Source organism: Motacilla alba, chromosome 27 (assembly GCF_015832195.1).
Source record: "Motacilla alba alba isolate MOTALB_02 chromosome 27, Motacilla_alba_V1.0_pri, whole genome shotgun sequence".
NCBI lineage: Eukaryota > Metazoa > Chordata > Aves > Passeriformes > Motacillidae > Motacilla > Motacilla alba.
In genome coordinates this window covers 3,298,959-3,367,288 of record NC_052042.1, presented here as the reverse complement: position 1 = coordinate 3,367,288, position 68,330 = coordinate 3,298,959, and the positions used below count along the sequence as shown (strand labels likewise).

Below are 68,330 nucleotides of genomic sequence, written 5' to 3'. Positions count from 1 at the left end.
CTGGCAACACAGCTGGGATGAGTCTTGTACAGATCTGGTGCCTTTCCAGGTCTGCTGCAACCCTCCAGAGCCTGCTGGAAGCCGTGGGGGCCCAGCTCTGCTCTGCTCCCCCTCTGCACGCAGTCGGGCTGACGTTTGAGCAGGAGCTTTGTCCCCACCTGTGTCCCCCTGGCGAGGCAGAACCAGGAGCTGCAAAAGTGTGAAACTCTTTAGAGAGGCTCATGCAACACAGCCGAGGAGCTGAGCCTGGGTTAGTCATCCATAAAGGGCTTTGTTTTTTTCCTCTCCCACTCCCCGCCCTGGCACGGGGGTTGAAGCTCTTTCTCGCCGTGTGGCGTGGCCAAAACTTAGAAGAAACATGTTATCTCCCAGGGAATCAGTCAACTCTGCCCTGAAAGCAGCAGTTTCTCTCTGTGCAGCCCCAACAGCTGGGTTTTGCCCCGGTGGGGTTGGATTCTGCTGAAACCAGGCTGCTGGGGCCCGGGTGTGTGCTCACTGAGCTTCACGCGCTCGTGGGACGTTCCCCAATGAGCAGACAAAGCCGTGGGTAAAACCTGCAGGATCCAGGAACTGCAGCTGCTGAGAGAAGTTCTGATTTTGGTACAGAGCAGCATCCACAGACTCTAAATCCTGGAAGGCCTTTTTGTCTATGTCACTGGAAATTACTTGGCCTTTTCTCCTCTTGCAGGAGGATTCTGGGCATTAGTGTTGTCCTTCAGTCACAGAAATTTCCCAATAAAGCCCCTGATCACTTGACAATAATTTTTTTTCTGCCAGCACTCAGCAGCACAGAAAGAAAAGTAGCTTGTTGGTTTTATTTTTTTTTTTTAAGACAATTGAATTAAAAACAAAGCAGCAGGAAGGGAAGTTTCAGTTCCTGCACATGAGGAGCTTCGGGGGCTCAGCAGTGACAAATGCCTGGGCTGGCTCTGCAGCTGCCCTGCACGTGGAGCCAGAAGGCTCCTTATCTGTTCAGACCTGAATGAGGTTTGTACAACAAGCTGGGGCAGTGACAGGTGGTGATTGAACATCAACACTCGAGTGTCTGCTGGTTTAATATCAATACTCACCTCTGCAGAGCTGGGGTCCCAGTGAAAGTGAAAAAATAACTTTCATTTTGGGCAGGTCAGTGGCTGCCACAGCTGGGCTTGAGAGCTGCTAAATCTGATTTCTGCTAAATCGATTTCTGCTAAATCTGAACGTGTGAAATTGTGCTCATTTCAGCCAGAGGCTCTGAGGGCTCCCACATGTGGGATGAGCACAGAGCCAGGGATATTCTGCCCGGTTTCAGGGCTTGGGGAAGGAGCAGGACGGGCTGGGCTCTGTGAGGAGGAGGGCTGGGGCCCCCACGAGCAGTGGATTGTGCTGCTGTCATTGACCACACCACAATCTGCTGCTCCTCTGGTTATTTTTCCTCATATCTCTACTGCATGTTCTTGTCCCCTTCTTGGTGCCAACAGCTGGCTCTGAGCTGGTCCTGCCACCTTCTAATCTGGTCAGACTTTTTGATTCTCTTGCTTTGAGGTCATGAAGCTGCTTCTGATGACACCAGCAAAGGGCAGGTGACGTCTCAGCTGTCTCAGTTTCCCCAGATCTCTCTTGCAGTGGGCCAGGGATGGATAAAACCCCACTGTGCCCCTGGGGGAGGTGGCCCCAGGCCAGGCAGCTCTGCCAACAGTTGGCCCTACAAGAAGTTCTCCCCTGAGATGTGACACCTCCACCCCCAGAACAGGAGTTTGGGGTTTTTTTCCCTACAAAAGAAGGTCTGAGGAGGAACCCATGGCCTGCTCTCAGCTATTCTGGCTGGTGCAATGTGCCCCCACCCTTCCCCATCACCCGCGGGCATTATTTTTAGGGTTTGTTTACCTCACTGGGTTCCAGCTCATTCTTTTTTCGGGTGACAAGGACTTCCCTCACGCAGCTGCCCAGGTGGCACATGAGAAACCACAGCCCTGCCTGGAGAACTTTCCCCTTCTCTAATGAGGGCCAGGGTTTTTTATTGGCTTTTTAAAGAGGGTTTGGAGCTGTGGAAGGAAATGGGCAGCTCTTGCTGGTGAAAGGTACTAAAATAGGTTCAATCCATCCAAGCAATACACTCCTCTTTTTGGCAACAACTTCTGTGTGACTTGGCTGCAGTATTTGTGGCCCAAGTTGTGATTTTGTGTGTTGCTTGGTGGGTAAGTTTTACTGGTTGAAGTTGGGGCTTTAAGGTAGAGTCTGCTTTCCTAATCAAGAATGTTCCTGAACATTAAGAATTTGGCTCACAGTCACCTCAGAGCAGCAGGGGGAATGGTTAAAAGCACTGTGGCTCTCTGCAGATCCCCAGTTGTTGCTCTAAAACTGCTCAACCTTGTGCACAAACGAGCTCTTGGGGCAGCTGAGGACCTCGCTGTGGTGAGACCCAGTGTTTATTTAAGGATCCCTGGGTTTGAGGTTCTGCATCTTAAGCTGGGTTGTGCTGCTGTTGTGATGCTTCTTGAGCAGAAGAATCTCGGCCAGATGCTGAAACTCACCTTGTCCTTTCTCTTCTGGGAGAAAACGTGAGACTTTCATCACTCAGTGAAAGCAGAAATGAGCCTCAGCTCTGGCACTCGGTGTCAGGCTTCTGTCTCCTCGTGTTCTTTGAGTTTCTTCCTCTTTGATTCCGTGGTTACAATTACAAGGCACTTTTTGTGAAGGATATGGGTCCCCCCTCACTCCCCCCTGTGTGCTTTGAGGCACAAATTAACTGGGGAGGCCAGGCAGGAGCCTTGTGCTCATAGTTTTACTTGCAGTTCCTACTCTCACCCTGGATGTGGCTGGGGGTTATAGTGCCCAGAGCTGCTGCCTCTCCCCGTGAGCAATTCCCACAGTAACGTGGTGGTTTATTACTGAATTTTAATTAAATGTGAACAATAAAATGCTACAGCTCAAAGAATTTTCACTTAAAGGTTGGTGAGTGGCCATTAGGTACATGCAGCTGTGGAACAGCATCAAGGCAGGTGGGTTAATAGTTAAAATAAAATCTCCTTAACGTGTTGCTGACTTGTTTCTTTTATAATCCATCAGCAGATGAAATAAATCAACATTTTTCTATTTAGTTTATTTTCCACAGTGCAGCGCAGCACTGGTATGAAGCTGAGCTGAGCAAACAGCTCCTGAGAGGACAGAAGGATTGACAAGGACTGGACAAGGATGGAGAAAATGCAATGGAAAACCAGAAGTACTTCGTTTAAATCGTTATAATTTATTTTTCTCGAGTAGCAAAATACAGTCAGTTTTTAGACACCAGTGGGGAATCTCAGGTTGGGCTCTTCGGCCAACAGTTAACATGACTCATCTAAATTAGATGCAAATTTGATCTGCCCGTTAAATTTAACCAGGGAAAGCCAGGCCCTCTGACATCACCCCTGCTGCAGCTGTCCCAGAGGGTGCCTCTGCACCTCCTTTCTGATGTGTGTGATCCTATTTGGAATTCATCTGGTCTGAAAGGACCTGGAGACTTCTTCATCTGCAGGGGGGGAATGGCTTTGGTCTACAGGACACAAGTACAGCTCCATGTGCTGGTGGAGCAGTTTCCTGGCTGGAATAAGGTGGATGGTTCTGCATGGAAAGGTTCCATGGAAGCAGAGGGTTCTTGGGGTACATTCACAAACAGGTTGAACTTTGTCTCTAAAGCAGCTTGACATATTGAATATGCATTAACAATATATTGTTACTGATGAGGAAAACTGCACACACCCTGTGCTGGGGTGTCCCTGGCTCTGGCCAAGATCATGATAGCTGTGTCTTGCCCAAATAAGGATGAGAGAGAAACCAAGGGCAAATAGGTGTTCAGTGTCAGTTGTCAGCCCCTGTTTCTTGTGACAGAGAAGCAGCACTTTGTACAGTTACCTGGGCACTCTAAATGAAAATGAGTCCAACAATTGGGCACAGATAGGTAACACAAAGCAGAATGTCCTCTCTTCCCAAATCCCAGCCCTTGACAAAAATCCCATACACCAGAGCTAAGTGGTTTATGGAGAATTTATTTAGATTTGGTGGCAGCCAGGTAAATAACTGGCAGAGCTGTCTCAGACCCAGCCAGTGAATTCTGTCTTGGAAGTTTAATCCTCAATTCTCTAAAGCAATGCTCTCCAACCCATAAACCAGAGAGTTCTCTTTGTCCCTCTGATGGATCCACGTGTTGAAAAGAAGGATAAATGTCTGTTTAGTGAGTGTTTTGCTGCTCATGGCTCTGTGTGTTCAGGGGAACATGGACATGTCCCCCCTGGCAGCCCCGGGAGCAGCTCCAGGCTGGGACCTCTCTCCCCTGGCGATGGCTCTGGGAGAGCTGGGTGCTGTGGGATCAGAGCACAGGACAAGGACAGGGACAGGAGCACAGGACAAGGACAGGGACAGCTGCACAGGCTGTGCAGCAGCTCCTCCCAGCTGACGTTCAGCTGTCCCACGACAGCGGTTCCCAGAGCGTTCATCTGTCACCAGGAATCTTTGCTCTTCCTGTGAAAGCACCCACTGGAATTACAGCCTGGGCTCCTCCGAGGTCTGATTTTCCATGGCAATAATCTGCTGTTCAGCTGCTGTGGTCCTGGCAGTGGTGGGACTGTGCTCAGATCAAACCTCAGCGAGCCGTGTCTTTGTTGGCGCCGACAGCACCGATGCAAAACACGCCCCAGTAGCTTATGAGTGAAATACAGATCTGACTTCAAAGGCAGCTGAAGTCCTGCTAGAAGGACTGGGAAGGGAGGAGAAAACCCACATTCGTATTTATCTCAAGGTCAGCAGGTGATAGCCCAGAAACAGGATACAGGCAGAAGTAAAGTAGAATTTGTACTTTTCCTGACAGAGCTACGAGTGGCTACAATGTTATAAAAAATAATTGATATTATGGCCAGAGCTTGTATGGATTTTGCATTAGCTGTGGTCATGTCTCACATTTCGTGGGGGAAGGCAGAGCAGTCGTGTGCTCTGATACTCCACAGCTGGGGTTGTGTGCTGGATCCAGCCCGAGGCTGCGGGTGGGGGTTGGCCTCAGCCTGACTCAGTGCAAGGGCATTTCTGTGGGGTTGCAGAGCTGTTGTCTTGTTCAAAAAACCATCCAAAGCAAGGGTGATGCTCCCGGACAGTTCTGCTGCACCAACGTCTGTTTTCTCTTGGCACTTGTCGCTTTTAGGGTAAATGTTCTATTTTGAGCGTTTCTCATTCTGACAGGGAAAGACTAAGCTGAAGGTGAAATGACAGGAGGAATTGCAGCCTCACCACCTCTCCCTTGCTTTGCTGTTAGTGACAGCTCTGTTGTAAAGTCTCTCCACCCATGGGATATTGGCCAGCAGCCCTTGCTGCTTGAAACAGGAGGAAGCTTCTGGATTTCCCCCTCGACTTCTCTGCAGTGTGGCAGGTCTTGCTCTGCCAGGAGTTCAGACTAGAGAAAATGTCCAAAACCATTTCAGCTCGACCAAGGCGTGCCTGGGGCTCGGCTTACGGGGAGAAGGTGGTGGTTGTCTCTGTCTCCATGGCGAAGGAGCTCCTCTTGTTGTCGCGGCAGGAGGTGAGCTGCCAGAGGCGCTCCTGGCTCAGGCAGCCCAGCTCCTTCAGCAGCTTGAAGAGGTCGGTGCGGAATTTGACGCCGATGAAGGCGTAGAGGAACGGGTTGAGGCAGCATCGGAAGCAGGCCAGGGTGTAGGTCACGTCGTCTGCCACGTCCAGCTTCTTGCTCTCCTCGCACGAGCTGGTCTGGTTGAAGGCTGAGATGGTCTTGGCCAGCATGACGCCGTTGTAGGGCAGCTGGAAGACGACGAAGACGATGACCACGGCGATGATGACCTTGATGGCTTTGTTCTTCTCAAAGTTGCGGGCCTGGAGTAACGTTTTGATGATGATGAGGTAGCAGAAAGACATGACCAGGAGGGGAAATAAGAAGCCGAACACCATTTGGGACACTTTGATGCCAGTGTTGAAGGTCTGCAAGTCATTAGCAATGATGGAGCAATGGGAGGTGCTGCCTGAGTTGTTCACACCGCTGTGAACCAGCTCAGGGATGGAGAGGATGAAGGCCAGGAGCCAGATGAGGACGCAGGTCACCTTGCTGATGAATATCATCCGGGGACGCAGGCGATGGGCTGAGGCTGCCTGGACGATGGCGAAGTACCTGTCGATGCTGATGGACAGGAGGAGCAGCATCCCGCTGAAGAAACTCATTTTGCAGATGCAGTAGACAGCTTTGCAGGCAAAGCTCCCAAAAATCCAGTGTGTGGCCGCACTCGTGGCCCAGAAGGGAAGGGTCAGCAGGAAGAGGATGTCTGCCAGAGCCAGGTTCAGCAAGTAGATGTCTGTCATGGTCTTCAGCCTCTTGAAGTAGATGTAGGTGAGCATGACCAGCCCGTTCCCCAGCAGCCCCATGAAGCAGATGAGGCTGTACATGGCGGGGAGGAAGGCAGCACGGAAGTTTCGGACCTCCTCCTTCTCACACAGGGACTCGAACATGCTGTAGTCGATGGTGCTGTTGGAGTCGTAGTAATCAGTGACATTGTCCCCGGCACAGAACTAGAAAAAGAAAGAGAAGAAGAGTGTGTTGGGACAAGGACTGTGTTGCCTGCGTGGCTGTGCAAGGAAAGGAGCCTGGAGAGAAGTCCCAGGGAGTTCCCAAGTGCTGTCTCATGCCACCATCACAAGCAGAGCTGACACAACCTCGTGGCTGAAAGTGTTTCCTATAAATATGTGAGGTTTGGGGCTTTTTGGGGGGATCCAAGTGGGAATTCCACCAGAAACGTTTCGTGCTCAGCCAAAGTAACATCTGCAAGCCCTCAGATGTGTGGCAGCTTTCCAGAGTGTCCCAGGACCCACCTCCAGCTGTGTGTGCACAGCCGGCTGTCAGATAAAATGTGGGAAATAAAACATCCTTGAGCTAAATTAAAAATCAACGGAGGTGCTGGTGAGACCGTGAGGAAGCACAGTGAGTGCAGCAGGAAGCTGCTTCCATGTCAGGCCAGCATCTCATTCAGGCCCCCGATTTCAGTTCTGATTATTCTTGTTTCATCTTCCTACACTGCCATAACCTGCGGGGCAGACAGAGCCTGCGGCATCCGTGCCCTGCTTTTTGTGACTTATTAGTCTCCAGAACCTTCTCCCCATCTCGCAGACATGAAAGGTTTCCCCTGGATACCCCCACCCTTTATCGGAGAGCATCTCGGTGCTCTCCATCTCGGCAGGTTTGGCTTTCACCACATCCTGCCAGGCCGCCAGCAGTGAAAGGGAAAAGCAGGGTCTGCTCAGCTCTGCCCCAGGGAGCCCCACGGGCTGGGAGTGGCCACTGCGGCCCAGGGACCTCGGGCACCAGGACCAGCCCCTGGGTTTGGGAGCAGGTCGTGGCACAGCTCTGTGCTCGGGGTCCTCCTGGCTGGGCCAGGGCACTCTGAGCACCAGGCAGGGGAAGATGCTGAACTCTTCCTCCTCGGGCATGTCCCTCTCCAGCTCTGGGCTTGGTCAGAGCCCGACATCTGGACCAGGGATTTGCAGGGAGCAGGAACTGGCTGCTCCCTGCAATCAATGTGGTGCGCTCCTGTCTGTCCTGGAAATGCTCATTTTGGGGCTAATGTGGGCTCGCGCAGCCCAGGCCATCTGAAAATCACTGCATTTTCCACCGTTTTTCTCTGCTTGGTTTTGTTCCTCTTGTTTGTTTTTCTGTAGCTGGGCTCTGCTCTCACCTCCCACCTCCCACATCTGGATCCTGGGGTGAGCAGCTGTGTCCCCACACATTTCTGGACTGTGGGTGGCTGCTCTGAGTTTTTGAGATCTCCCTTTACCCACAACACAAACCAGCTGGATTTTAACAATGTTGTTCAAAACATCTTACCTGAAAAATGAGCAGCAGGCTGAAAACAAGGGTGACCTTTAGCAGCTTGCCTAGGGAAGAAGGAGATGCTGCATTAGTGGCTGAGTGGGGGTTTCCACGTGGTTCTTACTTTGATAAAGTAGTGGGTAATGCTGTCCATGGCTCCGTGAACCCTGCAGAGCCCTCACCACCGAGGAAACCAGAACCTGGGGAAGATGCCAGCAAGATAACCCAGGGCCGTGTGTGTTACTGTCAGAGCACTGGTGGAGTCTCAGGAGTCTGGCCACTCTGGCTTCACAGATTCATGGAACAGTTTGGGTTGGAAGGGGCCTCTAAAGGTCATTCAGCCCAACCCCCTGCAGTGAGCAGGGATGTCTTCTCCTAGACCAGGCTGCCTGGGACTGCGTGCAGTGAAGGCTGAGAGCTGGGGACTCTAAACTCGGGCACAGTGCACCCATTTTGATTTTATCCATTATTTTTTTCCCAGCAGGCAGCCAGCAGCCTGTTCCCTTGTGTCTGAGCAGTGAGGGTGCTTAATCCATGTGAAAACACCCAGCTGTGAGGGCCATAAATCCAGCCCAGCTGTGCCTGTGTGGTGCCTGGGCTGTGGAGAGGAGAGCTCAGCTCCCCGTGGGACAGATGGAACTGGAACTGCCTGAAATTTATTGCTTGTCTCTAAATGTCAAGAGTTGGCTTCTGCTGCCTTGGGATGTGAAAATATAGGATGCTGACAGCTGGGAGGAAAAGCTGAATTTAGAGCCAGGTATGATGGTGGTGAGAGTGATCTCAGCCAAGCAGCTCTTCCTGCTGTGGTTAGCAGGGCAGGGGCCAGGGAAAGCTTTCTCCTCACTGGTTTTACAGCTCCTACCAGCACCTACCTCAGGCAGCTGCCACTGAAAGTTGCTCAGCTGGAAGGTGGCAGTGAGACAGCCCCGAGCTCCACTCTGGTGTGAGGAGGAGACGTGTCCCTCCCTGAGGGGTGCCTTGGCCCAGGATGTCCCTCCAGGCCCTGGCTGGTCCCTGCAGCCCCTCACACCCTGTGAGTTTTCTGCTCTGGGGGTGCTCGGCAAGGAGATACCTTTGGCTTTCAGCTGCCTGTTCCTCCTAGAACTCTGCCTCGCTCCTCATGGCCTGGTTGTTCATGACTGTGGCTGATTCTGTGCTTAGTGCCTGCTGGACCCAGCTCTGCTTGCTTTCAGCTTTGTGCCAGGCTCCTGCTCATGTTGCTCTGCACCAGGATGATGAACTTCCACGACAGGCAACTGCACCAATTAAGTCACATGTTACATCTTCACCAGTATGAGACAGAGTTACCTGTGAGTGGGGATGTTTTTAATACCTGAAGGTGATGTGTGGGTCAGAGAAATCCTCAGCCATGTGGGAAAACTTGTAGTGCTCATCCCCAGGCCTGTGTGAGCGCCTCCCCCGAGGCATCCCAGAAGCTCTGTCTCACCTTCCCCCCCTTATTTTCATCTTTGGTGCTCATGCAGCTGTGTGCTCAGCCATGTTCATCCTCCCCTCACCTTCTCCAGACCCTCCTGGGGGTATCTGAGGGGTTCCCATGGGAACTCAGCAGGAACCTGAGGGGACTCAGGAGTGGAGAGTGCAAGGCAGGGACTGAGGGTGAGCTGAAGCTCCTGGCTGCTCTGTCCAGCCAGGGGCTTTCCCTCTGATCAGTCCCAGACTGCAGGAAGAGGTTTGGTGTCTGCTGTGGTGTCACCCCTTCAAGCTGCTGCCCTGGCTTTTGCATATGATACAGGAAATACACCAAAACCCCGAGGACTGAGACCCCAGGTGGGTTTGAGCAAGATGTAACTGCCCTTCCTGCCTGGAATACAGAGTCCCTGACTCTGCAAACACCACAGCAGCCTTTGGCCTTCTGCTGCACCTTCTGAACAGCCTGGCTGCCCTGGGGCTCCTGGAGCTCCTGGCTGCCTGTGGATGGGTGATGAGTACCTGTGCTGGTAGCTCAGCCCACCAGGAAATTACACCTGTGGCTGCTGGATAAGAGGCAGAGAAGAACCACCCTCATTTCATGGAGGAAAAGCACCCACGTAAACCAGACTCCACCAGCTCTCCGTGGCTTGGTTTGCAAACTCCAGGTCCAGCCCTGACTTCACCTGACCAGTCCCCTCCCCTGTGAGGGCTCCTTTTGCTCTGCTCTGTTTTCTTATCACCCTGTGAAGGTCTAGAAAAACAGGACTGAGAACGTGACTCAACCAACTCCTGAAACAGTTCAGCTGATACCATTCCTTTGAAGATCATCATAGGTTTCTTTTTTCTCCCCTTTCTCAGTTGCTGTTTCAACTGTCTTAAATGTCAAACGACTTTTCAATATGAAGAAAGCCCGTGCTGTTTCTGCCCCTCTTCTGTGCCCCCACCTCAGATTACACGTTTGCAAAAGCACAACCAGAGAGGCCCTGCTGCCTCCTGCTCCCTCTGTGCCAGTTTGAGCACGTTTGTGTCACTGGTTTCAGTCAGACTGGACAGGACTTGCATCTCCTCAACTTGTCTTGTGGTCTGGGGCAGTGGGCAGAAGCAATTATCCTGACACGAGCCTTGCTCTGCAGTTTATCAGGCAGTTTACATACATTTCTTTACTTTTTCTTTCCTTTTTACACCTCCTGGCAGTTGGCTGCTGTGGGTATTTCCTTAAAGTTTTTAAAAGTTTTGTTCCTCAAAATACTGAGGAAAAGAAAAACCCTCTCAAAAGTCCCTGCAGCCAGTTGAACTAGAAACCTCATTTATAAAAATATACCAAAACCCCACCACAGTAGATGAGTCAACCTGGCCCCACAGCCCCGTGGCAGCCCCTGTGTGTCTCAGCTGGGAGGTGATGCTTTGAGGCCATTCCTGTCCTGGAGGACCTGGAAACAGGTGGAAAGGGGAATTGCTCCATGGGAGTGAAGGAAGGAAGGAGTCTGTTCATGACAGGGGATGGGAACATCTCAGTTTTAAATCTTCCTCCACAGACTAAGCCCCCGGGGGGGGATCCATCCCTTGGCAGCTGCTGAGCTGCTCAGGCTCCCTCACTAGCAAAGGGAAAGAAACAGATGTTTTAAAGCCTCACTTCAGGTGCACCTGGGCTGGGCACCTGGGGCACAGCTCAGGCTGTGCTGTGGCAAAGGAGGGGTGAATTTGGGCAGGCAGATCCCTCCCAGCTTATCTGGATCTCCCTCAGCACCAGCTACTACTTGTAGGCAAGGCAAGAGCAGCTGCAGGAGCAGTGAATCCCATCAGGTGCACCCAGAGAGGCCTCTGCCAGTGGGAGTATTTGGTGTCAGGACATCTAGAGGAGAGAGACCCAGCCCTGAGGGTGGTTAATCAGATCACACAAATGAGCAGGGCAGCTCCTGAGGGTCTGGCTGCTGCTACAGCTGAGGGATGCACGAGAGCAAAGAAGGAGCTAGAAATGCTTTAGGGAGCATTGGCAAAGCTGAGCAAAGCTGCTCTGGCCAAACCCTCGTGGTGAAGGAAGGTTTTTTGGCCACCTGGAATTGCAAAGCACAAGTTCTGGCCTCAGCACACGTGTAGGCAGTGATTAACCTGCTCTCTGTACGTTATACATGTCCCAGCTCCTGGTGCCCCTTCTCCAGCAGTACAGGAGGCTTCTGGGGGAAGAACCAGATGTTTCTGAGAAAAGTTAATCATACTTAAGTGATCTAATGACTACTGGCAGTTACCAGCCTGTTCTCCCCCCTTCCCCTCCTCACAACTGGCAGAGGAAAGACACTGTCATCTCAGGAGTGAGTGGAGCCAGTGAAACCCAGTCATGCTCTTATTTCATGTGTTCACTGATCTATCACTGAAGAAAGTTAATTATTATCAACCTCCACTCCTTTCAGGAAACTGTGAATCAAAAGACAAGATAAGCAGAGAGAAGCAAGTGAAAAATTTCCTGCAGAAGCGAGCCAGGTGTGTTTTAAAGAAAGCACCACGGTGGTGCATCTTCCAGGAAAAGGAAACATTCCTCTGAAATACAATAGTAGAACAAAAAACCCAAAGCAGGAACATTATCATAATCTGGTCAGGTTCTCACTCACTCTTTCTTTTGCCTGTCCTGATTAACCTTTCCCAGGAGCTAAGTTCAGACACCGAACCTCTTGGAACAAGTAGCCCACAAACACCCACAGGATGATGCAGAGGCCAGAAGTTTAAACGAGAAGAATGATGTGTGGTGAGTGGGTCCAGTTTGGTGTTTGTTTGGATGCAGGGATTCCAAAATCCAGGAGTTTCCTAAGCCATTGATTACCAGAGGCTCTGAAGAGACATCCAGGAGAAAGAAAACTCCCTCGACTCATTCCTGCTCCTGCCTGGAGGGTCCTGTGGGACCTGCTCTCTCTTTTCCCTGCATCCCCCAGGGCTTCCTGCATCCCTGGAACATCCCCAGAGCTTCCTTTATTCCCTGCAACTTCTTGCATCCATCCCCCTGACCATCTCCAGAACCTCCTGCATCTCCAATGCATCCTGCTTCCCCCAGTGCTCCTGCAGATATTTTAAAATAGAAATAAGTTGCAAAAGACTGGATGGACTTAACAAACTCAGCTCTTCTTCTCCCAATTCCTCGATTGGTTCACGGAATTAAAATGTTGCCAGGGAGAGTGTTCTCTCTCTCTCTCTCTCTCTTTTTTTTTTTTTTTTTAATTAAGAACACAGAAGAAAAGGTGTGAGCTATGCAAGATTCCATTTGCTTCGGAACAAAAAGGCTCCTTAAAATTGCCTCCCAACCTCATTTTTGTGTTTGTTTCTGAAGTGATTTGAGTTTTTTGAGCTTCTAAAACAGAACCGTGCTTTTTTTTTTTTTTAATAGTAAAAATGAGGAAGATGAAAGTCTTTTGTACTGTTTAAATACTCTAATAGAAATACTCCACTCCTGTGTCACAGAACAGGGACTGGGCATCATTAATAAAGCTGAAGACACAGCCCAAGGCTGCAGCCCAGGTACTCACCCCCATCCATGGTGTGCTTCCAGCAGGATCCAGTCACAGAGGTAACGAGAGCATCACCCATTCCAGTGCTGCCTCCCCAGCTCCCGCCAGGGACCCTCCTCGGGGAACTCTGCTTTTATACTTCCTGCACCCCTGTGAGGAGCTCACAGGCACCCTGATGTCACGAGCATTCTGTAGACCCTCCTCCTCCTCCTCCTCCTTCTCCTGTGTTCAGAGCTGTGCTGAGCTCTGGGGGTGCTCAGGTGCTGCCTTGGTGTGCTCTGCACACCCAGAGCTGTCACTGACACTTGGGGAAGTGAAGAGGGCTCTGCTCTTGGACTGACACATGAGGAATGGTCTGTGGTGAAGGAAACAGGGGAAGGAGGCTCTTTCTTACCTCCCCACTCTAGCAAATCCTGCTTCATCTGTGGTGCCCTCAGTGCTGGAGGAAGCAGGGGATCCCATCCCATCCCATCCCATCCCATCCCATCCCATCCCATCCCATCCCATCCCATCCCATCCCATCCCATCCCATCCCATCCCATCCCATCCACCAGACCTGTTTTGGGAAGGGAGTTCAGGATGAAAATCTCAGTGCACAGGATGCCCATGGCCAATAGCCCGTTGTGCTTCTCCCTCCCTACACTGGCAGCAGCTCAGTGACTTCCCCCCTTTCTTGTTCTGGGTATTTTTGTCTTCCCCAAAAGGCTCTGCACTTTGTCAGTGTCATGCCTTCCCCCAAGGCAAAGCAGTGGCTTTTGTTTGGTGGGTATCAGCGTTCTGCTCTTGGAACAGACCCCTCAGAGAGAGGGGTTGTTTCTCAGACAGAAATGTCTCCAGCTCCTCACAAACTCTTTTTTTTCCTGAGCCAGGCTCCTCTAGAAGTGATGCCTTTGGCACCTTGTCCTCTCTGTCTTATGCTGTCAGTGCTGTTACTGCAGCCAGGTGGAAAAACAGGGCACCACAGGATGAAATCCCAGCCCAAATTAAATGTACTGAAGCTGGGGGTAGTTTTGGGGCTCTTGTGGGTTGTCTTAGGTCCTTTTTGAGGACTCAGATCTGTTTCGGACCCTCCCTCGCTATGGTCCCAGCCCGACTCCAAATCCTTCCCAGGGCTGGTGTGGTTCTGAGCCCATTCTGGGATGCTCAGGGAACAGGCTGCTGGGGTACTCAGGGTCAGGATTTTGGGGTTTTGGGGGGCAGGGTGCTGGGGCAGCTGTGACAGTTTTCCTCTGCTCACACAGAGTGTGACCCTCCCTCGCCTCGGCGCTCTCTGAGTGCGCGGCACCGACTCCTCCGCACCTCACCCGGCACTTATCTCAGCCAGCGGGTGCTGTTCACATCTCTGCAGCTATTTATTGCTCTGCTTGCCTTTGCTCATCAGGGATCCAGGCAGGTACGCTGCCTCGAGAGCTTTATCTCATAACCACTTCCTCCAAGGAGGACCTGAGATGAAAGACTTACCTTGGGTACTGACAGAATACCCGGAATCGAGGGGTGTAACAGAGGCTTCACGCAAGGTCACAGCTCTTCCTGGGATGTGCAGGGGGAGCATGGGCCCCTCGGGGTGCTCTGTGCTCACCCTGCTCCAGGGAGAGGCACCAGGCAGTGTTCTGGTGGATTCATCCCCATGTCCGTGCTGGCTGAAGCAAAGGTGAGAGAGGCGAGGCAGGCAGGTGGTTTGCAGCTTGTTTTCTGCACATGGTCCCAAGATTCAGCTTCAAAGTTTTGGTACATGCCAAGTTCTGTGGTGTTTGAGCCCATTCAAGGAAACTGTTTTTCTTAAAAAGAACGGGAATATTTCAAATGGGAATATTTAAAATAAACAATTTGTCTGTGTATGACACCAAACTTCTTGTACAGTCACGTTTTATACCCAGGGAGTTCTCAGAACATTTATTAAACCTTTGCTTAATTTGATTGTGTATATTTGCAGCCTATTGCCTGAGTGATTCCATCTCTTTGACATATTGCCTGAACTTGGGAGCCCCATGAGCTGCTTTTCACAAAACTGATCCTGTGTGAGCAGAGAGACCAACCTCAGACAGTGCCAGGCCTGAGCTGTGCCCATGAAAGCCATTGCACTGTGCTACTAGAAACTGTAATCCAAAGTTAATTAACTGTATAAAAAGAATCAAATTACCAGGTATTCCAGTCTCTGGGTGCCTCTGCTCCCCTCCAGCACCCAGGAGAGTGGAAGTCAGTGATTTAAACCTGCTGCCCAGGCTGCAGCAGGAGCTGGGTGGCAGCTTTCATCCATAAACTTCTCGAAGAAAATGCAGCTCCTGATAAATTCCACAGGAAGTTGCTCAGAGAGATTTTGGTTCAGTTCTCATTGGTTCCACTTGAACTGAAATATTGAGTTGAACTGAACTGAACTGTGTAATCCTGAATTGTCCTGATGTGAAGTTGCAACTGACTCAGCAATGGAACATCACAAGGAAGTTAGCTCTGAGATTCCCATCCCTGGCCTGTGTGTAAATCTGGAATTCCTGTGGAATTCAACACAGTCTCACAGACATCCTGAGGTGGAAAAGATCCCAGAGCTCCAGGAGAGGGTTCCCAGGCACCATGTACACGCTGGGGGGTCTTGGAAATCAGAGCTCAGGGCTTTGCCTAAGGAGATGGAATTCCGTCTGAGAGAAGCACAACACGGGATGTTCTTACATCCTGGATTCAAAACTTTTTCATAATTTCCACCAGTTTTGCTTTTGCTGATTTAAGATGGAAACACCGAGTCTGTCCCCCTGTTCCACCCTTTGGCTGACATCAGCCATGGGAAGGTTTGTCCCCGTGGCTGGAGGAAGCCAGGGGTGCCCAGACAGAAGCGTTGGTGAGTTCAGGGTGGCCCTTTCCCAGCTGCACTTCCCAGTCACATCCTTGCAGTGACATCAGGGAGGGACCCTGACGTCTGTCCTGCTGCTCCCTCTGCCTGGCGATGCCAACCCGAGGTGCCTGGGGTCTCCCAGCTCTGGCCTTGCCCCTGCCCAGACCCCTCCTCTGACGTTCTGGGGACATCCAGGGGGGTTTGTGGTGGAAGTCAGCAGGGTCGTTCCAGGGGGCTGCTGACGTCGTTGTTCCTCAGGCAAATATAAAATAGCAGAAGTGAAATCATGAGTAAATTCCTGACCTTAAGAGTGGCACCAAGCTGGGATTCCTCACCCAGCAGAGTTCTTAGAGCAGGTGTAGGGGGTGCCCTGAGAAACGTCTCATGATTGTGATCTCACCACCAGGTTATTAACAGATCCTTATCTCCCAGAGGGAGGAAGCAATCTGTGCAGCACCAGGCTCTGATTGGGATGCACAGCTGCCCCTGGTGTCAGCCGCAGCAAAGAAAGGCACACCCAGTGTCACTAGGGATTCACCTGCTTCGTGCCCACAGCATGTCCTAGGTGACGGCCTGGCTTTCCAGTTCTTTTTTTGAGGAAAAATAAAAGATTTACCAAACTGGCATCTGCCCTGCACTAAACAGTTGGACATCAGCGAGAATTTCTTCATGGGCAGGGTGGTCAGGCTTGGAAGGGGCTGCCCAGGGAGGTGCTGGACTTCCCATCCCTGGAAATGTTCAGGGAACAACTGGATGTGGCATTCAGTGCTCTGGGCTGGTTGGTAAGGTGGGGATGGGTCATAGGTTGGACTTGGTGGCCTTGGAGGTCTTTTCCAACCTAAATGACTCTATGATTCTATTCCATTAAAGCAGCTCCCCCCTCCTGGGAGCCCAGGAATTGAGATGTGAGGGGGGAAACAGACCCGGAGATGGCAGTGGGGAGGGCTCAGGCTGTCAGGGACAGTGACACTCCCCTTTCCAACCCCAGGGAGGGGTGATCAGCCCTGGTGAATCTGGGTGATCAGCCCCTGACCACGTGCACTGCTGGTCCCTGTGTCCTTCAGGGCAGGGCTGGGCAGCTTCCCATGGCATCTGCTCCCTCTTGTCTGCCCACAGTGCCCGGGCTGTATGCAGAGGGACCGTGGTGAGCAAACAGATCCTTTCTGGCCTGGCCATGAAGGAGACAGTGGTCACCTCAAACTGATGGGTGGGGAAGGAGAGGTGATTGAAAATGGGAAGAAAAGCTCCTTGAATATTACAGAAACTGTATTGGGGGGGCACATGAGCACCAGCTGTGTCTAGAGATGGTTTGTGCAAACTGCTGGGCAATTCCCACAGGATATCAAACACTAGTGAGCACTGAATCATTTAGAGACATGGTTTAGGGAGATAAAGGGATATTGATTAAAGAGATAAAGCATTATGAACCTTACAAATAATTGAGTTGAAGTGTCCCTGACCATCCAGCAAATGTCACTCCTATGAGCTGTTTTCCCTTGTTCAAAAGGTGGAAGGTTTAACACCAATCTGCTGCTGCCTTTGGATGAAAACTGGATCTAGAAACTGGAAATAATCCCATCAGTGTTTGCTCCAAGAAGAGCTCATCCAGCCTTCTCTGTTACAGATCTGGCATTTCTTATCCCTGGGGTTAAAAAGATTGTAATAAACCCATGATAATGTGATTTTTTTCACTTGGTTTCTGTTGTTGTTACTGTTACTCTTTCTGGTTTGGCTTTCCTCACCCTGAAACTGGTGCCAGAACTAAAATGGCTTTTTCTTGGCTTTTTAACAGAGTCGGGTGATAAAAGCAAATTTAAACTGGTTATTGACAGAAATTACTGACTTCTGGAGTCACAAGTGAAGCTTTACGTGATAATTTACAACAAAATAAGACATCGGCCTGATACGCGCGAAACCACTTCAAAAAACCCCTCGAAGACTGTGGAAAAAAACGTCAAAGTGAAAGAAGGGAACTGAGAGCACAAACAGCAAGACAGACCTGAAGCAGGGCCTGGGCTTTCAGATTCAAGTGCCTGATCCCACTTGGTCATCAGGTCCTGCTGGGAGAGGTTTGCCAGTCGCTGTCAGTAACACTCTGCATGCACGGGGGATTTCAAACCCAGGGATCCAAGCCCTGGGTTCAAAGTTTGAGCAGGTGTTGCAACTCCTTGGAGGCACAAACAGTCTTGGCTGTAACAGTCCAGGATGAAACTGGAACTTGCTGGGTGCCTGCCTAGGAGAACATGTGGAATTCCAGCCTCTCTGAGGACCTGGCATGATCCACCCCCACTTCTGCAGTGCAGCACCTGCAGTTCATAGCCAGGAGCCTCAAAGCTGCAGGTGAGTGACCTGTGAGCATCTCACCCTGATTGGGTAAATTGGTACAAACGCCTCACACTGTGAGTTGGTACAACTGCATCTCAATCTGAGCTGGTACAACCAGCAGCTCTCGGGGTGAGGGGAGTTAAACTCTCTCATTTTGCTGTAAATCATCACTTGTGACTCCAGAAGTAGTAATTTCTGTCAAGCCCCGAGCATGAGCTGCCACTGCTGCTGCTGCTGCTGGCTAGCACTGTCAGGAGTAACCACCCTGTAGAAGAAAAGCACTGCTCACCTTCTCACCCGAGGCTGGGGCTGTGTGTCCTTCGGGCAGGTTGATGGGGACTCCTGGTGGCAGTGCCTGCTGCAGCTCACACACCTCTGCCAGCACATAACCTGCCCCCATTCCATCTCCAGCCGGCCATGAGGGGCGTTTTTCCCCAGTATTCCAGCACTTGGGACTGCTGGGAACACTTGTCGGTGAAGGGGATGAAGGGAGGCCACACAGGAGCAAGGACACCACAGCACTGTTTTGATGATGGTGGGGTTTGGATTGGTGGCTGACCAAATGTGTTTTTGATAAATCGAGGAAAAAAATCCAAAAGAGCTTTTTAAAAAAACTGAACAGCAAAGCCTGCCTGGCTGGAGGTTCAGGGCAAAACCTGGGGCAAGACAAGGAGAAATAAACCATCACTGGCTCCTTGGGACAGGGCAGGCACAGGGGCTGCACTTGGGGCTGGTGGGAAATGGAAAAGCACATCCTGGGACAGAGAAGGGACCTCAGCAAAGGCCTGAGCAGAGCAAGGGCCTGACCCTGCTCCGTGTGTGCTGCCCACCCACACCTCCCCTTCTCAGGACCCTCCTCAGCCCCAGTTTATCACCACACAGGTGGGGAGGGGGCTCCCCCAGCAGGGGCTCTGGACCTGCTCCCCCAGCTCCCGAGGTCAGGGGTCAGGGTCTCTGCTCCTGCCCTGAGCTGCTGCTGCAGCACAAGGCTCTGCTTCCCTGACACACACGAGCTGCCCCAGCCACCCCTTTGTGCCAGGGCTTGGATTTGCTTTGATATTTTATTCCTGTAAAGCTCCTTTAATCTGTTTTATTTCTTTCTGTCACCAGCATAATCCTCTTGTGAGCAGCGTCTGCAGCTCGTTTGGCTCCAGGCAGAGCAACTTGGCAAGACTTGTCCAGGTTATACACAGGTGATTTCTTACCATTTTTTTTTTTTTAAAAACCCCAACCTTGTTTGTTTCTCTGTCAGTCTTTTTTTCTTCTCTGAAAGTTCAGCTACTGCACAAACATGAGGCTTCTTTCTTTCTGGGAAGCCAAGCTCAGGCCTGTGTGTAGGTGAGGGGTTTGGAAGGGATTTGGGTGCATGAAGATCTCAGAGGCCTGGGCTCTGGGTTCATTTTACCTGGTGAATCATTTCTGAACAACCTCACAAGGTGCCTGGTTCATATTTTAACATCTAAATCCCTTTCAAAAGTTACCCTTTGGGCCTGCTTTTTGCTATGTACCCATTACTGCGTACCAGCTTTGTAGGTTAGAAGATTTTTGGGGTGATAAAATCTAATAATTATATAAATGGAAAAAAAAAAACCCAACAAACCCCCAAACCAAGAAAAAACTTTGAGATCAGTTCTTTTTTTAACCCAGGCTTCTTAATAACTTTTACTGAGTGTGTTTTTGTGGTGAGATAAAAGCATATTTTTGACAACAACCCAACAGAGATGAGAACCTTTGCCTGCAGAGCAAACCAGAAACAGCACCATGGTGATGTCAGAGGTCACAATGCCTGAGTCAGACTTGAAAACCCCTGGTTTTTCTTGAAGAGAAAAACAAATCAAAGAAAACAACTCCCTCGCATGATGCAAGGCTTGGATTTGCCTTTTTGCTTCGGTCCCCTGGGGGTGTGAGGGACTCACCAGCTCTCAGCACGCCGTGGGGGATGGCTGCACCTCACACCCCTATCCTGCATCCACCACCTGCCAGACAGGGCACCCAGGAAACACAGCAGCTCCAGCAGGAGCAGCAAAGCAGGAGAGCTCTTCCTCATGGGAGGAAGGGTTCCTGGCCCTGCTGAGGACCTGCTGGTGGCCACAGGGTGCACCAAGAACATCCCACTGAGGACCTGTAGAACACAGGGCTCACCAGAAGCTCCAGGTTGCTCTAAGGAAGGGCTGCTGCAGGAGCCAGGTTTCTCCCGAGGCCTGTCCCTCTCCTTTGCTGGGTCCCTGATGCTCCAGAACCTTGTAGGCACCTCTGCTAGGCACCATGGGGCTGGTCAGTGCTCCAACGCTGCCCATGGGCATTCCTTGACGTTCTCATGTGCTTGGACAAGTTATTTCACTCGTGAAGACAACACCCACTCCTTCACGGACACACCCTGAGCTGCACACACCCGTCTTTGCCAATAATTAGTTATTTACATACACCTTGAGAATTTGGAGCAGATGAAAAGCATCCCCGGCCTACAGAAGCCAGGGCTGCTGCAGATAAAAGCTGTTGCACAACAAGGGTTTGCAGCACCTCAGGTGTGGAACCCCACCTGGGCCCCACAGGGTTGGAGGAAGGAGGGGGGCTCCAGTCCAGCCAGCAGCTGGTACTTTGAAAGAAATAAAAAGCCCGTGTGATTATTTTCCTCTGGCTTGAGATGGAGAACAGCTGATGAAAGATCTGAACCAAACACTGGCACTACCTTAAAAGACAAGAACAGACCACTGTGAGTTTTAAAAAAAAACCAAACATGTTGGATTTTATTATTTTTTAGACCATTAAAAAAAAAAGGATTTAAAAAACACCATCTGATAGACCCACTGCTCTGCAAATACACATCAGTTCATTGAAACATTACGTGTTCCCTCAGTTGTTAAGTCAAGAAGTGGCCCATGGCTGTTGCCACAATTCAGTGTATCTATTTGTGGGGTTTTGCTTATATAGGGCAAATTATGGCCTTTTCAGTACATTTGTAGAGTCTCCAGAGGTTCTGAAAGCTCATGACAAGCAAATCTACTATTTTTTACCATTTGTGCCATATCAGTGACTGTCTGCTCAGAGAACATGTGCGTGTCTAAACGCTCTCCTGCTCTGCTCTGTGCCAGGTCTCTGGCTGAGGCCACACCAGGGTCTCTTGGTAGCAAATAAAGGAGTTAATTGGGAAAGAAAAAGCAAAAGCTTGTTGAAAAGAATCCTGCACCACAGAAAAAAAAATCCCTCACGATGTGTCATTTCCTGCAAGACTACACTGAGCCCTTTGGAACTGGATCTCCTGACATGCCACACACAGACCATGAGCAAGTTTCCACCACAGCAGAGCAGCTACTCTAGAAAAACAAGTTACACCAAAAACCCCCAAAACCCCAGACTTTCAGCCTCACTCTGGAGCTGCTCCTGAGGACTGAGAGCTTTCTTTAAAGCATGGACTGGGGAGGCTGCAGCAGAAATTACTCTTGCTGACATGCAGCACAGTAGCTGTGGGACTTCTGGGGTTGTTAGGTAAGGAGAGGCTTCAGGGACACCCTGGGCAGGGATCAGGTCTTTGCTCCATAGTAAGAACAGGTCTGAATGCTTCAGCCACATTCCAGCCTCTCCAGAAAGCCAGTGCCCCTGCCAGGAGCTGGTCCCTTGTGCAGTCAGGCCAGGACTGCAGCACAGGTGAGACACCTGTGCCACAAAGGGGCAGGAAGGGCCTTTGGGGAAAAGTGCCACTGTGTCCATGGCATCAGAAGAAAGGGAGAAGGCCTGATTTCTCATATAGAAACCAAAACCCGTGGTGTCTTTCTAGGGAAGAAATACAAGTGATATAAGCACCTCTCCACACTGTGTTTAGACACATGAGGTTCCTTTTCTGCCTGCTGCAGGACACCCTGTACCTCTACAGGCCCCTTCACCTTGCTACGCTGATAACCTGGCGTGCCGTTAAGCCCTGGCATCCTTTGGAGACAAGCGACAGAGGCAGGGAAGGTCCAACAGCCGCAGAGCACGTTCTGAAATCAAACAGTACTTCATTACAGAGACACAGGAGCCCAGCCAGTGATTATTCTTTCTTCTCGCCCTCCTCGGCGATGGGGTCTGCGGGCGGCTCCTCCACGGTCGCGCTGTTGCTCTCCGAGCCGGTGTTGCTGTCGCTGGTTCCCTCCTCAGCCGTGCTGTCCACCCCTTCCTGCCCACTCTCCTTGTCCTCTGGGGTGGAGGTTCCTTCTTCACCATTCTGCTGGTTGTCTGTGCTCTCTTCTGGGTGAGGCTCTTCTGGAAAAATGTATTTCTAAGTGTCAATTACATGCCAATATTTATTTAGATTGTGCAATTAGGATTTAGGAAGAAACAAGCTATAATAAATCCCAGTATTCACAGCAGTCACTTCTGTCACTTACAACATGCAGGGACAGGCACAGCTCAGGGATCTCTCAGTGCTGAGGACATATATGGTCCTGCCACAGCATCCTGCTATCAGCCACAGCTGCCTTACCTCAGAACTCCAGCCGTAAGAAAGCCATGCTCCTTGTTGAAGCAGAAGCACTGGAATTCAGACTCCTTAGCCCCTCTTTCCTTATGCTCCTGCTGTTGCAGCAGTGGCTCACTGATGTACTAGTCACTGGGACTCCTGAACCAGCAGCATTTCTTACTGCCACTGTCCAGAGCACAAAGCAGCTGGAAAATTTGCCTGAGTGCTGCACAGGAAGCATTGCTGTTCCATCATCCTGGCTGGACACTGACACTGGGACAAGGAAACACTCCCAGTTAACCAAAGTTTAACTTCAGGTTTACTATTTTTTCCTCTGGGTACATCGCACACAAAGCTCTGGGGCTCTGTGGGATCTTATCCTCTCCTCTTTTAAAAATGAGTAATTTAATGAGAAGCAAGCAAATGCCTGTGTTCCCCAAGATGCAGTGAACTGTTCTCCTCAGACAGTTAATGCTGAACCTTGGAGGACTCTGCAGCAGATGTTCAGGTGCAGTTACCTGTCTCCATTGGAGTGCTCTCCTCTTCCTTCTTCTCCTCCCCCTTGCTGGCTGCCTGCTCCTCCTCAGCTGCCAGGCTGTTCTGACTGCGCTCAGCTTGCTCGGCTGCTTCCTTTTCCCTTTCCTCCTGTCTCTTGCGAGCCTGTTCCTCAGCTTGAGCAATTTCAGCTGCAATTTTTTCCATATCCACTTCCACCTTCAAACTGCATAACTAGCAATTAAAAACAAAACAAAACAAAGGAAAACTCTTTAGCTCTTTTACTACCGCAGTTACCCTGAGAAATAAATCATCAGTAAACCCCAATGATGAGTTCATTCCTTCTACACCCAGCACAGTCCTTTTGATTTTACAAAGTTTATACTGAAAGTAACTAGGGAGGGAGATACAGGCATATTAAGAAAAAAAAAAGGGGAGAGGGAATAAATAAACAACCTAAAACTTGTTATTTGAGCACAGCCAAGGACAGCAGTGTGCCCTCCACAGTGGCTTCAGGCCACCTTCCTCCAGCTGCTCTGAGTGAATTCACCCAGCCCAGCCTGGAGGCACTTCTGAACTTTACTGGCCCAATGTCCCCCTAAAGGTCACTGAAGGAGCAGGAAATCATCCTGTGCTCTTTACCACCCACACCAGGGCACTGCCCCAGCAGCTGGGCAATTGTTCAAAAAGGAACAGAGAACTGAAGCACTTGTACCACTGTGGAAGCAGCAGCTTCCTCAGAGTAAGTGAGAAAAATTAGCTGTACCCTTTTAAGCTCGTTGTTGAAAGATTCTGTGCTTTCCAAAAACTTCCTCTTCTTTTCCTGGTGGCGCTCCTCAATCTGCAGCAGCTCAGCTTCGAGCTTACGCTGGAAGTGAAACAAACAGCAAGAACCTCACTGTGCAGTCACCTAAAAACTGGGCAAAGGTACAGCTAAGCATACAAATTTCCATATGGGTTTATTTTTAAATACTGGTCTAATACGTAAACATCCTTCTGCCTGCCTCTGATACCCACTAGCTCAGAAGTTCATACTGAAAAGTAGGAACAGTATGTGGGTCTGTGCAGCAGGTCAAGCATATTGTAAATGAACCACTGTGTGTGTGCCTGAGGTGAAGCTTCCAGCATCAAATCTGCACATTTTCTGTCCTATTCTGCACCCCCAGGTCTGTGCATACACATCCCACAGGTCTGTATATACACAGGTCACAGGTACAGACACACTCTCCACACCAATTACAGTCTCTAACACAGGAAGAACCACAATTCACAGGAAAGAAGGACAACCACCCCCTCCACCCTCCGAATCTTCTGTAATTGAAAAAAAAGCCCCAACAAATCTCTAGCTAATTCTGGTCTCGTTTCACCCACACACACTGGCCATGCTGAAAGGGCTCTGTTGGTAACATAAGTGTTTGGAAAACACAGGCATGTGCCCAAAGCCGGGTGAAACATGAAGGTGTGACTTCACCATATATTTTGCATAAATTTAACTTTCAGTGAAAAACGTTAGAATAGGGACAATTTACTGCAAAAAAAGAATCATTACAAACAAGATGAGTCGTCAGGTACCCAAAATCACACACTACCAGTGCTTATCAACCAGCAGACTCTAAGAACTGCATACAGAGAAGAAGTATGGAACTAACACTTAGGACAAAACACAAAGAACAAAACAGCACAGACGATGAAATCTCATGTTCTGTAGCTCCCAAGAAATCCCAGGGATTAGCTCCTGGAGCACACAGAACATTGACACCCAGCAAGAACAGTCATGTAGGTGATCGAATGATCCAAAGACTTGGAGTCCAGCCCAACCCCACCACATTTTAGCAGCATCTGCATCCTTTCTTTTTACCTGATGAACCATTAAGGACTGAACCTGGCGTTTCAGGACTTGCATTCTGGCTGTGGTGACCACGGAGCGGACGTCGGGCACCACGCTCTCGCTCAGGATCTCGCTGATGAGGCGGTGGTTCCTCTGGAACCGAGCCGTGGCCGTGTGCTTCATGGAGAACCCATCGTCGTAATCTGCAACAGGAGTTTGAGGGGTAACTGCTTTGATCCCACAAAAAGAGAGCTGAGTCTAACGACTCTGTACCCACCTTACCACTCACAAAAACTAAAATATGAGCCCTAACAGCTGAAGTTGTCATGTCACAGAGTTCACAGTAACACATGCAGAGCATCAGGGAATTTCAAAACGAGACAAAGTGTGGCCAGGGCAGCATTTACCTGGCACAGCTCTAACAGCTGATTTCACATGCATTTCCCACAGCTGAAATTGGGACTGACCTAGTTATTCACTCTCTTGCTTTCCACACTTCCACAGTAAGAGGGACTATTAATACACCAAATAAAAGATCATTCCTGATTAATCATGTTTCCAGAACAAAATGCCAGCAGGATAGTGACTCCTCTATAAATAACCTTTGTAGCACAGAACAAAACCACTTATTTTTTCAAAACACTGAGGACTGAAAGCATGAAGCAGTGAGACACATTTACTCATCACTGAAAAGTCACAGCCATGTGTTAAGAGAATTCGATTATTTATTAGTAAGTGCATTTCTCTAAAGAGAAACCAGTTAAACAACAAGTACAAATTATCTCCCAGAACAATGCCACTTAGAAAAGTCCAGAGGTCTAATTTGTTTCACAGTAAGTATTCCTATGGAGATGATTATCCCAACTATTCACAGAAACCTTAAGAAGCTGAAGACCATGCCAGGAGATACTACCAAAGAAGAGAACTAGTCAAATGAAAGTTTATTTCCAAGTGTTCTATTGTATCTCATTTAAACAAAACGAAAAAAGAGGTAATGGCTGGTTCTGCCCAAGTCTACTTTGCACAGGCAGCACAGAACAGAATCTCAACTCCTCAGGTTCCAGCTATTCCGGCATGAAACGTATTTACATAAATGTTGCAATTACCTCACACGGGGGAAAGTGCTGTTTGCTGTGAGATTTATCTCAGGGGTGTGCTTTCACAAGGGGGAAGGAAAAAAAAGGGTGTAACTGAGCACATTTTTCACCCTCAGGTTTCAACAAGTATTTGGTGATGAATTTAAAAGCAGCCATGAGGTGTGTGAGGCTGACTTTTCCCACTGGGCGGGGTGCATTTCCTTGCAGTCAAATAAACTTTCAAAATTTTCTCATCAACTTGTCAGCAGCAAGGGCACCTCACTCGCCAAACAATCTCAAATGACAGTTGTTGAACACATTCAAAGTTCAGGTGCTCTTAATCACACCAGAACTCTGCCTGTCAGATTTATGTGCTTCTGGTAATAAAGCACAACATTCCATCCAAGCCGGATTAAATCAGGCATCTAAGCCTTTTCTAAAGCATGTGCTAAAGCCATTATGGAGCAGTAAGCAGACTGATTGGGTTTGAACTATTAAGCATTACTTCACACTTAATTAAGAAGGGTTGGAAATAACTTTTGCCACGGGTGCCACCTTACTTTTGGGAACAAAGTCAGATCTGTATGGAATAAAAAGTGGTGATGAAGATTGGCATTAAAGCACCAAAGCAGAAACGAAGCCACGTGAAGCGCTGTGGAAGGTGCACAAGGGTGCTTTTCTGTATCTCCACGGCCTGTCCTGTCACGAGTGTCCCAGTGGGAGTGCACACAAGCTCCTTACCATCGGGATCCTCCGCGGGCTGGATGCTCATGTAGGGCTCCCCCTTCTCCATGCGCGACTGCCGCTGCCGGCTCTCCTCTTCCAGCGCCGCCTCGGCGCGGCTCTTGGCGTTGATGTAGGCCAGGTAGGCAGGGGAGTTGTGGTAGGCCTTCATGGACTCGTTGTACTCGATCTGAAAGGCGACCAACACGGTTTGATTGCACCGCTGGGTGACTCCCACCCGGCCACAGCTGCGCTCGGTGTAACGCACAGTGCGGTTACACAGCAAAGCTGAATCTGCATCGTCTGGCTGACATACAAATGATCAGATTCTCTCAGTCTTTCTTTTTTACAAATTAGAACTTCTACAGTCATTTGTGTTTTAGAAACACAGCTGTTTTTTAGGTCCTTTTAGTATTATGATAGCTTTGTTTTCCGAGATTTCAAATTCAAACACCTCAGAACATTTAAGATCAAGTTCTGGCAAGATGAAATTAGCAAACACAAAATATTCTCAGTAATTCTCTGGAGTTCTAACTAAATCTGTGATTCTGATTTCTTCTCTTTCTTTATGCCAGTATGTCATGAAGCACTTTCCAAAATCATTTAAGATTTGTCCATTCTTTGACCCATCCCTGCTTTGGGATGGCACAGAAAGCTGCAGCCAGACTCCTGTCTCCTCCTGGCAGCCAGACAGCAGCACTATTTTCACTTTCTTTGAAATACCTTTTCTCTTTGAATTGCTTTCTTTACTGTCATTTTTAAGATTTTGTACAGTGATTTCCAATGAAAAACTGGATATAATCTGTATGATAGTATTAAAGATACCTAAAATGCTTGTTTATGATCAGGACCAGGATCCTTCTGCCTTGGCACAACAGAAACCAGCTGGCCCCTGCCCCAAGGAGCTTACAATCTAAACATCGTTACCAAGGTAAAAATAGAATTCTGGATTTTTTTTTTTCCTCAGCTAAGACCACTGGGTTTTGCAGTACTTCTCTCTTGCCTTGGAATAAAACCAGCTGAGATTTGACCAGGTAGCCAGAGCCTCAGGTGCCTGCCAGGTGTAAGCACAACACATCAGCTGGACAATTCTCCCTTTGTACCTGAGAATCACAAGAACAGTCTTGTACAGGTGCTCAACACTTACCAACCTAGACACGAGGCAGCTGTCATCTCTTGTCATTAGGATCAATAAAACCAAAACAAAAGCACAAGAAAACCCTACAAGTGGTAGCATTTTCTATTAAGAAACAAAACATTAATGCCACAGCGTGGAGTTCCACCAGGAAAACCAAACCCCACGTGACTGGAAGTCTCTTAGGAACATGTTCATGACAACAGCAGTAGTTGCAGAGCACCAGTTTTGAAAGAGGATTTTGGTGTTGAGACAATCTTTTCAATACTGATGTTGTACAATCAAATCCATTCATTACACAGTTAAAATCGACATCAATTATAAATACTTCATTTTGAATTAGGTCTAAAAACTGACCAGTCACAGTTGATGCACAGTTATTTAAAAAAATCTAAGAGATGTGTCAGGACAAACTTCCATTTAAGTTACATACGGGGCTCTCGTGAATGCCTCAAACACCCCTGCATGGGGAAGATGAATTTTTCTTCTCAGACCAGTTCCTAGAAGAATCAGCTGTAATAAACATCCCAGATTTCTTCCATTTACCTTTTCAGCTTCATATTCATTCAAATACTCTTGCTTCTCTTCATCAGTGAGATCTCGCCACATTCCTCCAATAATCTTGCCAATTTCCCATAACTTCAAATCAGGATTGGACGCCTTCACTTGGTCCCAGACCTTAACAGAAACAGCTGGAGCTTTACTAATGATATCTAAATACTTCCAAATTAAACATTTTATATTGTCATCTCAGTGTTCTTTCTGGAATCACCATGAAAAACAGGATAAAGTTAGGAATGAGTCTGGCTAAACTATCTGGATTATTTTCTGGGGCAGGAAGTCAGTAGGAAGCCAGCTACTGAACCAGGCAATTGCTGAGTGGCTTTGGTCTCATGGGAATATTGCCTTTAACCCTCTCAATTCTCTTCTTAAATGAACATCGCTGCATCTCGGGGAAAAAAATGCTACTGAGTAAACACATCCAGCAGTAGGTTATGACAAAGAGACTGAGCTTTTCAGATCAGAATGTAACATTTCACAATATTTCAGTCTTGCTGATCAATCTGAGTTCCAACAAGTTCTGACTCCACCAAAAAGGTTTCTAACTTTATAGGGAAAAAAAAGGAGAGCTGCCAGTGTAATTTCTTGCTGCGCCACTTGACTTTTTTTTTTTTTTTTTTGTGTGTGTTGATGTTTTTTGGCCTAAGACAGACATGCTGGTAAAGATACTTTACCAGAAGTGGAAGAAATTCCTTCTGGCTCACCTGCTTCAGCCAGGCTGCCATGCCCTCCCCATGCCCCATCAGATTCCAGACTCCACAAGAGTCTCTCTCCTACTTTCTGTCAAACAGTTCACAGAATAGCGAAGCAAACGTTGCCACGGGCTAGGGTGGTGAAGGAGAACATGCAAAGTCCACTCATTGCTACTCTTCATCCAGCTACAGCACTGCACCAAGCCCAGAAAACGCAAGGAATACTTCCTTTATATAAAAAAGTTCTGTCAGTAAGTCACAGGAACTTCTGAATGTGGCGGGGTGGATCCTTGTCAGCAGACAGTGGTAGGAATTAGCATTTTAGCAATTTTCCCCCCAGAAATTGGCAACTGTGTGACCAGACTACTGCTGCCTTTGTTCTGCAGGGCAGACTCTGTACTTTACATCCCCTTAAGAGAGCGCAGGCTGTTAGGAGTCAACGTTTAGAAGCTGAAACTAAGATCATAGCAATTAATTGTTAGCACAAACGAACACTGACTTTATTACTGATGGACACTGTAATACCCACCTTCCGGCTGTACCTCATGTAGGGCATCAGGGGCTTGTCTGGGGGTTTGGGGGGCTTTGGAATGGTAATACCAGAGGAAGCCTATAAAAGAACCGGATAAATCCATTCGTTAATGGGATCGCTGACAGTTTCTACACGCACTAGTTTTGGAAAACACTTATTCTTGTGCATTCACACACCCCCACCAAGAGAAGCAAGCAATAGCACCAGAAAAATCACCCAGTCTGTAACTGAATAAGCACTAGCTAGAGCTGGTCCTCACAGGAATAACTTCCAATGTAGGTTTGTCCTTTTCTCTGAAAGTTTACAGAGAAGTAACTAGATAAATCCTCAAAAGGGCTCCATGTTCTTAAAACTGAACTACATAGCTTAGGAACTGACATGGAAACACTAATCCCAGCAGGTTGTTTTTTCTCACTACTGATGACTAATTTATTTCATCTGTTTTGACAAATTTAATGTGGCTACTGTACAGGTGAAAAAAGATGTGAGGAAAGTTTAACGACATTAAGTTAGAGACATTATCAAGTCATTCTAGCAATTATTTTTCTGCAAAATTTGTCAGCGGTAATTTGGAGCCAATTAACAGACTATTTATGAAAAGAAAACAACTCTATGCAGCTAAAAGGTAAATATGTGCTCTACTTGTAGCCAAGCTCTAATGAATTGTCCCAATCAGCCTGGAACATGCTCCTGTGCTCTGTCTTCCTTTGGCTTTATGCTGCCAGACACAGTGCTGGCACCACACTAAAGGCCACTGAGCTTTATTGCTGCTGCTGGAAAGCTGCTGGGTCTCCTTGCATCCCTTCAACCCACAGAACATCTGACAGGGCTTGCTCCTCAAGCAGTGCAATGACATCACAGCCCCTGTCAACTGCAGGGTCTGAAACCCTCCATTCTTCCAGCACTTCCACATGCCAGGACTTCTATTAAGTGGGAGTATTCACATGACAATATAAAGCAGGTTCAAGATCTTTCAGGGCTGTGGCCTGTAGATCAATACTTGGGTGTAGCCCAGAATTCAGTACTGTTTTCCTCCTGATAGTTGGTTTTTTGTTTTTTTTTTTTTTTTGGTTTGCTGAATTTATGGAGCTCTATGAACAATGCATACAAAACTGTGTATAAATAATGTGCATGAGGTATATGCATTACCAAAATGTATACATAGATACACATACAGATGGGTTGGAAAAACATTAACGGAAACTGTTTAATGCTTTTAAATTAAGAGGGGTTTAAAGACACCATCCATATACTGGGATATGCATGGCAGAGCAGGCTGTGTATGCTTGTGACATACAGAAACAATGGAAGTTCTCAGACAAAACCTGACTTAGTCTTGTATAAGGAAAGCATCCATTTGGACAGTCAATTCCAGCTTGTAGGGGAAGGTCCTTTCTGTAAATACTTAAAAAAATTGGATAAACTTCATATATTAAGTTTGAAAGAAGGTTTATATGAGAGGCATAAAAAAGACTTCACTTTTAAAAAGCACCATGTATTTGGTCCTTGAGAAATCTTTATATCACCTTCCAAACTGATCAGAAGTTTTGAGGTACAAAGTTCTACATGGAAAAACCTTAGAGCTGTGAGATATTAAGAAAATATCAGGGATTTAGTCTGTTTCTGTTGTGTTATCAAAGTGTTATATTTCCACTGTCTACTTCTAACTGCATACAATGCTAGGACTTGATTCATGTTTGAAAGAAGCTGTCACCTCCCTCATCACTTGTCTCCATCTCACTTTGTTTACTCCATTAAAATGATTGTAACATCCATTTCCCACACACTGACACATATACGAGCTGAAAGGATTCTATTTTATTATCAACATCACACTTTTGTTGAAAAAATAACGACTGAACTTGAGACTGTGCAGTTATTACCAGTCTAAGACTAGAAAGAAAAATAAAGGGCTGTACCTCTTGCATGGCTCAACAGGATGATGCAATCACTATCAACGATCTCCAGCTTGCAAAATGTTCTTCCTTATTTTTGTACCAATGAACCTCAGCAAAAAGAGCAGTTCCCTCCCTCCAAAAATTCATACCCAGCTGCAGAAGCTTTTCCTATGCATGCAGTGGTCACTGAAGACCAAAGTCTGTCTTTTTGGATGTCTGCATCATACACCGTTACCAGTTTTCCCTGCTGAGTAAAAACCCATTTTCCTGCAAAAGGTTCCAGAGTGAAGGGGAAGGGGAGGGAAGGTGAGGAGTAAGAATCAGAAGTTGTTTTTGGTTTTTTTTTATAAAGAAGTGGCATCAGCCAAGACTCCGAAGAACCTAACCCTAAAGCCATTTCTGGTCAGCTCCTGGTGTTTGCTGGAGGATGGAATAGTTGATTCTCCTACCGTGACCCGGCTGTTGGTGCCCGGGTTCCCTCCCAGCCTGTAGTTGTTGTAGGCCAGATGGCTGTATGGATTGTATCCCACAAACCCTGGGGTGCTGGGCATTTGCTGATGGAAACAAATGAGACAAAAACACGAATGAGAAATGAGCTCAAACGAGGAGAACACAGAAATGAAAATGAACTGCAATATGGCATGCAAAAGCAACCAGAATTCAAACAAGCAATGAGGTGTAGCAGTTGGTGTCTTCCCAACACACACAACTTACTCCAGTATCAACCTAGTAAGGAAACAGGACTTTCAAGCAAGTGTGTCACTACAAATTTCTGTCTGAAATTGGTGATTTCTGTTAACTGTGTAACTCATTTAAACAAGTATTCCGTAAATTCAGGTCATGGCTAACACTTTTCCAACATAAGCCACCAAGAAATTCAGAAGATTCTTGTCTCCCAAGGGTGAAAGTTGGGCAACACAGCACCCAGTGATGGGGCAGAAATCCCCAGTACCCACATTTATTACACCAATGAAAATCCCTGCCTGCTTTTCTTCCCAGAATTCGGCCTTCCCAACAAATAGAGCAGGGGAGAAAATCTCTCAAAGCACCATTTGTGCTCCACTGCCAGTGGCTGAAGACAATTCCCAGAGATATCCCTCTGTTATAAGGCAGGCTGTAGACTGACAGAGCTGAGGAACTCTACATCTGCAGTAAGACCTGTAAGTTAAAAACTTTAAAGTAGTCTGAACAGATCACCAAATCCAAGATAAGTCAGAAGTTAATCAATACATCTTCATTCATTCATGAAAGTGGATTGATTTATTCTCACCTCAGTCACGCAGAAAAAAAAAAATCTTGTTTCTTTGGATTCCCTTCTCACTTAGCAATGGACACTCAAGTTTTCTCAGGTTACCTGTATTCCCCTCCTCAAATAAATTTCTTTTTTCCAATATCCCCCCTTTCCCAGTCAATTTTTGCTGGGAAAAAAGATGAACTATTTAATGGTAATTGTGATTAAGTCCTGACTGTGGTGGTTCTATGATTCCATGAGGATTCAAAAGAGCCTGGGGTGTTTCTGGGCATTTAAATGTCATTCCCACAGTGTCCCACTCTCCAGCAGCCCTAATAAACATTCCAAGAAGTCATTCAGGGATTCACTGACTGGACCTGTTCCAGATTACAGTTATAAACATTTGACAAGTAGGTTCAGGACTCTAAGAACCAAAGTATGACATGTACAAACACTGAACAGAAGTGGTTTAGGGGCTGACTGAAGTAACTAGGAAGGTTTCAAGTCAATGCAGACACACTGCAGGAGTTTATTTCTAAACATACAAGTGCAGAGGAAAATTATCCTTTAACAGTCAGTCTTCAACAGAGATTTTATTGCCAAGCTTTTTAACTCAGTCACAGCAGCTGATGTGCTCATCTGTATGCCTGGGCTCATGACATACACATTCACTACTTCATAAGGCACTGTTTTAGTACAGTTTTTTGTATTACCATAACAACAGGCTTTGAATATGTTGAACTACACCTCTTCAATAAAACCAGGTGACAATTGTAATCTCCGTCTGCTTAATTCTTTATTTCTGCAAGACAGGATTTAAATGTTACCAGGAACTACCTTGCATCACATGGAGAATTTTTATTTCAGGTACAGTACTGCAGTTTTGAGAATAACTGGGATATTGTTGACTGCAGCACCTGGAACTGGCTGTGGAAGAACAAGCAAGGTTATTTGGCTACTTTGTGACTTGCATTAACGGAGCACAGACCATCATGTGAAGGACTGCGTAAAATATAATACAAAATAAAAGATGCTTGTAAAACAGACAATGCATGCCACTGGTTGCAGTCCTGGCATGTGCTTCATGTATCCTTCTGAAGGACTGTACCACATCGACATGACCCATTAAACATCTGTATCCATGCTATATCCCAAAGGAATCACAAGTGCATGCACAGCTCTCGATGCAGGAATCCAGTGGGCAGAGTGGATCCATCATGTTCCTTCTAACAGATCTATTCTGCTGTGTGCAAAATGAAAACTCTGAGCAAACTATGAAAATCAAATTTTATTTATGTAAACTTATAAAAAAAACCCCTTGTATTTATGTATTATATAATTTTCAAGCCTCTTCCTGTAAAGCATGGCACCAAAAATTTGAAGGATCACGTTCCTTCTAACTCCCATCCTGCAGAGATCAAGGACACACTACTGGGTAACAGTTTTACAATTTACTTCGTTAAAAAAAAATTCACTGCAGAATCTTTGCTCGATCCTCTGTACAAAGGATTTGTCCTAAAACCCAAACTATCCATAAATGTGACCAAAGATGTGCATTTACTTTTGAACAGGTCCTGCTCACAGCGCACTGGTACTGCAGCACCTTTGTACATCCAGGAATGTCACTGGGCAGGATTCAAAGCTCCTGTTCGTGTCTTCCTCAGTGTCAGGGCATGCCACTTTACTAGAAAGTAAAATATTTCCCAAGCCCTAGACTCCAAAATACCAGTGATTTCAAGGAATGCAAGACTGGCATCAGGAGCATTTCATTATTCTGACCCAATGTAACAGGATGTTTCGTAATCCTGCATTCCACTCAAGTGCAAAAAAAAAAAAAAAAAAAAAAGCAGCTCAGTACAACTGAAATGTGGAAAAATGCACTGTCTGCCCATGATTTGGGCACAGGCTGAGCAGGACATTTTACAATCAAATATATCAGTTGATTTTTAACTATTCCAGTACTGCTGCAAGCCACTGTGAGTCATTTGAGACGAGTGACTGTCACAGAAAGTTCAGTGGCTGTGAGATCCAGCCTTAAAGGCAAAATAAGTTTATTCAGCTTCTCTTTCCCAAACTTCCCAAAAGAGAATTACATTAATTTTAACAATTCAGATGACATCAATATTGTGTTTCCCATCTAAGAAGGTGATGCAACTCCATAATTATTGCTCTGGGAAGTTGCTAAAGGCCTTGTGTGAATGAGAAAAATCACTATACTTACGGTTGCAGGAGCTGGGGTGGGAGGTGGGGCATAGGATGGCCTTTCTGTTAAGATAGAAATGTAAGCACATTTTTTTTCCTTGAAAATCTGAATGAATTCTTAAGGCATCTGCTATGGCAAATATTTTTAAATGATTTTACAAAACCAAGAAAATTCTACTCTGAAAGACTTTGCGTTTTGCCACTCAACAGCCAAAAGGAGCACTAGAAAAAGAAAGAAAAACTGAAATCCCCCCATTACTCTGGTCCCAGCCTTTTATTAGCCTTTTATTCAAGCCCAAGACTGAAGATTATAAATTCATTTATATGCACGCCAATTACATGGAGGGAAAGCAAAAATGCAGTCCAACAGGGTTCAGAAGCTGTGATAGCTGGATTTCCTACAAAAACCATATGCCAGGAATCAGCCACAGCAGGATTTAAGGCCAAGAGTTTAGTCACTACACTTGCTAATTTCTTTTAATGCCAGGAATAATGGCATCATCTCACATACAGGTTCTGTGGAACCAGATCTGTAAACCATCAAAATTAAAGAATGAAAAATCTTTTAAAAAAAACTTACTTGACATTTTGATAGTCAAATTTTCAGCCACCTGACATTATATTTGTACTTCTGCAAGACAAAAGAAGATCACGCTAGTAAGTGTTGTGCCTTTCCCCCCACCAGATATTTGAAGCTTCGATTGTTATTGATACCAGTGATTATCAAAGTTCGTCAGTTTTGGAATACAGAAAAAAACATTTTCAGAAACCAAGGCGTTATCTCTTCGAAAAATTAATTATCTCTTTGAAAAATTAATTTTCCAAGGAATCTGGCCTTAAATAGCTGTGCAAGAGCACACATGTTTAAGTCACCTTCTTATTAAAGGGTCTAAATAAATATATTTTGTCCTGTAAGGAACAAAAAGAACATGCCCCATTACTTTACACTCGCTGTTTCAAAAACCTGATATTAACACATAAATGACCAAATGATGTATTTCCTTTACAGGGTACAGAAAACAACCACCGAGCCCCGCAGCCGCGGTCTGACAGGCAAGGCTTAACCTTTCAGCACCCCACCCGGGAGCGCGCCACACAGCGCTGCAACGAAGCGATTTTTCGGCGTTTCTCTTCAAATCACGCCACGGCAGCTGCAACTTCCTTCAGAATCCCTACTAACGACGTGCTCCGGGCTCCCACACGGGGCTGGCTCGGGGAGATCGAGCGGAGCCTTAGCGGGCCCAAGGCGGCCACCGGCGGTGTCCCTCGGCCCCACCGCTCCCTCCCCGGGCCCAAGGGCCCTCCCGAGCCCCGCAGCGCTGCCGGAGAGGGGCCAGGGGTGCCCCGAGCCCCCCGGTCAGCCCCGCCGGGCCCCCCGCACTCACCCGCTCGGCGCGGCCGCGCTCCCTTTGTTCCCACGGGCCGGGGCGGCGGCGAGAGCGCCTGCGCACTCCGCTCCGCACTTTCGACACGCCGGCCCCGGCCCGCCGGTGACTCCCTACTCACTATTTTGGGGACCTGTTCGGCTACCCCGCGCCCCACCGAGGGGCCAGGGCCGTCCCCGCACCCTTCGGGACTGCGGCGATTCCAAGGACCGTGGCGAATCTGCGGGATGCAACCCGAGCGCCGCGCGAGGGGCGGCCCCGCCCGCCATTAGCGGTACGGAAGCGCTGCCTCACGGGCAGAGGCTCCCCAGGCGCCCCAGACCCGCAGTGCCCAGCACCCCGCTCGTCCCCTTCCCCCGCGCCGGAACCCCGGTCACGGTGCCCCGAGTGCTGGCTGCCGGTGGCGAATCTGCGGCGCTGAACGGGCGCGCAGGGAGGGCGTGCGGACGCTTCGTGCCCGCTGCGCTTTAGCGCCTTTTTCCCCTCACGGCTGCGATCGGCCCCTGAGGGGCGTTCGGCGCCTTTTCCCCCTCACGGTTGCGCTCGGCCCCTGAGGGGCGTTCGGCGCCTTTTCCCCCTCACGGTTGCGCTCGGCCCCTGAGGGGCGTTCGGCGCTTTTTTCCCCTCACGGCTGCGATCGGCCCCTGAGGGGCGTTCGGCGCCTTTTTCCCCTCACGGTTGCGCTCAGCTCCTGAGGGGCGTTCGGCGCCTTTTCCCCCTCACGGCTGCGCTCGGCCCCAGAGGGGCGTTCGGCGCCTTTTTCCCCTCACGAGCACTGGGCGCTCCCTGAAGCGCCCCGGTTCCCGGGCTGCTGTGAGGCCACGGAAAACGCTGCGGGGTCGTTTCCGAGCGCGAATAATATCCCATAAAAGCAGCGATGGAGTCCGGTGAACCGTCCGTCAGTGCTGCGGGGTCCCGCTCTGTGCAGAGAGTGGTGCCGCAAGGGCTGTTTGGGATGGCAGCGCTTCCAGAGGCGGTTGAGTGGAGCAGGATGAGCTCTGAGGGCAGCGGGAAGGTGCCGGTGTGTGGGAGAATGTCAGAGGAAGGGGATGGCGTTAGAGACGGCTGTGAAGGCAGCGAGACGGACCCCGGGTCATAAATATAATAATACATGATAACTGTCAACTAAATCAGCCTGACCAACTCAAAACACTCTGCTGCTGAATCAGACAGGATTATAAATTACCCAGTAGGCTGGGAGCAGTGGAATCGTCCACAATTCCTTGCAGAAATCAGCAAAGTTATCACACATAGGTAAAACCCTCACAAATATCAAGCACGGTGAAGCGTGTGGCTCTGAGGGTGTGAGGAGGATGAAGAGTTCCAGACCCCAGCATTCCCCTTTAAGAGCCTTTTACACTGAAAATTATCAAAGTGACTGAATTAAATATCAAAACTTCGGCAGTGAAACTTGAAATTGAAAGTTTGATGTTGAGTGTTTGACGTTGAAGTGGAATGTTTGGCATTGAAATGCTCTCACGTGGCCGATAAGATGTATTTCTAGACATTCATGAGGGACAATTTGGGTGGATCTGAAGGAAAGCCAAGGGGGATGGTACCTGCCTAACCCAAAAGGATGGTAAAAGATGAAAAGAAGAAAAACGAACTGAACATGGGTTGCTGTAAGTTGGGTCCATTTTTCTTAATGCCTGCAGTTCCACTGGCTCAGTTTGTTTTCATGCTTAAATACACTTATTTTTATGAACAAATAAAGTGACAAGAGCTCTGCCCTCGCCTGCTTAGATTCTGCTGACTATGCCCACAATGGACATTTGTTGCCATGCAGCAGAGTAATCTATGACTTCAATTTGATATTAAAGCAAGAGTTGAAGAGATTCCTCAGCCAGCAAAATACGTCACACTAGTTCCACCAGCTTCACTGGGGCAGGAAAAGGTAAAGAAAAGGTGAGAAAATACTTGTAAGAGGTGAAAAATAACCTGGTTTCCCCTCTGCTTTTGACTAGGTTCCCCCTAGTTTCATACATTCACTTCTAGTTTATAAATAACATGGTTTTGTTGATAGTGTAAATTGCAATTAATGTTAAATTAAAAATCGAAAATTTGAAATATTTATTAATTATTTTAAAATTTAACTTCAATTTTAAATTTTGAATTATTTCAAAGGTATTTATTTTTAAAACTTAATTGTTTATTGTGGTGTTCAAGTACATTTATGGAAACTCACATTCCATACTAATAGTTCTAAATCATTATATGTTTTCAAAGCCACCAGTGTATTTCCTACTTTGTTTTATTCTCTTTTTTTTTACTGTGCTCTGTGCCTCAATTCCATCTTGTGATAGTGAAAGGTTTTCCCAGCGTACACTTTTTAATATCCTGTGCAATATATAGGTAGTTTTACTGATTTAATGGAATTGTTTATACTGCACCGTGCTCACCAGGGGGGGTGTAAAAACTAATTCTTACCCAACTGTTTTAATTACCAGCAGTTTCGTAAGCTCTGGAATGAGGACAGACATTCACTGGGAAGTAGATTGAGACAATAAGACTCGTTTTTACATCAGCCGTTTGCAGGTGCTGGTTGGCAGAGGCTCAGCTGGTCTGGATTTAATTAGAACCTCAGAAATGAAGCATTCTCTGGCACAGTATTAAGCTTCAGTGTTAATTTTTTTTAAATTCAGCTTTAAAGTGACCTAAAAATGAGGGGAGATGTTATTGTTTTGATGCCCATGTGGAGTTCATGCTGACTCTTGTGGAAGTGCACTACTTCGTGAGCAAAAGAGAGTTCTTTATATTTTGAGAGATGGAATTTGTGAGTAATGCAAAAATAAGTACTTACTGAGAGAGGTGAAAACTTAGTTAAAACCAGAATGCCCACTTGAACCAGGCCTAGAGCAGGAGAAGCTACTGAAGTCAGTGTCAGGAAGTCACGCGTGAAGAAAATAGCCAGGGTGACTGGATTTACCAGGAAAAAAGAGTAAGTTTGGTAGCAGAAAGACACTCACATGGTATGGTAAAGATTCTGAGGGAATTTGTGTCTTTCTAATTGTGGAGAGGATCTTAGAAAACACTTGTTACAGTGCTACAGATTTTCCTCTCTGCAACTTTTATTTTGCATTTTTCTTTACTCCTTTCCACTTAAGGAGAAGACATTGACACACACAAAATATGCATAGACAAACTTCATTTTAATACTTTTTTTATTGTAGTACTATAATTTACTTTGGTAAATTCATATCCCTGTTTAAAGTGCCTTAAAGCAATTAAAACTTAGTTTCAATTCAAGTATTGTAAAATATACAGAGTCTAAGCACAAAAAAAAAGCTGCATAGTGAAAATATTGGAGCAGGCTGATACATTCAGGATGCCAAGTACTCAAGTGGTAACAACATCAGCTCATGATTCAGGTTAAGGATAATTAGCGAGTTTGTTACAGTACAGACAGGACAGGGCAATATCAATGCATTGTTCTTACCATGGCGAAGGATGGAAGCCTAAATGAACTCTGAAAGAATCTGCAGTATCACTTTTGTCCACATGCCATAAGTAATAAGGCAGATACTGACACTGAAATCAATCCTTTACATGCTGCTGTGATCCAGCAAATCCCGTGTGTGGGCTCTCCAGACTCTGAGCCCAGCAATCCCAGCGTTCCAGGGGGAGCTGTGGCATCCATCCTCTTCAGAATCCTCACAAACAATCATTGTCATCTTCATATGATCTTGGCTGAAAGTTGTCCTGTGAGGTTTTAAAGAAGGATGGCTGTTCCTCCGTGCAGGGTTTCTCTTGGGGTTTGTGTTTGCCCACAGCAGCTTTGGGTAGGAGTGGGGGGTACTCTAGGAGTCTGCCTGAATTGGACGTTGAATTTGTAGCCCTTTTATTGCCCAGTCAATTTGAAGGAGTGACAGTTGTACCCTGGTGTAACAGTGACTTGTCACATGGACTAGATCAACAGCATCACTTACCTGTAGTGTTTGTCAGAAGAGGAATTTGTTGAAGCTATTTTAAAGCACATTGTTATAATGAACAAAATTAATGGAATACCAGCATTCCAGCGCTTGTTTGACTCCTCCCATTTGAACAGTTAGAGAGTAATTTCATTCGCCTTGGCTAAGAGACTTGTAGCACAGGTGTGTGTGGACATGTAAGAAAATTATCGATTTTTCAGGGGAATTTACTGCTTCAAAATCAGTTGAACAATGTGGCTAAAATGTTACTGGATTGTAACAACACTTTAAATGCATCTATAAGGATGTAAAGACGTTTTTGCTCAGCTGTTGCCTGAAAAAAAGGAATTTAAAAATACTAGCCACTTTTAAAAGAAAACTCTTTGTTTATAGTTCATGTATTTTAAGAGTATTTTTGTATGTAATTTTTGCTGTTAGAAAGTATTATTTTAAAATATATTTCTGGAGGTATGACAGCTGTGATAGAAATTATTGCAAGGATTCACCAGTCATTATGTGAATGGAATATTGAATAATTAGGAGAAGCAAATAGGCATTTCTGATTTTTGGAAAGAGAAAACAAGTTCTCTTTTACAAAGGCAGAATATGTCAACCTATAAAGTTCTAGTTTAATTTCTGTAATATTTGCTGAAATTCTACAAAACAACAACAATGAGAATATGAAAGGGCTGCACCCAGAGTATAAAACCTGTGGAAGTTTGGTTTCTTGGAACCGGAACCCCCTTTCTGTTAAAGGACTTCAGTGGTTTTATTGTATTGATCCAAGTGCTGGCTAGGATGTTGTGGTTGTAGCAGGCAGCAGCCGTGGGAGTCCATCTACTGCTTATTTCCGGAGCCTGTGGAGGATGTGCTTTGAGGGAATTGGCTGAGGTTAAGGTTTGATGGATGGGATGCTGCAGGATCTCCTCATCACCAGCCTGACTTCAATGTCGGGGAGGGTTTTCTTTTTTGTGTGCAAACAGCCTTCCTCTGTGGCTGCCAGGTGGAGATCAAACCGCAAGGAAACGGACTTTTTCCTTAAGCGAGGGTTGTCCTTAAAGAAAGAACCTTCCCATTCCTTAATAACTTCATCCACTCTTTCTGTCCTGAAACAATAAAGAAAATGTATTTATGATTTATTAGGCTATATTAGTTACCTATCTTCAGAATGGCTTTTGAAACAGAGAGACAAATGGCATCATAAAGACTCGAGTTATTTTATATGGTACTGAGATAGCAGTGGTGTCTTTTTTTTCCAGGTTCATTCTCCAGAGAAGCTAAATAAAGGGTGAGGGTTCATTATGTTCCTGTTTTTGTACTTTTAGGTAGACATGGCTACAAAACCACTGCTCCAAATACTTTAGGCAGTTTGTTTCCAAGGAGAAAGTTTGGAATCCAAGCTCAAAAATTGTGCAAGAAACCTCAGTACTGTAGTGGGCAGGACAGAATTCCTGCATCTGAAAACTTTCAGAATAGGGAGGAGAAAATCTAGTTTAGACTCAAACCTCAGAACGTGGAGCTATATTGCATTAAAGGGCAGAAGTAAAATTGGGAGAATTGAAAAGCCAGCTGATCCAGGAATGTTGAGGCACCCAAATCCCGTTGATTCAATTCTCTGTGTGTGTGTCAGGATTCAGATCTGAAAGTCAGGCTCTGGGGCCTCACCCAGCTGAGCAGCTCTGTGCAGATCTGAGAGTGTGATGAACAAAGCTCCTGCACAAAAATAAACGTCACCCGTGGGGTTGGCTGCTGGACCTTATGATGACATTCATTTTTTCAGCAGCTGATTATGGTTCAGTGCTAGGAATGGCCCACTACAGTGTGTTTAAAGGTAACATTAAATTAGTCTACAAAGAAGCTTAAAGAGCAGGAGGGAAAAAAATTGAGGCAATCCAATACTATTAAAGCAATTTTGGGTGAATAACACATCCTTACAGACTTTCACATGCCTACTTGGGAGCCAGGCTCTCCCTCCCCTGTTTGGGGAAACGTAGGAGTTTCCAAGGAGCAAGTTGGAGCAGCTGAGCCTGAATTTATGTGCATAAATATGCCCCAGAGGGACTTCCCAAATGTGGTCTGGGCTCTTTGCTTTCAGCCTTAGCGAGATGAATTATTCATAGTTTCATTCTTAACAGAAATAGAAATTACAAATCAGAAGCACCAGCATGGTATTGTTTGCTTACGAAGCCAATGGTAATAAAAAGAACTTTTAAATGTAATGTATTGTTAAACGCTGCCATTCAGTGCACCTTCAGGAGCTCTCACTGTGCTTCTAAAGCTCCTGGGCTGTGTGGGCACGATATAACAGATACCAAGTAACGGAAAATTCAAAGCTACTGAAACGTAACCTCCACCCTTTCCTTCCAATTGCTATTTTGTGAAATTCCTGTTTATCTTACTGTACAGTGCCATGAGCTTCAGCACTTTCCTTCATGATATTTCCATCTAGGATTGCTTGTTTTGTCATCAGTTCCACCTTCTTTGGTTTGTGCTTCTTTACACCCTCTGTAAAAGAATATGCAGGTATACAGTGAGCATGCAGAAGGGCAAGGGCAGTACACAGGACCTGGAGGTATTTCCATGCCTTGGAAAAGGTCCTTTTTTAATATTCAGGAGTTTGTCAGTAGTTGTGAACAGTTAGGGCCAAAATCCCTTAAGGAGAAGGTGCCTGAAACTCACCTGAAGGCAGCATAAAGGTGATCTTGCTAGTGCTGGGTTTTTTGTCATCCTTCTGGGCAGGAATTGGGCAACGGAACCTGCAAAAGAAAAATTATAGGCATCTAGTAGTACTGAATTACTTTAATTCCAATTTGTCATATGAACAGCTGTGAGAAATTTAAAAGTGTGAGAACCATGAGAAATTCTGTTTGATTGTGTTAACTGTTTATTGGGATTTCTCATTCTGAGCCCGGAACTGAGGAAGTTTCTGACAATATCTGTGCAGTTTCCTGCAGGGGTCTGTCCTGGTGTGAGACATGGACTCCCTGCCCAGCACTTCACGTGTGTGGGCACACTGGCCCCGTGTGCTGTGACACCTGAGGGGACACAGGCCCCAGTGACCCACAGTGAGGCTGCAGTGACTGAGCTGCTCTCTGCCACGTGTGTGAGACACTGAGCACCAGAAACTCCCCAGTCACTGAAGCTACCTTATAATGAAACCTTTTCTAAAATTTTATGTAATTTTTAAACGTTCAGTTCATGTATTTACAATTCTGATTATTTGAGACCTTCAGAAATGGAAGACAAATGTGAGATCTTTTTCTCTAAGCAGTGAGTACCTGCTCTCTTCTTGCTCCAACAGACTGCGATACGTCGCTATCTCCTCCTCCAGCTTCATCCTCGTGTTCAGGAGAATTTCGTGCTCTCGAAGCTGTTTCTCAATTCCTCTTCTCACTTCCAACAACTCTTTCTCCAAGCATTCAATCTCGCCTTCCAAATTTTGTAGCTGCATGTGATACTGCTGCTCCGTGGCCCGCAGTGAACGTTCCAAACCCTTTTCCTGTGAAATTTAAGTCATATTTTAAGATTTGGAAAGTTTGTGTGCAAAGATGTTACAGACATACATGGTTTCCTTAACAAACTGTATTTTTACATTGGTTCTTGTAAGATTATTCTTTAAGAACAGGAGTAAATCTTTCAAGATAATACTTTGGCTGAGAAATTTTCTAGTAAAATCTGTGCTAATTTAAAATCAGACAAAAGTGTAGCCACGTGTTGCACAGCAATCCACTGCCTTGAGTTTACAGACCTCTGATTTTACGGTTAAACACTGTCCAGCTCAGTGCTGAATGAAGTGTCTGTGTGCTCTTGGAGCTTTTCTGTGCTGCTGAATTGAGCAAATGGCTGAGAATTTATCACAAATGAATTGATGAATCTGGTCCGCACATTAAAAAAAGGTCATAAACGTGCAGTGAATGGGTAAGACAGAATGACCAGGAGCTTGGTGAGGGAGTATCATGCAGGTATTTGCTTGGGAAGTGTAAAACCAGGACACCACGTGTGTCAGGAGTGGCAGATCCTGCTGCAGAACACGTGCTGGGTCAGTGTGTGCGAGCAAGGGCTCTGAGGAGCTGGAGCCCCCCAGTGATGGATTTCCTGAGTGTTTCAGAGTGTTCCTGTGATGGATTTCCGCAGTATGGTCGCTGTGACTGTCACAGAAATTGACTGTGGGATAGTTTACATCAAGAACAAGACTTCTTTTTTCCGTGAGATTTCAAGGTTCATTTCTGACTCTTACCACAGCGTGGAGGGACTCGATTTCGACCTGCATGTGGTGCCACTGCCGTCGGGCTTCGCACAGTTCTGCTCTGGCTGCCTTTAGTGCTTCTGCATCTTTGTCCATTCTTTTACTTGTGCCTTCTTCTAACTACAGGGGACATACAAAAGATAACAATATTAAAAACATTCCAATACCGGTAATAAATTGGCACATTAAAATGGTTGGAATTTTTGTTAGAGTTGTATAAATGTGTGAAAGCTCACAGTGAGGGGTTGATATTTTCTGTTCTGTGTAGAGGGAAAGCCTTTATCCCACTGTGTTTGATAGGAAGTGGCCTCATCTCTATCCTTGGCACCTTTGTCCTAGAGGAGTTCTCATACAAATTACCCAATTGGATTGAGACCTTACTCACCTCTGGAGTAAAGGGGTTTAGAAGAAGTGCAGATGGTTCAAGCTTTCAAGTTTGACTAAGGTGCTTTGATTTTAATGCATTTTTGATTTCAGGGTTTTTTCCTTTTATCCTGTTAAAGGTAGTTTTTAAAAACAACTCCTGATCATGTGTGGGGTCATTTTAGATTTAGACTTATCTTTGATTTCAATAGTATGTTCCTGCATGTGACTTCCAGAACGATTGTTTGGCTTACAGAAGTTATTTTTCTTTTTTGATTCTGAGTTTCCCTGCAAGTGGTGAAGATGCTGTAAGCCCTTGAAACAGCATTTGCTCTTTTGCATATTTTACTGCTTTATGCAGGTTCTTATGATGACATTGACTTTAGGAAAGTAATCTCTTTAATTCAGGTCTTATGAACTAAGGAAAATAAGGGTTTTGTTCCCCTGTACATACTGACCTATTGAATCTTTACCAGATGATAATTTTTGTGAAAAATCTAGGTTTGTCTCATCTGCAAGGGACCCCCCCAATGTTCTTTGTTTCCCCTTTCTTGCCTGAGTGCTGCAGAATTTGTGTGACAGGATCACACCAATGTGCATTGGCTGCTTTGTGCCAGCACAGAGATAAACTTGGCTTCCCTGTCGCGTGTGCAGCTGCCGTGTGTCTGGCACTGCTGGTGGATCAGCCAGGCTGCAGCAGCGTCTGGCCTGCCCTTAAAACAAACCTCTGGGATTCCAGCAATACCTGACTACAAGGAATACCTGATTCCCCCCTGAATTTCTTCACATTTGGTGGCTCAAAATTGTTTTGCCATTTGATTTCAGCTGGGTTTGGAGCTGGTTGTATGTAAATCCCTAACAGCAGCATAGTGTGTTGGTAACATTTAATCAAGCTGTATGAGAGAGCAACTGATATTTGCTGAAGAGCAAAACATAGTTTTTACTGTGAGCAATAAAAAATAACTCCTGCAAAGGTACAGTGTACTTTACTAGAGGGCTAAAATTGGCAAAGATTGCTGTATATAAAAGGATTCTCTTCAGGATTCTTTTTTTCCTCTGAGATAACTACATGGAGCTAGAGGTTACCCTGTTACAGCCTATGTCATCATCCCTTAAATCCCAGCAATAGCCCGGCTGCAGGGACAGAAAAACATCCTGATGAATTACACAGCATTCGTTCAGCGTGAATCCATACCCTTGACAAAATCTATTGCCGATTCTTCTAGTTCACATCTTACTGCGGTAAAATCCACGTCCCTTCCCCGAAAATCTGCTGCATTGAAAGGAATTACTGTACCTCACAGAGGCTGCGGGAGGAACTGTACGGCCAGGGAATGGCTCCGTACTCTGCAAGGTGTGTGGCTGTGAGGAGGCATTACCTGCGTCCTTGCTGAGCTGACGGTCTTTATCTGATTTCGGGTGATGAGCGATTCATACTTTGCCCTGATCTCTCGGCGGAGCCGAGCCGGCTCCATCCTCCTCCTCCTCCTCCTCCCATCCTCCCCGGCTCCCGGCTCCGCTGCCGGCGGCGCGGGGCTGCGGCCGCGGGGCCGTTAAAGCGGCAGCGGCCCATTTCGGGGAGCGCGGGGGGCTCAGAGCCTGTCAGCCCGAACTGGCAGCAGGGTAATGCAGCAAAGGATAGCACTAGAAGAACTATTCCAAAATTACGCGCAGAAATGAATGTATCAATGTCCTAATGTTTTTGTTACGCTGTAACTGTGGGGTTTTATAACCTCAGAAATGTGAGGGTAAGGGAGAGAAGCAAAGGATGAAGTTGCAGCTGCCCAGCATGAAGTGCTCTGGCAAGAGGACGTGGAAAGACAGAGCTTCCCAGCAGCATAGCTGGGTTGCTGGCAGTGCCGCTGGCAGGTGCCTCCTCCATTGTTAGGGGTGTCCCAGAATTTCCATCCCTGAAGGTATTTGACGCTCAGTGAGATGAAGCCTCGGGTGTCTGACCTGACCCACTGTTGAGGACTGTCCCGTTTCAGACATGAGCTGGGCTCCTGGGCATCCTCTTTTATGGGCAGACACACAACGAGGAGGGAGAGGAACCAGCACTTCTGGTGGTGAGCAGTGCTGGTGCAACTTGTGGTAAGGCCTTGGCTCCTCTTCTGCAGAGGGCAAAGGTCTGGTGAATGTACACTTCAGACACATCACTGCTGTCAAAAAGGGTCTGGGTTGTCTCTGGTGGTGTTTCAGTACCTGTGCCAGGCGTTGGTGTGCTCAGTACACACAACACACAATGTATGTGGGGTTCTTCACCCTTTCCTGACAGGACTGATTGTCTGATGTGCCGTGCTTCTTCATTTCCTGCTCACTGTGTGATCCCAATGATCTGGTCTGATAAAAATGGCTCTTACCTATTTCATTTTACCTCTTGCTTATTTAATCTTTTTTCAGTAGTGCACAATACCAGAAATGCAGTAAAAAATTTTTCCAAATCCGATAGAAATTTAAAATTTAGCAAAGAGAGAAATTAATTTTTGGCCCTAAATGAGAATATACATCAATGAAATGACAAAAGGCAGTAAACTTTCACAAGACACACATCTTTTTAGAAGTCAAAGTAACCACTTAAAAGTCTCCTGCTGTAAAGAGACTTCCCTGTTCTTGGCTGTGTCTGTTGGCACATGTGAAAGGATCCTGTGTTTGTGTTTTCTTTTCCTCAGCTGACTGTCTTCCGGCTGTTGTCCACTCTCTTTTCTACAAGTGTCTCAATTATCCTTGTTCTGTGTAGTTCTAAACCCAAAATATTGTCAGTGTTTGTCATTGATGGGATGAAAACAGTGACATAGAAAACAATTAGGAATCCGTCAGACAAACACCAGGTATTGCACTTGGGGTGGGATGAACTCATGCTTTCTTTTTCTATCTTTTTTTCAGGTGTAAAGGGAACACCTGGCCATGAGATTCCTGGAGGCTAAAGGTAGGTAGGTGTGAGCAATTGCATTTTTCCTAGGACTTATGGAACTTTGAATTCTAGCTGCTTTCAATGTTCATATTTTATTGCTGGCTCACCACGCAGCTGGAGGGGGTCATGGAGAATAAAGGGACACTAATACCTTAAAGCTTGTGGAGTTCTTTTTATTAGGGATGAAAACTGGAAAATGAGATTAGAACAGCAAAATTATTTTATCTATTGATTACTAAAGATTATAAAAAGGCAAATCTGATTAAATGTGTGCTTCATATTTCTGATTATTGAACAGAGATTTGATGATATTTTTAAAGAACACCGTGGAAATCATACAGGTAATGCTGATAGAGTAAAGCAGGAAATATATGGCATGTCTGCAAGGAATAAAAGTGCCAAATTTGTCTTATCTAAAAGATTCTGAGTACAAAGCCAAATGCTTTATCACTTCATACAAAAGAATAAAGTTATTTATCCATTTTGGCTTGGAGCAAATGGATCCTTTGCCACATCAGATTGTGCCTCATATCTTCTCTTCAACTTCCTTAACGTGGGATGCAACAACTTTTCCGTCTACCACTTCTTCGACAATTGTCTTGATCTTTCTAGTTTTGGTTGGATCTAAACATCATGAACAAAACAAAAAATATTTATCAGCGTGTTAAAAATGATAAACCAAAGCAGCACATGACCAGGTACCCCCTTTTCCTTTCCAATTGGCTTCTGATTTTAATGAACTCTATGGTGTAGTTAAACAGGATAACAAGTATTATTTGATTTGTAAGAATGACTTTAGAAACAACATTTTATTCAGTCAAGTTCTACCTACCTTGAGAAGAGTCCAGTGATTGTGTTTGAGATTTGGACCCTGTCAGGGATGAGCTTTCAAGTGTAACTGCCTGTCCAGCGCCCCTAAAAGGGAATCAGAGACACGCACTATTGCAGGATGTTTGATAGGAGCAGGATAAATTCCCTTTCCATGGTGACATTGGTAGGTTATTTAAATAGGGAACAGAATGGCTCACTCTCCTCAGCCACAGTGATATTTCAGATCACTGTATGTGCCTTACCATTGCTTGGAGAATGTTCCACTTACTTCACCTCTTTTTTTCCTGGAAAGGATTTTGCTACAGAAAATAAACCCAGGGAGATATTTTGTGTCAACCAGTTCCTTACACAAACTCTCCATCCAGCAGGCGCCGGTAGGTTTCAATCTCCATTTCCAGACGGGTCTTGATGTCTAGGAGCTGCTGGTACTCCGCGTTCTGGCGCTCCATGTCAGCCCTGACCTGGAAAAGCTGGGACTCCAGGTTCCCAATCTGCATTTGGATTTGTGACAGCTGAGCGCAGTAACCACCTTCTGTTTCTGCTAAAGTGTCTTCCAGGGATTTTTTCTGTGTAAGGATATTAAATAATCTCTGGTTAAGGAAAAAAAAATCTCTTAACAAAACCAACTGAGGTAGTTTAAGGGAGTGAGCACAGCTGCATTACTCAGAAGGTTTTATTTTCTTTTTGGAAACTGTCCCTTGTCACTTCCCTAAATGTGATGTAAAACTCATCTGCTTTGTGACATGCTCTTTGCAATCCAGTTAGATATATTACTGCTATTTAGGAACTAAAAGAATATAGGATTTAATCATAAAGAAATGCAAAGCCTCAATTCTATGGAATAGGATTAGGTCTAAAAAGACTTTTGAAGTTGCCGAATTGGCTCTGAGCAGTCAGCAGCTTCCCAGAACATACCATGGCAAGCTGAGACTGCAGCTCTATTTCCAAGCTCTGGAGAGTCCTTTTTAAATCTGTGATCTCGCTCTTTCCTGACTGGAGCTGCTCGGTATGGGTGGAGATTTCCCTTTTCAGCTCTCCGCTCTGAAATGACAAGGAAGAATGGGGTGTAATTTTACTGTTCCAAGAATTGAACTCATTTTCCCATGCATTTTGCTGAGTTTGCTCTCTCTGGTTGTTACTTTTTCATTGAACCACGCCTCGGCCTCTTTACGGTTTTGCTCGGCAATGACTTCGTACTGTCCCCTCATATCGTTCAGAAGCTTGGTCAGGTCAGTCCCTGGAGCAGCGTCCATTTCCACACTGACTTGGCCAAGTTCACTGCTTTGGATGCCCTGAAGCTCCTGGAGAGGTTGAAAATAAAGACAAAGTTCCGTTAATAAAAGACAGAATATTATACCAAAATATATGTAAAGAAACATATGTGATATAAATTCTGTTTCAACAAGAATCTGTAGATTGTTTGTCGCACTCTTTCACTTAGCAAACTCAAAAAAAACCAGCAACCAAAACCTGTAATGAAAGCCAGGAACTCCCACTGGCTTAAATAAGGGAGTAATTTGATGTTTCACAATTTCATGTGTCTTGTTATGAATTCACAAAGGAAAAAAATTACCTCTTCATGATTCTTCTTGAGATAAGCCAGTTCTTCATTCAGGCTTTCAATCTGCATCTCCAGATCTGCCCTGGTCATGGTCAGCTCATCCAGGACTCTGCGCAGACCATTGATGTCAGCCTCCACACTCTGCCGAAGAGCCACTTCATTCTCGTACCTGTGCATCAAGGGATTAAATATTATTTTTTACATGGCCAGTGAGGTCAAATGCGAACTATTAATGTGTTTTATTTTAGCTTTAATTTGAAAACTTCAAACACATAATTATTATAATACTGTTTAGTAATTATACTACAAGTATTCTACAAGGAAAGAGATTTTTAGTACGAAAGAATTTTTTCCTAAGGAGTTTTTATAACATTAAGATATCCTTACTTCAGTCTGAAGTCATCAGCAGCCAGTCTGGCATTATCAACCTGCAGAATGATCCTCGCGTTGTCGATGGTTGCATTGATGATCTAGAGTACAAGCAGTGTTCAGAGAATGATATTACAGCACAAAGGCTTCATGGCTTTGTAATAGCTTTAAACTTTGTGTTCTACAAGGGTTTGTAGAACTGCATTCCATCACTGCCTTCTCCTTTATTCAGATTAGACAAATCACTCTGTGACACAGCTACAGAACTGCTTTAATGTATAGGAAAAATTCACCACATGTCACCGGTGCAAGGTGACAGAGGTCTCTGCAAATGTCAGTACCAAATGTGCTCTTGGTTTCCGAAAGAAATTTGTTGTCTTCATTAATACTATTGAGTTACAACTATAAAGATACATTAAATACATTGCTTTGCTACCTTGTTTCGAAGATCTTCAATGAGGGGGTAGAATTTACTGTAGTCATTCCCAGATGCAGGGGGGCTAGTGCCAGGGCCATTTTTCTCATACCATTCGCGGATTTTGCGCTCCAGCTCGGTGTTGGCATCCTCCAGAGATCTCACTTTGTCCAGATACGCAGCCAGACGGTCATTGAGGTTCTGCATAGTCTCTTTTTTTGAGCCAGAAAGAATGCCACCATCCCCAGCACCAGCAGGGCCAAACCCACCTCCAAAACCAGTCCCTAAGCCACCACCAAAGCCACTTCCAAAAGCAGCACCTGAACCGCTGCCAAAACCGCTTCCCAAACCTCCCCCAAACCCACTGCCTAAGGCACTTCCATAGCCACCACCCATACCACCTCCAAAGCTTCCACCAAAGCCGCTGCTTAAGCTGCTCCCAAATCCTGCACCTGAGCTGCCCCCAAAGCCCCCACCAAAGCCAGAGCTCGAACCCAACAGAGAAGCTGCACCAAACCCTCCAGCAGACCCCCCACCAAAGCCAAGCCCACTGCCACCAAAGCCTCCTCCACCACTGGAACTGGACATCCTCAGAGATCCCCCTCCGAGTCCGCTCCGAGAGGAGAATTGCCGGGACCCGCTGCTCGTGCGCACGGAAAGGGCCATGGTGCTCGAGGTGCCTGGATCTGCCCCGTGGAGGATACGACAGAGAGCAGGGCAGAGCAGGAGCGGGGCCAGCTTTATAGAGACAGCAGTGGGTGTTTCAGGAGGAGTCCCCACCTCCTGGGGAGAGCTTTCACTCTCTGTCCCTCCTGTTTGGAGGGGATGTCAGTTTAGTATGTTCTGACCAACCGAAATGATATGTGCCAACCAAAATTGCCAATGGGAGTGGAAATCTGGTGCCCTCCAGGTATTTGTATGAGGGGAAATGGGTGGAGTGGAGCTGAGACATCACAATTGTGTTCTGCCATGTGCAATGGAGTGTAAAAAAGTTCTTTTCGCATTTAAATCCCTCCTAAATAATTGTTTTGTCATTGCAGAGTCAGTGCTTCCTGCATTTGGGGCTGTTCTTACAGGAGATTGCTGAGTCAGCAGAGTGATCCCTTTGATCCCTGCTTCCCAGGTGTGTGGCAGGAATGTCTTTCTTTTCATAATGCTCTTCAGCCAGCAGCCTTTGCTGGATTAGTGCTCCTGGATGCTTAAGAAGTAAGAAAAGTGACCATCAAGTGTCTAAGGGCACATGGACGTTCAGTGAGCTGCAGGGTGATCATTAGTGTGAAAATATAAATATAGCAAATAGGATTTGGAATTGGGTTTATGCCCCAACCCTTTCATCGCTGAAATACCTCAGAGTGATATGCTTATAGTCTATAGGATATATTCTGTAGCACATAATCTATAGCATATAGGAGTTTGTACTTGGCAGCTGAGAACTGACCATTCTGTCTGCTAAATAGTTTGCTGTTATCTCAAAATAAGAAATCTGATTTCTGTATTTGGTGCTTTTTATAATACAAATCTGAAGATCAAATATAGCGCTTCTGGGTGCAGGTTTGGGCATGGGAACCCTCCCAAGCCAGTATATTTTTCTTTTGAAGTCATTTTGATAAATGGAAAATCATTTTTCCTTTGTCCTGGCTTAATTATATCATTGGATTTGTCAACTGAAATGAGTTAATTTTTGATTTATCCGCACTCAGGAGCATGGGGTGCTTTGGGGGCAGAAAAGAGCGGAAGATCAAAGGTGTAAGTAAAGCATTTGTGTGGAAATGAGCTGATAGCCTGGTCTCAGTGACTCGGGGCAGTGAAAGCAGAGGATTAGCTCTTTGGCAGCTGTTTATGTACAGCACATAGCTCTGGACAGGTGGGGTTTCATAGGGAAGAGCTTTGTGTGTTTATGTTCTCAAGAGGAAAATGTAAACTCCTGGGACTGAGAATCCAGGTGTGGCACAGGGGCCTCCCTATGGGACACTGAACATTATTGGCACAGAAGGCTTTGAGAGAGGGGGAGATAATTTCAAATATCTTTTTATCCATAAAATATCTTGGCTTGCTGTAGTCCCTGGTGACATGATCATTCACAGAATGTGAAAAATATCAAATAGGCTTCTTCCATTTATTTTTTTCATGTTAATATATTATGAAAAGCAAATTGACACTTCTTATTTATTTGAAAACCAGGTTTTAATGAAGTGAAGCTGCTTTATGTTTGAGTGGGAGTTCACATTCAGAAAAGGTGTGCTGAACTGATGCCTTAATGCATTTTAAAAACCTAATACTTCCATTTTTATCTGTGTTGAAGCAATTATACATTCATCCCAGGCTGATTTGACTTTTATCCATCAGGGTATTCAGTCACTATATAAGGAAACCTAAAGTCTTCTATGTTGTGACTTACAGATTTTTATTAATGCTCCCCCACAAAAACAACAACAACAACAAAAGATATGAGATTTTGGCAGTTTTTAATGCTTCTGGGGTTTAGGGTGAATTAGATCAGATTCTTTGTAAAGCTTTTTGTTTTGGCATCAGCTCCGGGGAACTCAGAGGCATCTTTTCTGCTGGTGCCATTTACATCTTCTCTTCAACCTCTCTGACCTCAGAGGAGACAATCTTGCCATCAACCACCTCCTCAACTATTGTCTTGATCTTCTTAAACTTACTTGATTCTGTTAAGGAAATTGAAAAGAGAAGTAATTTAATGCAATGTACACTGACAGAGTAATATTGCTGCAGTAGTAGCAGTCAGTGAGGAAATATCAAAAAGCATCTTCAACCACAGGTCCTTGAGGTAAACTTTTGCAGTGTGTGGGATGTGGCTTCTCCTCTTTTGGATGTTGAGTATGTTGCCCATAGACTGTAGTGGACACTGGGTTCAATAACTCACTAGCACTCTTGATAGTTTTGCTTCAGTTTAGCACAGACTTGTAGACCTAAAACCTTGGAATAGACTTACACCAAATTGGAATAGACTTACACCAAATTTTTGCTATGAATCTGGATGTGTTACTCGGAAGGCTCAGTCTCCCTGTGCAGCTAGCAGGGAGAAGCAGATGCTTCTGCAGTTCCCCAGAGGGGAATTCAGTAACTCTCTGTTGTTCTCTTGGCTCTCGGAGGACTCACAGAATCACAGAATGGGTTAGGTGAGTCTGTGATTTTACACTGGGCACCTGAATTGTATATATAAACCCAGGTTTGTATGGTCCTCACAGGGTAACCAAACAGTTGATTGCTTTCTTGATGTGAGATTCCACTGGCTGATTATGTGCTCTGAAGCTGTTGTTTTATATCAGGGTACTTCATTCTATAACATTTCAACAGGCCACCATCAAAACAGAAAGAAGTTAGTGGGACGTACCTTTTTCAGCCTCTACTGCTACTGTCGTCTCTTCTAAATACCTGTTCAAATTGTAAATTAGAAAATGTAAATATATGGCAACTCATGTGTTGAAGAAACATCCTTGTGCATTTCCTATGTGTTTGATCAGGACAGCTAATCCCCTTTCATCAAGATGTTGAATCAGAAGATAACTCAGTAAAACGAGTTCTCTTCAGTTGAAGTGAAACTTGCTAAGCATGAGCTGTAGGTAATCTGCAGACTGATCTCTGCAATGCCAGGACTTCAGGTCACACAAGTACACCCAATCTAGTTCCTGAGCCAGAACAGCTGAACAAGTAGAATGTGGGGGGAAGTTCCACTTTCTGCTTAACCCACACAGAAAAGTTGATCAAAAGCTGCATTACTGGTGTTCCTGGCATGTGAACATCTACCCAACTCCCCAGCTCATGGAGTGACAGTCTATAGGCTGGGAGAGCCACCTCACAATTCCACAGGAGCTTCCGCAGCCCAGCCTGAACAGCAGCCTGCTCTGATTCTGTGGCTGAGAACTGGACAATGGGCTTCCCCACCCCGAAGCAGTTGGAGAGAGGCAGATTGGACACAAAACCCAAACCAACACGCAAAGCCATGTGCCTGCTCACCCGCTTTCCTCTCCCTCCAGCAGCCGGCGGTACGTGGCGATCTCCATCTCCAAGCGAGTCTTGACATCCAGCAGGACGCTGTACTCATTGTTCTGAGCCTCCATGTCAGCTCGGAGCTGCCTCAGCTGAGCCTCCAGACTGGAAATTGCTCCCTGTATCTGGTCAAGCTGGTAACTGTACCGTGCTTCCGTTTCAGCCACGGAGCCTTCCAGGGTCTGTTTCTATAGCGCGTGGGAAGAACAGCGACATATTATTCAGAGGATACATTTTTCAAAATAGCATTTTGATTGTAAAGCCCCTCATTCCTCTATTTATCTTTTTATCCTCTATTTATTACACCTCTGTGTAACTCTCTGTTCTCTACAGTCCTTATTTTGCTTTTTTGTTATTTACCATGGTCAGCAGGGACTGTAATTCCAGCTCCAGGTTCTGGAAGACCTGTCTCCGTTCTGTCATCTCTTTCCTTTGGACCTCCAGGCGCTCAACATTGAGGGCAACTTCCTGGTTCAGTTCTGCTGTCTGGAATGGAGAATGAAGGGACTGTGAACTGCAGCCAGGCATGACTGAGATTCTTGCTGGTGTTTAAGCTGTTGACTTTACCTGCTTTTCAAAATGTTCTTTGGCTTCTTGGCGGTTCTTTTCTGCCATTTCTTCATATTGCTTTCTCATGTTTTCCATAACAGCTGCGAGATCGATGCCGGGAGCGGCGTCCACCGCCACGTTCACAGAGCCGCTCGCCTCTTTGCGCAGCCTGGCACGGTCCTGCGGCAACGGGGACTGGGTTAGCACCAGCTGCAGGGAGCTGGCATTCCCGGGCATGGGACACAAACTCAACATCTATACACATAGGACTGATCCTCAGTAGTGCCTGGGACAACTTAATCACCTTGTAAATATTGTTTAGTGTGCCTCATCTTAGAACTATTCACCTACTTGATGGCAATAAATGTTGTATCGTAGATAAATGTATCATAAAAATTATTTCCTCAGAACCGGATCTGTGGAATGAGGGCAGAAGTCATGGCTCCCATTTGTGTACTTTTTGGGATAGCAATTCCTGAACCATAAATTTTTCTTAGAGAACAGCTTTACTCCTTCCTTCCTGGAATGGAGGAGTGTTCAGCCTTTGATCCCTGACAGCTTGAATGTCCCTTAGGGTCACACATGGTTATGCTGCTTCCAGGAAGGATAGAAATGCTTCCTAGTGAGGTTGTTTGCCACTCAAAACCCCTCTGCCTGGCAGTGGTCAGCTGCTCTCACCTCCTCATGGCTCTTCCTAAGGAAAACAAGTTCCTCAGTGATATTCTCAATCTGGGACTCCAGGTCAGCTTTGGTCAGGGTCAGGTCGTCACGGACACGGAGCAGTCCAGTGATGTCACTCTCCACACTCTGCCTGAGGAGGTGTTCATTCTCAAACCTGTACAATACAGTGCCTTTTGTCATCACTGGAATGCAACAGTTTGGAGTAAATGTTACAATCAGTAGCTACCACAGTCATTGTGAAATTATCATTAAACTTAAAGTTTTGGAAAATGTTCACTTCTTGGCGCCGATTCCAGTAAGTGGAAGCTTTCCTAAGTAAGAGGAGCATGAAAAAGAATTGATATAAAATCATGGAACTTACTTCAGCCTAAAGTCATCAGCAGCCAGCTTGGCATTGTCGATCTGCAGGACAAGTCTGGAATTTTCCATCTGGGCAGCAGCAATCTAAAGGGAATGGTGGACAAGCAATGAAGCTTTGCACAGAAACTCACACTTGATCCTTTCCTGGGAGTGAATACTGTAAGTGGGCTTCATCCTCCTTCACTTCAGCTGTCTGTTGGTCAGCTGGCTTTAAGCTACGTTTCATCTGAAGTGCATGAAAGGAATTAGGGATATCCAAAAGACAAATTGTACTGCCATAAAATAAGTGCATTGAATACTTGGGATGAACTGTTCTCTGAAAGGATCTGCTTTTAAATGCTGGGAAATAGAACTGATAAAAAATAAAAGGGAAAAGACTGAAGGAAGTTCTGGAAACATGATTTGAGAAACCTGTCAGTTGATTGTTGGAATATTTCATTGTTTCCAGTGGAAATTTACTATTTTAAGTAGTGGTCTTTAATTTTTTTTCTGAGTGCTTGCCCTTCTTTTCTAATAAACCACTTTGAAATGGGCTGTTGCTAAACTATATGTAATTATGTAGATTACCATGAGTCCTTTCTCTAATTAAAGCCACCTATGGCAAATATCATAGAATTAGTTAGAGTCACAGATTTTTCAGGTATGCGATTACTCACAACTGCAGGCATATATCTGGTATTACAAATGATCTAGAATCTATCACTAATATGTAGCTGATCAAAAATAAACTTTTTCTTCCCAGCTAGGCCAATTACAATTTAGAAAAGTACATTTTCTACAAGAGATTATTCTCTATCTCACTGATAATTGCAATTCCTATATTTATGGCAGGCTCTGTGATCTCTTACCTTATTTCGGAGCTCATCAATTGTTTTGAAGTAGGAGCTGTAGTCCTGCCCTACACTTACGGTGTTCTTTTCATACCATTCCCTGATCTGCTTCTCAATCAGGGAGTTGGACTTCTCCAGGGAGCGCACCCTCTCCAGGTACGCGGCCAGGCGATCGTTCAGGTTTTGCATCGTTGATTTTTCGTTGCCAGCGAGCAGCACATCGCTCCCGGTGATGCTGAGCTGGAGGCTCCCTCCGAGGCCTTGGCCAGAGCTGCTGCTCGTCGATATGCGGGTGCCATAGCCCCCGGCCCCCCCGTAGACACTGGGTGCCTGGATCTTCTGGATGGACATTTTCCTGGAGGTCAGACTGCTGACGCTGGGTGCGGAGGGCTGCACATGGCTGCTCGAGCTCCACTGGATGCTGCGGGTGGAGAATGCCATTTGTGCTCCTTGTCTTCGGGGCTGAAGCAGGTAAATCAGCACAGATAGAGACGCCAGTGAGGAGCTGAGTGTGCACTGTGCACCTTTATACAGGTCCAAGAGGAAGCACAGTGGCTGGAAACCCCACCTATGTTGACGCAGAGTGTCACTGGTATTGGTGCAAAGAGCACACAGGATATTGCCCCCCCTCCCCGTAATTTGAAGGGGTTCTCATCTGTTCGTCTGTGTTTGAGGAACACTCCCTGGGTAGTTTGCCTGCTTTGTTATTTTGTATAACAGATAAACAAAAAAATGATCTGTTGAATCATTTATAACCATGTACCTGCAGCCAACCCTCTCCGTAGCCCTTTGGAACACATGAGTAGGTTCTTAGCCCCCTGTGCAGCACATGAATTTAAAATGAGAGTTGCCTATATGTGACAAGAGACTTAAAATATTTATATTTCTATTGAGTAAGCAATAACTTGGGCCTCAGGACAGTCTAGAACAGTGTATAAATTATTAGAAAGGAGGCAGCTGTACTACCATGTGAATTCATTTCATAGTAAGCACAAACCAACATCTGCACTGCCAGTGAAGAAGCTGTTGCCATCAGCTTGGATTCAATATGCATTCATCTGGTATTAGAAAACCCTTGCAAGTGGAATTTGAGCTTTCAGTACAGCTGAGATTGAGTGGGAAGGGTATTTCTTTGTCCTTAAGTGAGGTAGGAGGAATGAGAATATTGGAAACCTTCACAGTCCAGGTTTTTTCATGTGGGATGCTGAGGTCCTTAGAGGGGCAGGAAGTGTTGAGTTCCAGCTTCCAGCAGAACGACCCTCCAGCCCTCCAGTGTGGCTGAAGTTGAAGCAAAACAAGTTTCCCTCCTGCCTCATCAGAGACCCCCAGCTAACAAGTGCCATACTGGGCACTGTCCCCAACCCAGGGGCTGTGGTCATTAACAGCAAACCAGCTGCCTTTCCATGGCATGAAGAGACTCAACCATCCTACTGCTGATCGTGGAGGAGGCTCCTGGGCTGACTGTGCTGTACACTCGATACGGAAAGTGCATGGAGAATTTGTAAAGCAAGGGAAGAACCTGATTGCTGAGGGGCTGTTAGTGCTGCAGCAGAGCGGGTGGCAGCTGTGTTGGGACACTGTGGAGGTGCAGCTCCTGGGGCACTGCACTGACACTGCTTATGAGTGTTACTGATGTCAGGCAGAACAATGAGCACACATGGCTTGTGCTAGTGAGAGCAGCTGCTGTGTGTACTGATCTCCCTGCTTGGGGCGAGGAAATTGGTGGGACATGGAGCTTTGGAGGCATTGAACTGTGTATTGGAGGCACCTTCAGCTTTCTGAGAGCACCCAACCCAGAATGGTTGGATATTAGGGAATACCCAATAGATTAGGGAATCAGTACTGCCAAGTCTTTAAGTTACTGTGCTAGGGATTAGTCTAACTGGTCTTGGCTCAAGGCAGAGAGTTAAACTCTTGTTCTTGGCTGTTGTGGAAACACAGCTTCCAAACCAAAGCAATCAGTGTGCAGGGCAGGATTTTTCTTTCTGAGAGGATGCTGTGGAGTGTCTTTGGACCTTGAACTTTGGGTGTAACTTGTAATAAAAGAGCCTTTATGAGATGTGAAACCAAAGTACACTGGCCATGACATTTAGTGAAGAGACATTTAGTGTCAGAGACTCAGGGTGGGTTGTCTTTTGTCCATTGAAATTATTCAGGCTGAGTAAGAATTGCTCATTTTAGTAGAGCAGAGTCTACACCTTTAGACTTGAAGAGGAGTACAGAAGAGATCCTGCTGGTCTTACATCCCTTGGCTCTGTATCTCACTGCCTAGATCTCTGCAGGATTGTGTGGCAGTCTGTTTAAGAGCAAACATTCTGCTTTGTCTTCTCAGTATTAAAATTAGTTTCCATGTTACCTGGGTGATATTTTTTCTAAACATCATTTGGAGGTTCTATTTTTTTTTTTAATTTAGTGAGCAAATGAAAAAAGAAGTCAGTGATCTGAATTAAGGTGAGCATCAGGCTTAGGTCAGACATTTGCCTTGTGTTGTTCAAGCTGAACCTCCAGCAATTATTTTCCTCTAGACTATTCAGCAGAAGCATCCAAGATGATGATCACAAGAGGAAGCAAGGAGCAATGGCATCATGCAAACCCGACGTGAAAAGATACAAGGCTGAATTTTTTTAGTGTTCTTTTTATTCTCATCCCTCAATTGTTTATTGACAATTTCTCTGGTCTTACCATTTTATATATGCTTCTATCCTCCCCAAAAAGCTAGAATACTTGCTAGGATCAAGATAGATTCACATCAGAGGTGGGGTTTGCTCCCGGTTTTGGTTCAGTGCACATTTTTCCATGTAACATATCTTGACTGGTTGTATCAATCAGTGGAAACTGCAGCCATGGCAGGGAGGGGAGGGCGAGGCCCCAGCCAGGCTGTAGAGCCAGGGGCTCCTCAAGGCGTCACTTGGGAGTGGCCTCGGCCTCCTCCACCCCTGGACTGTGCCCAGGAGTTATCTGCAAGAACATGGCCTGCCTCATTTTTATTTTTTTATTTTTTTATTGCTTGTAAGAGTCCGTTACCTAAATAGACGTTGGACAACCTAAAAATCTATTGTCCAGTACTGCAGTTCTGGTCAGCACTGAAGAAGTGCTGTAGCAGTTTGCTGGTGCTTGGCTCAGCAGAGCAGTTTCAGCTCCAGACTCAGTTGTGGGAGCTGTAGAGGACAGTCTGTGGGTTCACAGGTAGCACTGCCCTTCAGTAACATGCAGAGTGGATTGCCTATAGACACAATAAAACATTTACAGCAACGCTAATGATTTGTTTGATTTCGTGAAGAAATGTCTCCTGTGTCGCAGAAGTTTAATGTGCATTAGAGTGCCACGGAGATAAGTTCTGAGGGCTCTGATAATGTGGATGCCATTCCATCTGACTCACCTGTGCTAACCAGCCATGGGCAACCAGTCTGGAGAGTTCAAGGAAAAAAGACACACCCAGCTGTGGGTCTGCGTTTTTGCTGCCTTTAGGTGGAACAGATGCTTTTCTTTTGGCTGACATAGCGACTGAAATAAGGCAAAGTCTTCTCGTTCAGTCTGTAGAGATGATCCATTCTAGGAGTGAAATCCAACACCCTTTTGTTGGTCCCTGTGGATCCCTGTGTTTGGGTTTAGTGTCATAAGAGTTTGATTCTGAAAGATCAACACTACAGTCCTGAAAGGACATTGCTGTGCAAAGTGCACTCAAGAGAGATGCATTCCATTTCCAGTGTTCCAGCCTTATTCCAGTATTCAATATTTCTGGGTCTGAGATATTCCCCTCCTTCTTTTCTTAACTACCTTTGCATCTCCTGTTAATGCCAATGCCCGTGAAGCCTGCTCTCTCCAAAGAGCAAAGCAAGGCATTTTGTGCTTTGCTGAATGGGATCAGAGGAGAGAAAGTTCTGGACGATGTCACCAACTCATCTGGCTTCATCTAAGCCCTGAACATTTGCAGCTCAAGATCTTACACTGTCTGCCTCACGTATTTTTTCCCCTCATTTCCCTCTCCTTTTTATCTTTTGTCCAATGAAAATATCTCAATCATCAAACCACTGCATCTTATTTCTTTCTGCTTGGAGCTGTGACCAGAGGGGTAAGTTAAAACATTACATATTTATGGTACTTAGAGAGGTGTTCCAGCTCCCGGAGTGGTGCGTGAGGCAGTGGTGTGTGGGTTCCATCCCTCCCCAGCCACAGGTGGAAAATGAAAGTCAGGAGCTGCCTTTCCTGTCTCAGCTGCTCTCCTCGAACAGAATCAGATCTCAGTGCCAACAAAAACAGCTCCAGGCCACACAAACGAACCTTCTCTTTTTTCTTCCCCAAAAGTGCCATTAAGATCAGCTCTAACACATGACTGCTGGCAAATCTCCCTCCCTTGGGAAAACCCTGTGCAACTGAAGTGTCAAGGGAATGGGAAAACCAGTGAACTGGACAGAATTTCAGCCTCCTGACTCTCTCAGTCCCGTAATGCTGGAGTTGTTCAGTACCCATGAAAAATGTTGCATATTTCTGTGATTCAGGAGGCAGATACAATTTTCATGGCCCTGTGCAGATATAGGTGCCCACTGATCGCACACTGTAAAATATACATACAAACACACTATATTGCATATCTGTGTAGACATTTTTGCTAACTTTAAAAAAAATTCTTGTGGTTCTGGAGATCTTACTTGTGTCACACCTGGAGACCCAAAATCAGAAGAAAAACTCAATTTTTTTTCCCAGGGTAAAATTGCACTCATAATGCCAGGAGGTGCCTGGGTGGAGGCACAGCTGCAGCTTCTTGTTTGGGACCTCCTCTGGAATATCATCCTTTCAGTCCATCCCAGCCATCCCACGGCATTCCCACTCCCGGGGTTTGTACAGCCAGGAGCAAGCTCTGGGCTGCTTGGAACCCAAAATACCCTCCCGGCATCAAGATCTGTGTCAGGAAAGCAGGTACCAAAAAAGCAAAATAAAGGAAACCGGCCGAAAATCCGTCTCCATAATCCGCTGGAGGAAGTCTGGCACTGTTTGTAACGTTCATTGCGCAAATACTGCAGCAGAAATTTCCAGGTAGAAGTTGTTCCCCGGCCGCAGGAGCCCCGGAGGAGCGGCAGGAGCAGGGACAGGCACCGGGCTCCGTGCGGATCTACCTGGTTGTCACTAGAGGCCACCACCGGCCTTCGGAACGCAGCTGCCTCCAGCCCTCCCCGTGCCGAGCACCGCGGGAGAATCCGTGCGGAACTTGGACGAGAGAATAAAATTTAGGGATTACATAAGAAAATTTCTCGTGTTACCCACTTTCCTGGCCCTATATCCACAGGAAATTTAGTTGCATCGCTCTTGTGGGCAAACGTTTAGAGGAATGTTTTCCTTCAGAGCCAGCAGCCATAATTACGGAGCTCAGTGCTGTGTATGGAATAGGTTTGGAAGCAATGGCAAGAATTTATCTTTCTAAATTCTGACGTGAGTCTTTGAGGACAGGGAGTGTTCATAATCCTGTTGAATTGCACCCTTTTATATGACTGATGCTTGAGTATCTCAATTTTTAAGCAGCAACAGGCTGTAGACATTAAAGAAAAGGTTTCTTTCGTTGTGTTTTTAAGGCTTTTGTTCTCTACAGTAACAGAGGATACATTCTCAGAATGTCTTGAAACTGTCTCTTGTGAGATTAACCTGGAAGCAGAGCCTGGATGCTGGAATGGCTTTCAAAAATTATTCATTTTTCTCATTAATAGGACATAAGAATGTGTTCTCTTTCCTGCACAGGTAACTTTATGATCACAATTTCTGTCTGCTTGCAGCAACATTACAGATTTCCTGCTTTGAAATTGTTCTGGCAAGAGTCACTCCCAGTTTTTTATTTGATGCATTTGATGTTTTATTTTCTCATACGTCGTTTCGGGGGTGCAGAGCTGAGCCAAAGCTGGTACTCCTCTAAAAGCTGCCCACCTTTAACTTCTGTTCTAAAGAAGAGCTGTAGTTTGTAGCTCCTTCATCCTGTTTGTTTCTCCATTTCCCTGCCTGCTCCAGCTAATTATGCCTCTTAATTGAAACACATTTTTCCAAATTATATTCCTCATTTTTGTTGCTCTATAGAGAGCCTAATTACAGCCCGTCACATCGACTCTTTTGGATTGTCCTTAGGACATTGGAAAGCCAAAAAATTTACCCCTGAAGTCTATATAGTTATTGAAAGTGTCTTTACCACAGCTGGTGTTATGATTTTATGCCTTTAAGCTTCTGATGCATATTCAGACATTCAAAAAGCAAATTAACATGTCCAGAAGAAGCAGCCCTGCACCTGCCTCACCATTAGATGATGTCTCACACTCCTGCCATTGGGACACTCCAAACTGTCCAACACTGATGCTTCTGTTTCATGGAATATTTTTGCAGACAGTTGGTTTGTGGCAGTCCTAGGCCAGGGGCTCAAGTAGGTCATTTCCTTATAGTCACACAATTAGGATATCATAAAAGAACAGCTTGAAAAGAATAAAAATTTTTACAGAGAGAGGAATGGTGAGGAAACAACAGATGGTAAAACTTAATTTGGGATTTCACCAAGCCAAACGTTCAGGTAGAGTCAATAATTAAGATGCTTTTGTGGTATAATGCAGGACAAGGGGGGACAGGGAGTGCAGCATCTCCAGCATTATTCTTTCCTTGCTTCCCTGTTTATAGATTCGTCCTTTTTCTAAATGATTCATACACAGGAACAGGCATCTCCTAGCAAAACTTTACAAACCTTTATAGGTCAGGGTGTGGACATTGTGAAATGTTTTACCGGCTCTTCTACCTATTCTCTCTGCTTCAATAATCCATAGAACCCGTGGGTTTAGCAGTGCTACAAAGGCGAGATTTCTTTTCTTCTCTTTCTGAAATGACTTTGTGAATTTTGCATCCGTATTAACCAGGAAGGCAGAAAGCAAAAATTTTCATTGTACAGCTGTGACTGTTGATAAATAAGGCTGAACCCCAGCAGTGTGGGGCCAGCTCCCCAGAAGAATGTGTGATTAATAGCCCAAACCATGAGTGCATTACCTCATCGCACACTTCTTCCAGGGGATCAACACTTCACTTACCAAAGCTGCCTATTGTAATACACCTTAATAAGTTTTAACATTTCTACAAGTGAAATGAGCTGTGACTCATGCCCAGGCTGGAGTGCAGTCAAGGCTCTTGGAAATCATGCTGAGGATTATTCCGTGCAGGACTGCCTTAAATGGCAGGTGAAACTGCAAGGAGCCAGCTGTGAACGCTGATGGTTTCAGCCTCCTTTTATAGGCTGAGTTCCTGTATCTTGTTGGTTTGCAGAAGTATTGTTGCATCATTCACTTACACTGAGAAATGCTGTTCTCTCCTGCCCGTGTTTCTTTGCCATCCTTTTCCATTTATGGGAAATAGAATTTATTCACTTGGAGGGTGTTGTTTTAAATAATACTTCATATTTTTCAAATTGCACTTTCTTTGTGGCTGAGTGTTTCACTTTCTTGGTGTAGAAATGGCACTTCTTTGTGTATGGAATACTGAAGGAGAACAAATACGAGCTGGCAGAGTTCAATCAGTTCCAATTCAATGAATTAACAAAGTCATTTTCAAACCATACATCATCAGAGTCCTGAATGTTTCCTTCCCTTCAAGCCACTGCTCTGAAATCAGATGCAGCACTACCTGTGCTCCTAAAGTCTCCCAAATACTACAAAGCTGCCAGAGCTGCCAGCACAGGGCTCTGTACAGGACTCATCTCAGTCAGGCTGTTGGCACAGGCACATGGAAGAGCAACATCAGAGTAGGTGCAGGGTCCTGACCAGCCATAAACACTTGGAATGAATGAAAGGCATTATCTCTTCCGAGCCATCAGACACTGACAGGATTGCTGCGAGTGGGGAATGGCTCTTCAGGAAGTTGTATTATCTAATAGCTGGGCTAAGTAGAAGCTGTGAAGTGATGGATTCTAATTTGGTGGCTCTCAGTGACTTTCTTTGCAGCCTTGAGCGAGTTGTGTCATCTCTTTTTCCAATTTCTCAGGCAATAAAATGGGAATGATAATGCTGCCCCCATTCATTATCTCCCTGACTTCATCTCTCAGCGTGGTGTGAGAATGTGATGTTAACAGTGCATGCAAGTGGTAAATATTAGCATCATTATTTATTATTTAGGGTGCAGACCCACCCTAAATACATTTAGGAATGCATAGCTTATCTACCAGAGCACAAATTCAGAGGTAATGAGTAACCACCAGGTACAGGGCACACGTCTGGTGACACGGTGTCACAGGCTGTTCAACAGAAAGGAGATCTGCAGTTCTACAGAGCATTCTGAAGCTGTGAAAGATTCTCCAGAAATCAGCAACTGTTTCCAGAAACAGAATGTGGTGTAATGCCTATTTGTATGTTTAAAGACTAATGGGTTTTTCTCCTCTTAGTAAAAGACATGTGAATGGCTGTGTTGGAGCCGTCAGTGCACGATGGTGTCAGTAACAGTGGGGATGGTGCTGTGAGCTGTGCTGCTTTGACCTGCACAGAGTGCAGCAGCACAGGTGTAAGAGAAGGTTAAAATCATCAGAGTGGTGGAGTGCTGTGGGAATTCTGCTGCCTCTCAGCAGAGCTGAACAGGAATTCTGCTGCCTCTTAGCAGGAATTCTGCTGCCTCTTCTCCAGCACCTCTTGGACCACAGCTGAGTGTGACACAGGGCACGGGGAGCACATCTCACCTCTGCATGAGGGGACACCAGGGCAGAGTGAAGCCAGAGCATTGCTCAGGAATGTGAAATAAAGACAGGCGTGTTCCAAAAGGCACTTCAATTATTTGCTTTTCCTTCTTCTTTCTTTCTTTCTTGTAGTTCAGCACAATAACCCAGCACAAAGCACATACTTTCCTTTGATGTAGCAATAAGGGGCTACTTAGAAGTTTTTATAATTATTTGTGTCACAGCGATGTGGCCCTGCTATGTAAATCTGATACATGAACATATCTTTAAATAACACAGAAAATTGTTCAAGAAGACCTGGGCACATTTTGTCCAGATGCTGCAAACACCAGGTCTGGCTTGTTAGATCTGGTAAGCCATAAGGAAGGACACTCTTAATTAGCCAGGAGTTACTAATCCTGTATTACAAGTTTTACCCAGTTTAAAGAAACCATTAGGTAATCCATCCAATGCTTTGGGGATCTCTTTGTGCAACAAGGGTGGAGAGCTGGGGTGCGGGGGGCAAAGGGGGATCGGGATCTGGTTGGAACATGCCAGTAGCAGAACATTGTTCCACAGAAGTGGACTTTAATCTGCATTTCCTTTGAGATTTCCCCTTTCCTTTGTGAGCCCTGTTTCAAAGCAAGGCAGGGAACAGGAGCCCTTTTATGAGAGTCCATGGTGCATGGGGTGACGGGACACGATGACAATGTCACTCATGAATGCGAGACTGCCCTGGACAAGCAGACTTTGGAATGCAAATCCCCGACACGCTCATTATGTTCCATTTGGTCTCTCTTCCTTCTGCCTTACACTCTTCCTCATCTAAACATCCTAATGGTATTTCTCTTTTCCTTGCCCAGATCTTATCTTTGCAGAGCTCTGCTGCTGTCAGGGTCTGCTGCTGACTCGGGCACTGGGCTGAGCTGAGGAAGGGAGGAAGCCTGAGTGTGGCTGAGGCCGTCAGCTCTCCCTGGCGTTAGCGTGCACTGGTAGCACCAGTCTGGGCTGACTGCAGAACCAGTGAACATTAATTTGAGACCAAATAACTGAAATGGTTTTTTGAATTACCTGGGTCATCAAGAAAGAATGAGCGTCTGGAAAAGTACTTATGGGCTCTGAGGGAAAGTGTGTAAAGACAGAGCTAGAAAATTTCTCTCAAATTGAAGAATAAAGAATTCTTTCTGGGGGACTATTTTTAGTAAAGTGACTTTGCAACACTCCTACTCATAATGCTGTTTCAAAGGTGACATTGATAAGTTGTGTATAGTGAAGTTGAATAGTTTTGCTCATGTAAATGTCACCTGTAACTTGTGTCTCCTCTTTTCTTTTTTGTGTTCTTCCTATATTGTCCCTCCCAAAGCAATGAGGCTTCGGCTGTCCTGAGCCATGTAAGGGAAAGCAAAATCAGATATTCCAAGGATCAGAGCAAATAATGCACAAAAATTTATTGGCTGCAGTGAGGTATATTATGAGAGGCATAAGACCAGGAAAAAAGTCGAGAGATTATTCCCCTTAAATTATAGCTAATTTGCAGAGCGATAACTGAATCCCAGATGGATATTCCTGCCCTGGGGAGATGTGCACAATACATCTGCCACTAGCTCAGCCACTCTAATTCAACAGCTTTTTTCCAGCATTTTGGTGACTAAAAGCTCTTTAAACTACCAATGTCAGCTTTCCCCAGCTCTGCGTGGCACTGTGCAGCGTTAGCCGCAGATCATTTGAGAAGCAGGATCCGTTTGACACGCGGGAGCCGGCCCACAGCACTCTGTTCCAGAGGGGCCGTGGGAGCTGCTGCTGGGAAAGCTGCTGCTTGGCAGAGCTTTCCTTCAGGCTTGTGGGGAGAGCTCGTTGATGGTGGAGGACACCACCTCCCCGTTCACGCTGTCGTGGACAATCGCTTTGAGCTTTCGGTTGCTCAGCCCAGAGTGTTCTGAAAGAAAGGAAAGTTTAATTAGCCAAGGAGCAGTGCTGAGACGAGGTGATGCAGGGAAAGCCTCATTTACAGTCATTTGCCTGCTGCCTCCTCAACAAAGTTTTCTCTACATGTTTTCCTTAAAGTCAATATTTGTTACTGCTCTGTGTGAAATGTACTGCCAGAAAGTCACCCTGGGTCTGGTCCAGGTCAGGGCAAATGAATAACACAGGGAGAGCCCAGCCAATGCAAATCCAGCAGATTATCCTGGATGTCTGCAGGTCATGCCCATGCCAGAATACGAGTTTCCAGACATGCAGATTTTCGGTTTGCTCTCAGCCCTAACGCTGTTTTAGTCACCCAGTCGAGTCTCCTTGCCTTCTCATATCCCAGAAGAGCTTTAGTCTGAGCTGTGGCCACCGTGTGACTGACGGGGCTGGGCTCGGGCAGGCACAGCCCAGTGGGCTCTGCAGTGAGCCCTGCACAGCAGCCAGCAGCTGCTGAAATGCTTCCCAAAGGCCCGTGTGAGCCTGCTGTGCACACCTGCCACACTTCACTCAGGTGAGCTTAAAATTGCCCTGAGTAAAATATGATTGGAAATGACAGTAATTAAGAGTCACTACAGAGAACAAAGTAAG

General features: G+C 46.0%; 6 protein-coding genes across 10 annotated transcripts in view; all 6 read right to left on the bottom strand.

The window, feature by feature from the left end:
* Positions 1 to 3,219: 3,219 nt before the first annotated feature.
* Positions 3,220 to 13,367, bottom strand: CCR7 (C-C motif chemokine receptor 7). 2 transcript variants are annotated; one of them, XM_038163319.1, is made up of 3 exons: positions 13,298 to 13,367; positions 7,832 to 13,096; positions 3,220 to 6,522 (listed from the first exon to the last, which is right to left on the bottom strand). In XM_038163319.1, exon 3 carries the CDS (start codon positions 6,460 to 6,462, stop codon positions 5,458 to 5,460), a length of 1,005 nt encoding a protein of 334 aa, XP_038019247.1. In that variant the 5' UTR covers positions 6,463 to 6,522; positions 7,832 to 13,096; positions 13,298 to 13,367; the 3' UTR covers positions 3,220 to 5,457. The 2 variants fall into 2 exon arrangements, with proteins under 2 accessions (XP_038019247.1, XP_038019246.1); XM_038163318.1 differs by lacking the exon at positions 13,298 to 13,367 and having other exon boundaries at positions 7,832 to 13,188.
* Positions 13,368 to 20,607: 7,240 nt separating this feature from the next.
* Positions 20,608 to 36,210, bottom strand: SMARCE1 (SWI/SNF related, matrix associated, actin dependent regulator of chromatin, subfamily e, member 1). Of its 3 annotated transcripts, none has more exons than XM_038162957.1 (11): positions 36,084 to 36,210; positions 35,279 to 35,329; positions 34,718 to 34,761; positions 31,715 to 31,819; positions 29,365 to 29,445; positions 28,129 to 28,260; positions 26,466 to 26,637; positions 24,679 to 24,851; positions 23,587 to 23,688; positions 22,844 to 23,054; positions 20,608 to 22,129 (listed from the first exon to the last, which is right to left on the bottom strand). In XM_038162957.1, exons 2-11 carry the CDS (start codon positions 35,283 to 35,285, stop codon positions 21,918 to 21,920), a joined length of 1,239 nt encoding a protein of 412 aa, XP_038018885.1. In that variant the 5' UTR covers positions 35,286 to 35,329; positions 36,084 to 36,210; the 3' UTR covers positions 20,608 to 21,917. The 3 variants fall into 3 exon arrangements, with proteins under 3 accessions (XP_038018885.1, XP_038018886.1, XP_038018887.1); XM_038162958.1 differs by having other exon boundaries at positions 20,608 to 22,126; XM_038162959.1 differs by lacking the exon at positions 31,715 to 31,819.
* Positions 36,211 to 39,767: 3,557 nt separating this feature from the next.
* KRT222 (keratin 222) lies at positions 39,768 to 46,112 on the bottom strand. 2 transcript variants are annotated; one of them, XM_038162960.1, is made up of 6 exons: positions 45,980 to 46,112; positions 44,229 to 44,357; positions 43,270 to 43,490; positions 42,671 to 42,747; positions 42,391 to 42,496; positions 39,768 to 41,097 (listed from the first exon to the last, which is right to left on the bottom strand). In XM_038162960.1, the coding sequence occupies exons 1-6, from the start codon at positions 46,073 to 46,075 to the stop codon at positions 40,884 to 40,886; spliced, it is 843 nt and encodes a 280-aa protein (XP_038018888.1). In that variant the 5' UTR covers positions 46,076 to 46,112; the 3' UTR covers positions 39,768 to 40,883. The 2 variants fall into 2 exon arrangements, with proteins under 2 accessions (XP_038018888.1, XP_038018890.1); XM_038162962.1 differs by having other exon boundaries at positions 45,898 to 46,031.
* Positions 46,113 to 47,668: 1,556 nt separating this feature from the next.
* LOC119712081 (keratin, type I cytoskeletal 12-like) lies at positions 47,669 to 51,539 on the bottom strand. Its single transcript, XM_038162955.1, has 8 exons — positions 50,709 to 51,539; positions 50,291 to 50,373; positions 49,916 to 50,072; positions 49,482 to 49,643; positions 49,258 to 49,383; positions 48,691 to 48,908; positions 48,344 to 48,426; positions 47,669 to 48,135 (listed from the first exon to the last, which is right to left on the bottom strand). Exons 1-8 carry the CDS (start codon positions 51,351 to 51,353, stop codon positions 48,038 to 48,040), a joined length of 1,572 nt encoding a protein of 523 aa, XP_038018883.1. The 5' UTR covers positions 51,354 to 51,539; the 3' UTR covers positions 47,669 to 48,037.
* A 1,624-nt stretch (positions 51,540 to 53,163) lies between these two features.
* LOC119712082 (keratin, type I cytoskeletal 20-like) lies at positions 53,164 to 57,562 on the bottom strand. The gene is made up of 8 exons (XM_038162956.1): positions 57,140 to 57,562; positions 56,293 to 56,375; positions 55,929 to 56,085; positions 55,269 to 55,430; positions 55,062 to 55,187; positions 54,669 to 54,889; positions 54,046 to 54,086; positions 53,164 to 53,356 (listed from the first exon to the last, which is right to left on the bottom strand). The coding sequence occupies exons 1-8, from the start codon at positions 57,560 to 57,562 to the stop codon at positions 53,259 to 53,261; spliced, it is 1,311 nt and encodes a 436-aa protein (XP_038018884.1). The 3' UTR covers positions 53,164 to 53,258.
* A 9,635-nt stretch (positions 57,563 to 67,197) lies between these two features.
* The window catches only part of LOC119712199 (keratin, type I cytoskeletal 23-like), a 10,348-nt gene continuing 9,215 nt past the window's right edge, over positions 67,198 to 68,330 (bottom strand). The window contains exon 8 of the mRNA XM_038163164.1: positions 67,198 to 67,710. Within this exon, the coding sequence (XP_038019092.1) occupies positions 67,607 to 67,710 (104 nt within the window). The 3' untranslated portion in view covers positions 67,198 to 67,606. The remainder of the gene's footprint in view (positions 67,711 to 68,330) is intronic.

Excerpts from the sequence above, each read along its gene's own strand:
- CCR7 (XM_038163319.1), bottom strand. The coding sequence starts at position 6,462 with ATGTTCGAGTCCCTGTGTGAGAAGGAGGAGGTCCGAAACTTCCGTGCT.
- SMARCE1 (XM_038162957.1), bottom strand. Across the intron at positions 23,689-24,678 it reads AGTCCTTAATGGTTCATCAG|CGTAAGCTCGAAGCTGAGCT; the intron begins GTAAAAAGAAAG and ends TTTCACTTCCAG. Across the intron at positions 23,055-23,586 it reads TCAACAACGAGCTTAAAAGG|TTATGCAGTTTGAAGGTGGA; the intron begins GTACAGCTAATT and ends TTTAATTGCTAG.
- KRT222 (XM_038162960.1), bottom strand. The coding sequence starts at position 46,075 with ATGGAGCCGGCTCGGCTCCGCCGAGAGATCAGGGCAAAGTATGAATCG. Across the intron at positions 42,748-43,269 it reads TTGGAGCAAGAAGAGAGCAG|GTTCCGTTGCCCAATTCCTG; the intron begins GTACTCACTGCT and ends TTTCTTTTGCAG. Across the intron at positions 41,098-42,390 it reads GAAGCTCATGGCACTGTACA|GACAGAAAGAGTGGATGAAG; the intron begins GTAAGATAAACA and ends TTATTGTTTCAG.
- LOC119712081 (XM_038162955.1), bottom strand. The coding sequence starts at position 51,353 with ATGGCCCTTTCCGTGCGCACGAGCAGCGGGTCCCGGCAATTCTCCTCT. Across the intron at positions 49,644-49,915 it reads TCAAGAAGAATCATGAAGAG|GAGCTTCAGGGCATCCAAAG; the intron begins GTAATTTTTTTC and ends CAACCTCTCCAG. Across the intron at positions 48,909-49,257 it reads TGCAGTCTCAGCTTGCCATG|AAAAAATCCCTGGAAGACAC; the intron begins GTATGTTCTGGG and ends ATCCTTACACAG.
- LOC119712082 (XM_038162956.1), bottom strand. The coding sequence starts at position 57,562 with ATGGCATTCTCCACCCGCAGCATCCAGTGGAGCTCGAGCAGCCATGTG. Across the intron at positions 56,086-56,292 it reads GCTGATGACTTTAGGCTGAA|GTTTGAGAATGAACACCTCC; the intron begins GTAAGTTCCATG and ends TGTATTGTACAG. Across the intron at positions 55,188-55,268 it reads AAGAACATTTTGAAAAGCAG|ACAGCAGAACTGAACCAGGA; the intron begins GTAAAGTCAACA and ends TCTCCATTCCAG.